Source organism: Gopherus flavomarginatus, chromosome 2 (genome assembly GCF_025201925.1).
Source record: "Gopherus flavomarginatus isolate rGopFla2 chromosome 2, rGopFla2.mat.asm, whole genome shotgun sequence".
In the NCBI taxonomy this organism is placed as follows: domain Eukaryota; kingdom Metazoa; phylum Chordata; order Testudines; family Testudinidae; genus Gopherus; species Gopherus flavomarginatus.
In genome coordinates this window covers 11,218,519-11,278,401 of record NC_066618.1, presented here as the reverse complement: position 1 = coordinate 11,278,401, position 59,883 = coordinate 11,218,519, and the positions used below count along the sequence as shown (strand labels likewise).

Genomic DNA, 59,883 nt, shown 5'->3' with positions numbered 1-59,883 from the left:
CAGACATTCTGGGAGGCTCCTAGAAACCCAGTGCATTCTCACAGAATCCTTAGATTTCAAACCATTATTTCACTTCCAGCCACATATTTCACCTCCCACATACTTCATAATTAAAATAATAGATATTTAACACATACCCTAACATTCTCTGCAGCAAGGTATTGCAAAGAGGGAGTTTTGTGAGCTGCAGGAGAATTTGTGCTCTGTCTTGGTCTCTGATTGGGGTCAGTCCTCAATAGGCAGAATTGTTCCCTGAGACTTGTGCAGTGCTGCTATCTGAGATTCCTGAAAGATGGGATTGTCCTGTATGCTGTTTGTGGACACCTCTGTTCTAGGACAGGTGTACAGGTATAACTCAAATAAGTTAAACAATATCGTCAATCTATCCAACTACACACTCAGCCCAGAAGAAAAGTCTGTCCTATCTCTTTCTGGGACTCTCTTTCTGCCCTGCCACCCCCACCAACATGATGCAGTTCTGTGGCGATCTGGAAGCCTACTTCCGCCGTCTCCGACTCAAGGAATACTTTCAGGACAACACTGAACTGTGCACTGATACACAGGTACCCTCCCACCAACAGCACAAGAAGAAGAACTCCACATGGACTCCTCCTGAGGGTTGAAATGACAGTCTGGACCTCTACACTGAATGCTTCCGCAGATATGCACAGGAAGAAATTGTGGAAAAACAACATCACTTCCCTCATAACCTAAGTCGTGCAGAACGCAATGCCATCCACAGCCTCAGAAACCACCCTGACATTATCATCAAAGAGGCTGATAAAGGAGGTGCTGTTATCATCATAAACAGGTCTGACTACCAAAAGGAGGCTGCCAGACAACTCTCCAACACCAAATTCTACAGGCCACTTCCCTCAGATCCCACTGAGGAATACACTAAGAAACTGCAACATCTACTCAGGACACTCCCTACACTAACACCGGAACAAATCAACATACCCTTAGAGCCCCGACCAGGGTTATTCTGTCTACTACCCAAGATCCACAAACCCGGAAATCCTGGATGCCCCATCATCTCGAGCATTGGCACTCTCACTGAAGGACTGTCTGGATATGTGGACTCTCTACTCAGACCCTATGCCACCAGCACTCCCAGCTATCTCCGTGACACCACTGATTTCCTGAGGAAACTACAAAGCATTGGTGACCTTCCAGAAAACACCATCCTAGCCACCATGGATGTAGAGGCTCTCTATACGAACATCCCACACACAGATGGAATACAAGCTGTCAGGAACAGTATGCCTGATGATGGTACAGCACAATGGCTGCTGAGCTCTGTGCCTTTATCCTCACTCAGAACTATTTCAAATTTGATGACAATATATATCTCCAGATCAGCGGCACAGCTATGGGCACCCGCATGGCTCCACAATATGCCAATATTTTTATGGCCGACCTGGAACAATGCTTCCTCAGCTCTCGTCCACTCACGCCCCTTCTCTACCTACGCTACATTGATGACATCTTCATCATCTGGACCCATGGGAAGGAGTCTCTGGAAAAATTCCACCGTGATTTCAACAGCTTCCACCCCACCATCAACCTCAGCCTGGACCAATCTACACGGGAGCTCCACTTCCTAGACACCACGGTGCAAATAAGTGATGGTCACATTACCACCACCCTATACCGAAAACCTATTGACCGCTATGCCTACCTTCATGCCTCCAGCTTCCATCCCGGGCACATCACACGATCCATTGTCTAAAGCCAAGCACTGAGGTACAACCGCATCTGCTCTAACCCCTCAGACAGAGACCAACACCTACAAAATCTCCACCAAGCATTCTCAAAACTACAATACCCACATGAGGAAATAAGGAAACAGATCAACAGAGCCAGACGTGTATCCAGAAGCCTCCTACTGCAAGATAAACCCAAGAAAGAAACCAACAGGACTCCACTGGCCATCACATACAGTCCCCAGCTAAAACCTCTCCAACGCATTATCAGGGACCTACAACCCATCCTGGACAATGATCCCACACTTTCACAGGTCTTGGGTGGCAGGCCAGTCCTCGCTCACAGGCAACCTGCCAACCTGAAACATATTCTCACCAGTAACTGCACACCGCACCATAGTAACTCTAGCTCAGGAACCAATCCATGCAACAAACCTCGATGCCAACTCTGCCCACATATCTACACCAGCGACACCATCACAGGACCTAACCAGATCAGCCACACCATCACCGGTTCATTCACCTGCATGTCCACCAATGTAATAAACGCCATCATATACCAGCAATGCCCCTCTGCTATGTACATCGGCCAAACTGGACAGTCGCTACAGAAAAGTATAAACGAACACAAATTAGATATTAGGAATGGCAATATACAAAAACTTGTAGGAGAACACTTCAACCTCCCTGGCCACTCTATAGCAGACCTTAAGGTGGCCATCCTGCAGCAAAAAAACTTCAGGACTAGACTTCAAGGAGAAACTGCTGAGCTTCAGTTCATCTACAAATTTGACACCATCAGCTCAGGATAAAACAAAGACTGTGAATGGCTTGCCAATTACAGAACCAGTTTCTCCCCCAGTGAAACAATGTTCAGAGGGAAAGTGATGTGCTCAGATGGACGGGGAGTAGAATCATGTTAGCTGTTGCCTTTTGGATGAATGGAAGGAGAGGCCAGAAAGAGGGAGGAGATCAACAGGGCCTGGACAAACTTTTTAGCTATTGAAACAGAAAGAAAGAGCTGAGTTTATGCTAGGGATGGACTTCATTAGCCACTATACCCGACAGCTGCTGTTGGCTCAGTCCTGTCTGTGCTCTCAATCTCTAGAACCGGGACTTGCTCATGCATAGGCATCCTGATGGACAACCAGCTAAACATGAGCTCTCAGTGCAACACTGTGGCCAAAAAGGCTTAAGCGATCCTGGGATACATAAACAGGGGAATCTAGAGTAGGAGTATAGAGGTAAAACCCAATGCTTCTATATTCTTACCTCTGTATTTGGCACTGGTGTGACCACTGCTGGAATATTGTGTGAAGTTCTGCCGCCCAGTATTCAAGAAAAGTGTTGAAAAACTGGAGAGAGTTCAGAGAAGAGCCATGAGAATGACTAAAAGATGAGAAAATATGCCTTATAGTGATAGACTAGAAGCACTCGGTCTATTTAGCTTAACAAAGAGAAGGTTAAGGGATGACTTGATCACAGTGTGTTCATTCCTACATGGGGAACAATACTAGATAATAGTCTCTTCAATCTAATGAACAAAGGTATAACACGATGAAATGGCTGGAAGTTGAAGCTAGACAAATTTAGACAGCAAATAAGGTGTAAATTTTTAACAGTCAGTGTAATTAGCCACTAGCACAATTAACCTAGCATGGTGGGTCTATTCTCCAACACTGGCAATTTTTAAAAGAAGACTGGATTTTTTCTAAAAAATCTGCTCTAGTTCAAAAGAATTTATTTTGGAGAACTTCTCTGGCCTATGTCATAGAGGATGGACTAGCTTTGGAATCTATAAACACACAGCTGTTGTTGAAAGCTACTGGCCTATGTGGAAGTCATGTGACTACTGCTGGATTCAGGATTTTATTCCTCTTACCCTTCAGCCTGGACTCCAGACTCTTACATGTGCCAAAAACTCAAATGGAGATGTGCAGTCTCTAATCCCATTGGAACTGGATATTCAGCATCTTCACCAGGTCACCTCTTAAGTTCCTGCTTCCTAAAGAATATGGATAAAGTTCTCTTCCCATCCTTTCTGTACAGACAGATTCCCTGGATCAGAACTGCCACTTTCTGCTATGTACCTTCTAAATTGCTGCAACATTTTTTTTCAATAAAGTGGTCAAGGTGGCACCACATTCCTCATATGCTTTTTTGTTTGTCTCCATTTTTAAACATCTAGTCCAAAATTAAGGTAAAATTAAAGAGTCCACATTAGGCCTTTATTACTGATTACACTGCTCTACAGCCAAAATGCTTCTGAAATAAATGTAGTCCAACTTTACTAATTCTGGGTCACTAAGAACAAAAATGATGCTTAAAATTGTTGATTGGCTCTAGTTTTCAAGATATGCTATTGGGTCAGTATATACGACCCTTGACTTGGGAATGGCAGAGGATAAGTGAATTATAAAGGGAAGGAATCTCAATTTAAACCAGAAATGACTAAAATACATCTTTGACTGGATCTATGACTAAATCTATGACTAGGTTTGGACAGTACTTGCTTTTTAGGCAAAACAGTGAATGATGCAATCTGAAGCTGGTATTGCATCATACATGATATGAATTGCATCGTGTTATTCCTAGAAGTCATGGATGATGCAATCATAACGAAGTTTACATCACTCTGCTGAAGAAATTGCCCTATATCAACTCTAGAAATCATACAGTGTCGTGCTCTCTTATTTGTCAGTGTTTGGTTTTGCAAAGGGACACATTTCTGTTTAGCCAAAGTGAGCAGAGATGCCTTGTACTTGTGTGAACAGTGCAGATAACTTCTGCTATGTTTGTGGTGAAGTGACTTTTGCATCACAAAAGCGCAGTCTAACCACTATGGTTAAGAAAGCCTATCACTTTTATTTTGGCTGCAAAATTGGAGATCAGGATAAGAGGTGGGCCCCACACATATGCTGCAACACTTGTGCAACAAATCTTCGCCAGTGGTTGAACAGGAAAAGGAAATCTATGCCTTTTGCAGTGCCAATGATTTGGAGAGAGCCAACAGATCATACCAGCAATTGTTACTTCTGCATGGTGCCTCCAGTTGGGAAAGGTGTGTCAAAGAAGAAAAAGTGGACTGTGCATTATCCAAACATTCCATCAGCTATACGCCCAGTACCCCACGGAGAAGGACTGCTGGTTCCTGATGCACCAGAACCATTCTCACTTGAGTCAGACGAGGAAGAGGAAGAGGATGAAACTTCTGGTCCTGAACCATCAATGTCACTGGACCCACATTTTCTCCCATCCTCCTCCTCTGAACCACACCTTATAACACAAGGTGAACTGAATGACATTGTCAGGGATTTGGAACTACCCAAGAGCAAGGCAGAGCTGTTGGGCTCCAGACTACAGCAGTGGAATCTCCTGGCAGGCTATCAGGGCAAATGGAGCCCATCAATGCTTGCAGACTATTGCTGGACAGTGATAAGAGATGCCCCATTTAATGAATACAAGAGACAAGCCAAGAAGGGCTGAGTAGACACTGAATAGGACTAAACTATGTACATAATAGTTTTTTGCCTTTTGTTTCATAATAAATTTTATTTATATAACCTTTTTGCTGATTTTTAAAGTGTTACATAAACAGGACAGGTGAAATATTATCATGTAAAGCAACCATAAACACATGAAAAGACCTAGGTTTACAATTTATAATTAAAACTCTACTATCTACACAATATACATAGACATAAAATGTAAAAACTTACATATCTTAGAAACAGTAACCAATCAGTTGTTTTAATTGTCATATTTGAATTCAGCACATCAAAATACATAATAAATATCACATTTTATCTCTGAAGCAGGCGACTTCTCAAAAATTGTAGACCAGTGTTATTAGCTAGTGTTTGTATTTCAGTAGGTTAAAGGCGCTGTCAGAGATCAGGATTTACTGTGCTACACATGTGTAATAAAAAAAAAAAATTGCCCCTGCCCTGAAGAGCTTACAAACTAGATAGTTGATTGAAGAGAATAGACTTTATGCCATGGCTGAATATAGCCCTGTGATGAAACAGCTAAGCAAAACAATTGTCCTTATTGTAATTTTATGTTTGCTTTAGTCTTGTCTTTTTCAAGGTTGGGAATGGTTTCTGCTTAGATGTTTCCTTCTGCTGTTTATCAGCCTCTGACCTTTATTCCTAACTAACTCAGGTTTGCGCTTTGCAGTTTGGTGCTAAGAATGTTAAAATGAAAGGGTGTTGTGGAGCAACAAGCTACTAACTATGATTTCCAAGGAAGGATCTTAAACCAAAGGCCGTATGTACGCTGAATGCAACATTCTGCACACAGAATACAGGTGGATAGACAAAACCAGGATGGAGAAAGCAACAGAGTCACGGACCAAGATTTAAAAAAAAGGCCAAGTGATTTTGAGTGCCCAGCTTAAGACACAAACCGAACAAACACTGAGGCATGCGAAATCATTAAAATTCCCCAATTTTTGAAATTTTTGGTCATATTGTTTGATGCTAGTCATGGTGTTAATGCACCAGGGGAAGGTGCTTGGCCTACATTATATCCATCTTGCTTATATTTTCTCTTTTAATTTTGTGTCTGCTACATCTGAACATGTCCTGTTACCTGCTTTCCAGAGAAACAAAGGGTATGACAACACTGTAGTCAGAGGTGTCATTGCAGCTTGTGTAGACATACTCCAACTAGTTTTAATTTAGCTAGCTCACGTTAGTCACTTGAGTACAAGCCTGTCAGGGAGTCTGGGTCATTATTCAGATAGTTATTCAGATAGTTAGCCCATGTGGCAACCAGGGCTGCCATGGCTTCATTACTATTGGTAACTGAACTAGCTAGAGTAAAGCCTAGCTCAGGTACGTTCTTGTTCTCTTTCTTGACAGAACAAGAAGTAATGGTCTCAAGTTGCAGTGGGGGAGGTCTAGGTTGGATATCAGGAAACACTATTTCACTAGGAGGGTGGTGAAGCACTGGAATGGGTTACCTAGGGAGGTGGTGGAATCTCCATCCTTAGATGTTTTTAAGGCCCAGCTTGACAAAGCCCTGGCTGGGATGATTTAATTGGTGTTGGTCCTGCTTTGAGCAGGGTGTTGGACTAGATGATCTCCTGAGGTCTCTTTCAATCCTGATATTCTATGATTCTATGATCCGTCTACATGTGCTGCAGTCACTGTTTTGATTACAGTGTACACATACCTCAACTGTCTAGTGCTCTGAGTACAGGAGAAGGGACCAGGATGTCCTGAGTTCTAATTGTGGTTCTGACACTAACTCCATCTGTGACCTTTAGCAAATCACTTAACTTCTCTGTGCCTTAATTTATCTCTAAGCACCAGAGTAAACAGCATCAAAGATACTCTTATGCTGTCCAAGGAATGAAGCGACTAATGCTATATTTTTAACTAGTTTCTCTTTGGGTGATTGCAGAAGCATATTATATTTATTGCAATACCTGCTCATCATCCAACTGTGCCCCCTTTCAGAGGTGCATGCCTTTACGGTGATAACTTCAGTTCAAATTGGGGAGCGAAATTAGGGGAAGAGACATGTTCTGCATTTCACACACATTACACAGCTGATTGGCTTAGCTTGTTTGTTGGACTAAAGCCTTTTGCTGGGCATGCTCAGCTACTTATATAAGACAAGAGCATCTTGTCGATTCCTACTGCTAAGTCCCTGGACCATCCCTTGGTCCTCACCTGGACTATTTCTCCTTGGTCTCCATGTCTCTACCTCTCCACATCCTGGGATGCACAATGGCCTAACGGGGCAGGAAGTGTCTTGCTTTTTACCACGTCAGGCAGCTGGGAGTGTCTTGCTTGTCACCATGTTACAGTCTTGGCATTTCAGGAACCCACAGTGAGACCTGTAACCATTTAAACCCCAATTCTCTTTGTTAGATACATGCTGAGATGACTCCTACAGACTCCAAGCAAGCAGACCCTGACTCTGCCGGCATCATGTGAGCGACCCCTCACAAGGGGAGTCCCTCCGACTAATTTTGCAAAGATGGTACCACAATATACCTCGGGGAGGAGAGAAAACCATGGCCTCACCCTGTCCTCCACACCAACCTATAGAGTGCTTGAAGTACAGTGCTGCTTTTGTAGCTCCTGTAAACAGCGGGGGGACAGATCATGCTCGGGTAGACTGGCTCCACACTGTCCCAAATACAAGCTAGCACAAGCTGGCACCATTTGGCCCTATACAATTTCCTTCTTGTGTCTCTAATCCAAAGGACGGCTCTTGCCAACTCTTCCCCATGTGAATAGTTCTGAGTATTTTCTTTTCTTACTCAGACATCCTGAGGTCCTTAGCTGTTGGCTAATGTTTTCCTCGGCATTGGACAAATAGCTGGAAACACAATGGCTTCTCAAGAGGAAGCCCTGCGTGCAGCCACGGTGACAACTCTGCAGCTTTAATGGAGGGTCAGCCAATGATACCTGTGCACAGATAATAAACCTACCCAGGAAAGTAATGGCAAAATTCAAACCTGGATTTGCAGGCCTTTTCTGGTTGCTGTTCTATGTTCGCAAAGTGTTGTTAACAGCTTGTTCCAGCATTGGGACAAGTATCAATTAAGCAGGAGAAGCACATTATGATCTCAGGCCTCAATAAGTTGCCTTCCAGCTGAGATTTTTGAGCACTTCCAGTGCAGTGTGTAGGAAACGGCCTCTGGTGACATTCTTCTGCTTTCAATGGCAGTGCTGGAATGTGCCAAGAGAACTACTACCATAATAAATAAAACACAGCCTCATTCCAGTTCCCCTCTTTGTAAACAAGGCATGTGGAATTTAAATGCTCCTAAAATTCCCCACCCCACAAATTATTAAATCACTTCTTTATCCAGGAGGGACTGTGTGTGCTGCTCCTGTGTTAGGAGTGTGTCTCTCTAAAGGGTAAACTCCCTGATAATGTATTATTAACTCATTATTGATATACACTGAATAGGTTCTGCTGCTTTTGAACCAACTTTGAAGGGAAACATGCAAGGGAATCTGAAATTAAAACATCCCACCTGAGTGCCATAAATAATTACCCACCAGCAATTACAATAATACAATAAACTCACATAATAAAACCTCTTTAAACTTTAACCCATTCCTCTCCCTAAAAGCCCAGGAGAGATGATGATCTCTTTTAAGATGTCTGGAACGTTAGCTAATTTTAAAATGGAGCTTAATAAATTTATGAATGGGATTATATAATGGATTGGCAACCAGGAGTCTGGACTTGACTCATGAGGTCTTTTCCAGGCCTATGGCCTGTGTCCCCATTGTAACAAATCTGGGGGTCTGGCGCATCAAAGGAGGTAGCAAGTGTCAAAGTTCCATCACGGAGAATGGTCTCCCAGCAGCCTCGACTCATTTATAGTAAAGAGGCTCTAGTTCGGGTGCCTGAACTGATCTCAAGTGCGGTGCTATTGAACAAAGAGAAAGAGACAGTTTCACAGTAATGTATCAAATGTCCTCAACATTTTGAAAAAGGCCTAATTCTGTTCACACTGGCCTAATTCTGTTCACACTGAAACCAATGGTAACATTTCCCTTGATTTGAATGAGAGCAGCCAATACTGAGCACTTTTGAGAATCCTACTCACAGTTTGTTTATTTTTAAAATTGAAAGTCAAACAATCTATTTATTCTTCATTTAGTCTGAAAAAGAGACATTTTTAAAAGTAAGGACAGCAGTACAGATGATAACTGGGAAGCAAAATGAAATTCAGGGAGAAAAGAATGTAAACACAAATCACATCATCAACACTGAATTATTTTATTTCTTCATTTGTGCCATAAAATAGTTTTTAAAAGACGCAGAAACATCAAAATCAAACAAGTTATACATTTTTTTTCTGTCTAATCTACAACCACAAAAAGTTGCTAGGAAAACCAGACTTCTGAGAGTTTGTGTAGATTTTGCAAGCTTGGGAAATATATGCATTTTTATGATCAGAGCACCATACGTGAATTCCATGTGTCCCTACTGTAAATAACATGCTTGTAAAATTAATCTAAGCGAGTACTGGTATTTGCGCTATAGAAAGATATCAGATCAGTTACAGTAAGTTTCCATTACTGCTGATATGGCTTGAGTGAAATCCTGGTAAAACGAGAGTTTTATCATTTACTTCAATAGGGCCAGAATTTCACCTGGAGAATTTACTGTTGGATATTTAGAAGCACTGATAAAACTCTGCATTTAAGAACTTCCCCATTATAGGGCATTTAGGCACCACACAAAATAAGCATTTAGAGATCAGCAAGGATGGACCATCAGAGCCAAATACAGAGGGATGGAGGGATGCAAGCTACGTTTCGAGATGTATGAAGTGAATCCAAGGGAGTCTAGTGCTGATAGGATTGTAAGAAGGTGTAAATTACACCACCTTAGACCCCTTTAGGCTAACCTCCAAATCTGTCCCAGGTTCTCTGCTCCAAAGAGTTTACAATCTGAAGCCCCAGCCTCACAATCAGACCTATGGAGTGGATTTGTATTGTACCAAACCCACAGGAGTGGAGTTGATATCTATCATCACAGCATATAGACCCATAGATATATATTTTAAAACCACACTGTATGACATATTAACATGAGTGTATAGATTCTTAGTCAAAATATAAGAAAACTGATTCTGTTCAGTTAATTTCTTCCATAATCAGTCCCATTTACTGAAGAATAATTGAAGTTCATTTGATTGATAACTTTTAAAACTTCTGGATTTGTGAATAAACTGGTAATCATAGAATCATAGAATATCAGAGGTGGAAGGGACCTCAGGAGGTCATCTAGTCCAACACCCTGCTCAAAGCAGGACCAATTCCCAACTAAATCATCCCAGCCAGGGCTTTGTCAAGCCTGAACTTAAAAACCTCTAAGGAAGGAGATTCCACCACCTCCCTAGGTAACCCATTCCAGTGCTTCACCACTCTCTGAGTCAAAAAGTTTTCCTAATATCCAACCTAAACCTCCCCCACTGCAACTGGAGACCATTACTCCTTGTTCTATCATCAGGTATCACTGAGAACAGTCTAGATCCATCCTCTTTGTACCTCCTTTCAGGTAGTTGAAAGCAGCTATCAAATCCCCCCTCATTCTTCTCTTCTGCAGGCTAAACAATCTCAGTTCCCTCAGCCTCTCCTCATAATTCATGTGCTCCAGCCCCCTAATCATTTTTGTTGCCCTCCACTGGACTCTTTCCAATTTTCCACATCCTTCTTGTAGTGTGAGACCCAAAACTGGACACAGTATTCCAGATGAGGCCTCACCAATGTCAAATAGAGGGGAATGATCACATCCCTCGATCTGCTGGCAATGCCCCTACTTATACAGTCCAAAATGCTGTTAGCCTTCTTGGCATCAAGGACACACTCTTGACTCATATCCAGCTTCTCATCCACTGTAACCCCTAGGTCCTTTTCTGCAGACCTGCTGCCTGGCCACTCGGTCCCCAGTCTGTAACAGTGAATGGGATTCTTCCGTCCTAAGTGCAGGATTCTGCACTTGTCCTTGTTGAACCTCATCAGGTTTCTTTTGGCCCAGTCCTCTAATTTGTCTAGGTAATTGAATTCTTGTTGTTTTTATTGGAGACAGGGAAATCCTGGGCAGATGCAAGCAATTGTCAAGAAGAAGTCTGGTTCCCTTTGTGAAAGTGATTAGTCGTGTCCTAACTACAGAGTACAAAACAAGAGAGTTACTTACCAAATGGTCATGGTAAAAAGAAGAGAAGAAATGGAGAAATCTGGAACCAAAACAACCAACCCACTGATTGAAAAGAAAATAGGAAAGTGACAAAAATGTCATTACCAAAGCTGAGCAGTTGAAAAATTAGAACAGGCCAGAACAAGTGGGACCTTTTCCTACACAAGAAGACCTGAGAGAGTCATTATTAGATATCTGCTCACTGTTAGAATTCCCAAGGGAGCAATTCAGAGACTACTCTGGTTGCTTTTCTTTTAGAGAAACCAGGTGGACTGAATAATTCTCTAATTTTGAAGCCTAGGAACAAGAAGAATCATAATTTTGCATCTGCTTTTAATATATCATTAAATAATCTACTTCGTGCACCCTATTCTGTAATAATACTGTGTTAGGATGAACTGTGAGAAGCACAGAATATAAACCAGGCACAAAGAATTCCTGGTCATATTCACTTTTGCCTGAGAGCTTTGGAGGCAAAAGAAAGCACATTAGAACCTGACAGCTTTCCAGGAAAATTAATAACAACTCTGAAGGCTGTTCAGCATTTTACAGCTGTCAAGGTAATTAGGGAGATTGGATCTGGTTTCATAATGATACAACTCCCCCGCTGTATATGTTGCTTTCATCACTAGAAACATTAATGTTTGCAAAAGGCATGAAGGGTAAAATTTAGCACTCAGCAAAATGGGTGCAAATCTATTGACATCAACATGGGTTACACCCATCAGCCATCAGTGATGAATTTTGCCTATGTTCATTTAGTCTGAAATCCTTGTTTTTAATTCACTAGTGAAGTGGGTTCTCTCTCTCTCCAGCCTGGGGCCATACAGAGGATAAGAGCCTGCTACTGCTAGCAATTAATGGAAGTAGGGTGGGATTCACAAAGGTATTTAGGCACCCAAGTCTCCTTTCTAGGAACCACTGCAATTGACAAAAACCCCGCTTGGTTACTGTCTATCCCTACAGGTGTCTACATGCACTCGGTGTCTACATTTTTTCAGTAAAGTTTCCCTAAATGCCTATGCTTCTATCTCTGTGCACGTGCCTGGCTGCCTCACTCCGGATGTCTGGATGCCCATTTCCTGCCTAAGCCCTGAGTGATTCGCTAACTGGGGAAGGCAGGTGCTCTGCTGCCTAACTCACATGTGGGACCCAAACTGGTAGGCATGCTCAGAGGTTGCCTAACTAACTTCACACAAAACAGCTGGGGATGTGTGTAGCCACAGACCTGCTTTATAACCTTTACCCCAGTGGTTAGAGCACTCACCCATGCTGTAGGAAACCACAGGTTCAGGTTCCCCTCTACCTCATAAGGAAAGCAGGGACTGCCACCTCCTCAGGTATGTGCTATAACCACTGGACTATACAGTCATTCTCACTTTCTCCCTGGTCCAGTAAATATTTAACTATTCAATTATTGAATTAAAGTGGAACAACTGCAATAGGAGCGATTGAGGGAGACCCACATCAGAATATGCCAGAGCCACTGGGTAGAGCACTGATGACCTGGTTTTTAGAGGTGCCGAATGACTATAATGAGTTTCCTGAATATGGATTCCGGCACCTCATGTTAAACACACAAGTATGAAAATGTTGGCTTAAATTTCTTTAACATTTTTAAATGTAAAAAGTAGGTCAAATCGTAAACTTGTGGCTAAAGAAAACCGGGTGAGAGTCTATAGAACAGCAAACCCAGGACGAATGTTGGCATCCTGTCAGGGGACCATAGATCTTGAAACCTGATCTAGAGCAGTGGTTCTCAACCAATTGTCCGGTGGGCCCTGGTGAGGAACGAGCTGGTTTCAGGAGGTCTGCCAAGCACGGCTGGCATTAGACTTGCTGGGGCCCGGGGCAGAAACCCAGGACTCCAAGCCCTGCCACCCGGGGATAAAGCCAAAGCCTGAGCAACTTAGCTTCACGGGGCCCCCTATTGCAAGGGCCCTGGGCAATTGCCCTGCTTGCTATCCCTGGCCCTGACTTTTATAGGCAGAAAAAGGTTGAGAACCCCTGATCTAGAAAACATTTAGGGGCTAGACACTTCTGATCTGCCACCCATTAAACTACTAACAGCTGTCAGCATAGAAACTGACCTCTGACAGAGGACTCAAATCCTAGGATCCAATTGGTAGAACACTGGGGATCCTGACTGATTCCCAGCTCTTATTTAAACCAAGCAGGGGAACAGGAAGTTATTCATGCAACTAGATTCCCACTGCTTAGGACTGCTTCCCTTGCAATACCTGTTCCTGATCTCCTGGTAATCTCACTCTTGGTTTGCCCTTTGGCCTGTTTTGGACTTTGATCTCCTGGTATCCTGACCCTGTGTTACCCAGCCTCAGTGGGTCACAGCTGAGAATACCAGATTCAGGACAAACTGCTGAAAAATAAGGCAGAATCACCCCAGAACTGGTGGATATTCTATCATCAGATACACCAAGTCAGAAACAAAAGTTAACTTCTGTTTCACCACACTGGTTAACAAGAAGTCCAAACTGCCATCTCCTTAGGCATTCCAGAACTCATTTCACCACCCAGACACTGGACTTTGTGATGAGCGGTTATTTAAAACCAATATCATCAAACAAAGGGTCCTTCTAATCCCAAGAGAAAAGCCACATAGCCAAGTCTATAACTCAGATCTTACCCAATAATCACACTATTGCCAATCCTTTAGTATCTATTAGCTAAAGATTTATTGAGAAGAGAAGAGAAGAGGAACGAGTTAAAATGGATAAGGAAGCCATATACATACAATCATTGCAAAGTTCTTGGATCAGGTTTGTAGCAATGATGTAGCAGACTGCTGGCTTGTAAAGTCTCTGGTAACTTTTGGTAACTAATCTCTTCTGGAAGAAATGTCTTGATAGGTGAGTCTCACATTCTCAGAGGTTCAGTCCAGATAATTATGCAAAAATCCATGTACTTATCTAAACTCCTTCACCTGGAAACCAGGCTGGAACACTCATGAGAAGAAATTCTAGCTTGAGCTTTCTGGTCCATATTCACCAGAGGGATGGGCATATTATATGAAACAGCAGAGGCTAACAGATGGAGTTTTCCTGGGATCTGTCCGTGAGGAGTTACGCTAAGTGCTGCATTAGGAGAGCTGTGTTCATGAGTATCTGAGTGTCTGTTGCAGGGGACAGTTTGTCAGTTTGTCAGTTGGACTGTGTGCTTGATTGTCTGATTGTTTGTTTGAACAGTGTGAATTGGGAGTGCTTTGTTCCAGGTGGGGCTTGAGTGGGCCTAACTGCCATGTTTGTCTTTCTTCCAAAGGACAGAAGTGGATTTCTGTGTTCAAAGTGCAAGCTGATCTCCATATTGGAAGAGAAGGTTCGAGGTCTGGAGCAACAAGTATCGACTCTGTGTTGCATAAGAGAAAATGAAGATTTCCTGGACAGATGTCAGGATATGCTTCTACGGGCACAACGTCCTGAAGAATCGGAGCAGGCTGTACAGAGGGGAGAGAGGGATGGTGAAGAAATTTGGCAGCTTGTGACCTCCAGAAGAAGAAAGAGGAGTGTCCATGTACCAGCAATGGAGATACAGGTGAGCAACCGTTTTCATGTTCTTTCCACAGGTACTAATGCGGAGAGTGGACTAGATTATACATCTGAGAGAAAGCAGCAGAAGGAGACTTCACTGATTGGAAGGCATGAGATGCACTGTCCTAGGGATGGGGGTTCCACAATCACCACTCCCAAGAGGAGGAGGAGGGTGGTGGTGGTTGGGGACTCCCTCCTCAGGGGGACTGAGTCATCTATCTGCCGCCCCGACCGAGAAAACCGAGAGGTCTGCTGCTTGCTAGGAGCTAGGATTCACGATGTGACGGAGAGACTGCCAAGACTCATCAAGCCCTCGGATCGCTACCCCTTCCTGCTTCTCCACATGGGCACCAATGATACTGCCAAGAATGACCTTGAGCAGATCACTGCAGACTACGTGGCTCTGGGAAGAAGGATAAAAGATTTTGAGGCGCAAGTGGTGTTCTCGTCCATCCTCCCCGTGCAGGGAAAAGGCCTGGGTAGGGATCGTCGAATTATGGAAGTCAACAAATGGCTACGCAGGTGGTGTCAGAGAAAAGGCTTTGGATTCTTTGACCATGGGATGGGGCCAAGAAGGAGGAGTGCTAGGCAGGGTTGGGCTCCACCTAACGAAGAGAGGGAAGAGCATCTTCGCAAGCAGGCTGGCTAACCTAGTGAGGAAGGCATTAAACTAGGTTCACTGGGGGAAGGAGACCAAAGCCCTGAGGTAAGTGTGGAAATAGGATACCTGGAGGAAGCACGAGCAGGAGAGTGCAAGAGGGGAGGACTCCTGTCTCAGATGGAGAAAGCGGGACAATCAGCGAGTCATCTTAAGTGCCTATACACAAATGCAAGAAGCATGGGAAACAAGCAGGGAGAACTGGAAGTCCTGGCACAGTCAAGGAACTATGATGTGATCAGAATAACAGAGACTTGGTGGGATAACTCACATGATGGAGTACTCTCATGGATGGATATAAACTGTTCAGGAAGGACAGGCAGGGCAGAAAAGGTGAGGGAGTTGCATTGTATGTAAGACAGCAGTATGACTGCTCAGAGCTCCGGTATGAAACTACAGAAAAAACTGAGAGTCTCTGGGTTAAGTTTAAAAGTGTGAGCCACAAGGGTGATGTCGTGGTTGGAGTCTGCTATAGACCACCAGACCAATGGGATGAGGGGGACGAGGCTTTCTTCCGGAAACTAGCAGAAGTTACTAGATTGCAGGCCCTGGTTCTCATGGGAGACTTTAATCACCCTGATATCTGCTGGGAGAGCAATACAGCGGTGCACAGACAATCCAGAAAGTTTTTGGAAACTTTTGGTAGGGGACAATTTCCTGGTCCAAGTGCTGGAGGAACCAACCAGGGGCAGAGCTCTTCTTGACCTGCTGCTCACAAACAGAGAAGAGTTAGTAGAGGAAGCAAAAGTGGATGGGAACCTGGGAGGCAGTGACCATGAGATGGTCAAGTTCAGGATCCTGACACAGGGGAAAAAAGGAGAGCAGCAGAATATGGACCCTGGACTTCAGAAAAGCAGACTTTGACTCCCTCAGGGAGCTGATGGGCAGGATCCCCTGGGAAAATAACATGAGGGGGAAAGGAGTCCAGGAGAGCTGGCTGTATTTTAAAGAACCCTTATTGAGGTTGCAGGAAAAAAAGCATCCTGATATGTAGGAAGAATAGTAAATATGGCAGGCAACCAGCTTGGCTTAACAGTGAAATCCTTGCTGATCTTAAAAGCAAAAAAGAAGCTTACAAGAAGTGGAAGACTGGACTAATGACCAGGCAGGAGTATAAAAATATTGTTCAGGCATGCAGGAGTGATATCAGGAAGGCCAAAGCACACTTGGAGTTTTAGCTAGCAAGAGATGTTAAGAGTAACAGGAAGGGTTTCTTCAAGTATGTTAGCAACAAGAAGAAAGTCAAGGAAAGTGTCGGCCCTTTACTGAATGAGGGAGGCAACCTAGTGACAGAGGATGTGGAAAAAGCTAATGTACTCAATGATTTTTTTGCCTCTGTCTTCACAAACAAGGTCAGCTCCCAGACTGCTGCAGTGGGCAGCACAGTATGGGGAGAAGGTGACCAGCCTTCTGTGGAGAAAGAAGTAGTTTGGGACTATTTAGAAAAACTGGACGGGCACAAGTCCATGGAGCCGGAAGCGCTGCATCCGAGGGTGCTAAAGGAGTTGGCGGATGTGATTGCAGGGCCATTGGCCATTATCTTTGAAAACTCTTGGTGATCAGGCAAGGTCCCAGATGACTAGAAAAAGGCTAGTGTAGTGCCCATCTTTAAAAAAGGGGAAGAAGGAGGATCCGGGGAACTACAGGCCAGTCAGCCTCACCTCAGTCCCTGGAAAAATCATGGAGCAGGTCCTCAAGGAATCAATTCTGAAGCACTTAGAGGAGAGGAAAGTGATCAGGAACAGTCAGCATAGATTCACCAAGGGCAAGTCATGCCTGACTAACCTAATTGCCTTCTATGAGGAGATAACTGGGTCTGTGGATGAGGGGAAAGCAGTGGATGTGTTTATTCCTTGACTTTAGCAAAGCTTTTGATATGGTCTCCCACAGTATTCTTGCCGGCAAGTTAAAGAAGTATGGGCTGGATGATTGGACTATAAGGTGATAGAAAGCTGGCTAGATCAACAGGCTCAGCAGGTTGTGATCAATGGCTCCATGTCTAGTTGGCAGCCAGTTTCAAGCGGAGTGCCCCAAATGTCGGTCTTGGGGCTGGTTTTGTTCAATATCTTCATTAATGATCTGGAGGATGGCGTGAACTGCACTCTCAGCAAGTTTGCAGATGACACTAAACTGGGAGGAGTGGTAGATACGCTGGAGGGCAGGGATAGGATACAGAGGGACCTAGACAAGTTAGAGAACTGGGCCAAAAGAAACCTGATGAGGTTCAACAAGGACAAAGTGCAGAGTCCTGCACTTAGGACGGAAGAATCCCATTCACTGCTGCAGACTAGGAACCGAGTGGCTAGGCAGCAGTTCTGCAGAAAAGGACTTCGTGGTTACAGAGGACGAGAAGCTGTATATGACTCAACAGTGTGCCCTTGTTGCCAAGAAGGCTAGAGGCATTTTGGGCTCTATAAGTAGAGGAATGCAAGCAGATCGAGGGATGTGATCATTCCCCTCTGTTCGACATTGGTAAGGCCTCATCTGGAGTACTGTGTCCAGTTTTGGCCCCCACACTACAAGAAGGATGTGGAAAAATTGGAAAGAATCCAGCATAGGGCAAGAAAAATGATTAGGGGGCTGGAGCACATGACTTATGAGGAGAGGCTGAGGGAACTGGGATTATTTACTCTGTGGAAGAGAAGAATGAGGGGGGATTTGATAGTTGCTTTCAACTACCTGAAAGAGGGTTCCAAAGAGGATGGATCTAGGCTGTTCTCAGTGGTACTTGATGACAGAACAAGCAGTAATGGTCTCAAGTTGCAGTGGGGGAGGTTTAGGTTGGATATTAGGAAAAACCTTTTGTCTCAGAGAGTGGTGAAGCACTGGAATGGGTTACCTAGGGAGGTGGTGGAATCTCTTTCTTTAGAGGTTTTTAAGGTCAGGCTTGACAAATCCCTGGCTGGGATGATTTAGTTGGGAATTGGTCCTGCTTTGAGCAGGGTGTTGGACTAGATGACCTCCTGAGGTCCCTTCCACCTCTGATATTCTATGATTCTATGAAACCAAAAGAGAAAAGAGTCATATTCATGGTGCTGGCTGAATCAGAAATATCATGAGGAAAACACTTTTGACTAAATTCTGGCAGATTCACTTCCACTCCTAGCCAAATCTAGGATGTACCAAGGCAGTAAATATGAAAAAGAACACAAAAAAAATTAACCATTTTTTTATGACCTTCAGAAAAGTTAAAGGTGATGTTTTAGTTTTATCAAAAGGTGCCTGTTCACCTCTGCTTGCTATATTTGCAGATATGCTCCCCCCGGCACTCCCAGTCTGAACACATGCCTTGTGAATATAAAGTTCCCTGATTTAAAATAGAATCAAATGTTGTGTCCCAGTCTAATAGAGACTGGGAATGTCTGGTCTCGAGAAATCGGTTTTGTTCCTTCTTTAGAGAGAAATCAGTCTACACACAAACAGTATAATTTATGACACTGCTCATAAATATATTATTTATATGGACTCTTGAATGGGCTGGAGAGGGACCCAGTGATGGTTTTCTCAGTGGGGTTTATTAAGTTTTCACAATATTCATACTGTGGTGGCGGTATTATCTGTGAATAATTGCTGGAATCTGTTTATGTATAAATGTATCATTAAGAGGTTTTCAAGCCGCTAGGAGTTTATGACAGCCACTTCTTTATGTTGTATAGTAACCATTAGGGGAAAAAATAGGGGGAAAAGGTAAAAGGCAGTTTATAAGACTCAGATATAGATGTCACACACCAGAACTCTTGTACACGGTTCTGTATTCAAGCATTCAAACAGACTGTTTCTATGACAAAAGACTCTCCCAAGTGCTCTGTAACTAAGTGTGTTTTACCTCATACTGAGGCACATTAAATATTTTGTTATGAACAAATGCCAGAGTCTGTCACTTAAGATCACAACTCTCAGCCCGCTGACTCAGGTGCCAGTCAAAACCAGATGACATGTGGGGACTCGGATATCTGGGTTTGTCCTGCAGATGAGTGGGTTTGTCTGTAAAATGCACTTTAAGTTAAAGAGGTTCAAGTTGTCTCATTAATAATCACTGATGTGGCAGGAGCCTTGCAGAGGTGTAGGAAAGGGATCTTTATTAAGGGTGCTTAGTAGTCAGTGTTACAATGAGCTCTACAGTTTGAGGGAAAACCACATTGGCCTCTGCTTGCATTCCTCAGCCCCTTGCGTCACACCCAACTAGGTCCCTCCTGAAACTTGAATCTCTTTTTCCAGTTCCACTCATCATACTACACATGTGAGAGGGTTCTTAATGGCCCTTTTTTGAATAAAAGTGTATTCTAATTAATATATTCTGGGCTGCATCCTGTTTCCAATTATGTTGGGAGCAAAAGTCCCTTTAACTTCCATGGCAGAAGGATCGAGGCTTTTTAGGTTCTTCTCAGTAAAGTGTATACCAAGACCTCGTGAACTCATGTCAAACAAAATAACTTTCTGTGACCACCTGTTTGTCCTTCTTGTACCCTGAAGATGCATCTCATCCCATTCAGAATACCTACACAATTATTATGCCTGGAGATCGTGTGTGGCACAGACATGATTAACTCCGCTGAGCAGTTACATTTTTTAAAAAATCAGGAAATAGGAATTCAGTTATGAAAATCTCTCCTTAGTCCATGAGGCACCAACATTTCTTTCCCTGAGCTGTGGGCCAGCAGGGTTTGACTGATGCTGCTGTCACAATTGTATGTTTCACACACGCTCATGCAATGCACTGCAGCCAGTCAAAACACTGCATATAATTTCACTTCTAATATGATACCAGGAGAGTCAGGGCCATTAACGGCATTTTCCTTTGCAAGCATTGGACTAATGTGTTATATTCATTTTCTCTGCTGGAGGAAAATAACTGAGCTATTAACCTGACCACTATGGGAGTGTATGCCGCTGAAATGATTCTGTAGGGACAAAACATAAAGGCAGTAAGGAAGGGTTTTTCCTCAAGGGATAATGTTCATATCTAGAAAACGAAACAAAGCAAAAAAAATAAATAAAAAGCATCAGAAAAGTTCCCCAACCTTATCATTATGGTAATACCTGGCCCCAGCCAAGATCAGGGCTCCATTATGCTAGGAACTGCACAAACATATTACAACAGATAGTCCCTGCCTTGAAGAACTTACAATCTAAATAGAAAAGATGGACAAAAGGGGGGAGAAAGGGAACACAACTTTACAGAGGGTACAGAGCGATTAAGTGATTAACCAAGGTAACACAAGGAATCTATGGCAAAGACAAGGACTGAATCCAGATCACCAGAGTCTGAGCCTAAAGCCAAGGACAACCTTCCTTCATCCTGGGGTTCAGCCCAGTCCTGTGTCTCTGAGTGTGGAGCTCTGCCCCCATAAGTGTTCTCTCAGTGGGAGATGTAGGCGCTCAGCACCTAGGAAGCTCAGTGTCAGGAGGCAGGATCTGCAGCAGAGCCAGTGTCCAGGCAACCTAACGAGTGCCTGTAGTAGGCTGCCTGATTGGCTACGGCCTCTGATTAGTCGTCAGAGTCAGCAGAGTGGCTCTTAAACCCAGTGGCAGCAACACTGCGGCAGCTGCTCAAAACATGCCTTCATGGCTGCCTTGCCTTACTCCAGGTAAATTGTCTGTGACCCTCAGCTCTGATTTCTGGCTTTGGCTTCCAGCCTCTGACACCAGCTCTGACCCTGGGTGCTGACTCCTGCCCTAACAATTGGGAATGACCACCCATCTTGCTCTCTGACAATCAGACCATTTGAATAGGTGTCAAAGTGCATGCATTTATTCAACCATGTTTGAGGATTTTGGTCTGAAAGTTCATCTTTGAGTAGTGATGACGTTAAAATGCCTTAGCCTCAAGTGCTGCACTGAAGTTGTTGAAATTATGGACTGAGAAAAACATGATGTTTGGTACCAAAGTTAAAATTTGTAAAACCAATGTGCTAACAGTATTACTCTGTGGTCTGGAAGCAGTTGCACTCCACAAAACAGACATAGGATCATAGGGTGAGAAGGGGCACAAAGAGTCATCTAGTCTAATCCTTCGCCAAAATGCAGCATTTGCTGTGTCTATACCATCCAAGATAGACAACTATCCAACCTCTTTTGGAAACCCTCCAGTGAAGGAGATTCCACGACTTCCCTAAGCAGTCTGCTCCATTGTCCTACTGTTCTTACAACGAGGAATTTTTTCCCTGAAATTTAATCTAAATCTTCGATGCTGTAGTTTGAACCCATTGCCTCTGGTCCTGCCCTCTGTGGCAAGAGAGGACAATTTTTCTCCATCCTTTTTTGTGACAGCCTTTAAAATATTTGAAGACTGTTATCATGTCTCCCACTTAATCTCCTCTCCTCCAAAGTAATCAGAAGGTTGGAGCCAGTAGAGGTGAATGTTCTTTGAAGGACAGCAGGTGCAAAGTGGAATGATTTTAAGACAAATAAAGAGGGTAGAAGGAGCAGGATGTGAGAGCAAGCTGTGGGATTGACTGCAGTTGAAGAGATTGCAATGGTGGGGACACTGCAGAAGACAAATGGATGATAGAATGCCAAAGAAAATAATGCAAACACAACCACGGTCAGTCCAACCTAGAGGCCAACCACAGACTGGATGGCAGGACATTGTCCTTAGGGACATGACTGGGCTGGGCTTAATGGAGGAACAAGACATGGACAGGAACAAATGGCAACACTATATTGTTGACCATATCTGCAAAGATGCTCCAGGATAAAAGAAGAAGAAGAATGTAACAAATGAGATCTTTATATTCAACAAAGTTGTTATTTTTGTTGTTTCAAAGTTGTATCTACTGACTTTAGTGATACAACGTGTGTGCACTGCTTTGCACTGCTCTTAGCTCTGCAGGAGACAAGACTGCTATGGAATGGCGAACTGGATTCTATTCCAACACGACTACTTACTACATTGCATTCAATGTCACCTGTGCCAACCCACTGACGACGACATGGTTGCAGAGAAGCCCTAACTGGAAAACAATGGGGTTGCACACATGTAGTGATGGTCTAACTTGGCTTGTGTAATCTGTAATACTAGTGATGATACTCAAGATAGATGGGAAGACCTCCACTTGACTGTCGAGGTCCAGGCTGATTTTGTGTAACACACTGGACAGTGTGTGTTACATGTCTACCGATGGGCCCAGTCTCTAGAGGGTATATGTCTTTTACAGTCCCAGCTAAGGACACTTGGTTCTTTTGTTCAAGCTGTAGCAGCTCATGCTCATAGCTCAGGGGGTCCCTGGTTGAATCCTCAGTGTGTTGGCCAAGAGGGTGGCCATTACATTTAAAGGGCTGGCAGTGAGATGAAAACAGAATCCATTTGACCTGGGTGTCATTGAGCATGAAACAGTGAGGGACCCTCCAATGCCATTTATATGCATTAGCTCTTTATAACAGAACTCCACACTTTAACGTTTCTGTGTCACAGTGTCCCCCTCTGTAAAAAGGGAATAATAACATGAACATAAGAACGGCCATATTGGGTCAGACTAAAGGTCCATCTAGCCGAGTATCCTGTCTTCCGATGGTGGTCAATGCCAGGTGCCCCAGAGGGAATAAACAGAACAGGTAATCAGCAAGTGATCCATCCCGTGTCGCCCATTCCCAGTTTCTGGCAAACAGAGACGAGGGACACCATCCCTGCCCATCCTGGCTAATAGCCATTGATGGACCTATCCTCCATGAATTTATCTAGTTCTTTTTTGAACCCTGTTATAGTCTTGACCTTCATAACATTCTCTGGCAAAGAGTTCCACAAGTTGTCTGTGTGTTGTGTGAAGAGATACTTCCTTTTGTTTCTTTTAAACCTGCTGCCTGTTAATTTCATTTGGTGACCCCTAGGTCTTGTGTTATGAGAAAGAGTAAATAGTACTTCCTTATTTAATTTTTCCACACCAGTCATGATTTTATAGTCCTCTATCATATCCTCCCTTAGTTGTTTCTTTTCCAAGATGAAAAATCCCAGTTTTATTAATCCTCTCCTCATCCTCTCCATTTTATACCTCCAATCATTTTTGTTGCCCTTTTCTGTACATTTTCCAATTCAAATATATTTTTTTGAGATGGGGCGACCACATCTGCATGAAGTATTCAAGATGTAGGTGTAAATTATGGGTTTATATAAAGACAATATGATATTTTCTGTCTTATTATATCCATTCCTTTCTTAATGATTCCCAACATTTTGTTCACTTTTTTGACTGCCACTGCACATTGATTGGATGTTTTCAGAGAACTATCCACAGTGACTCCAAGAGCTCTTTCTTGAATGGTAACAGCTAATTTTATCAGAGGTGCTCAGGTAATAATGGAGGTCAGATAAGTACTTACCATTTTATATGTATAGTTGGGATTATGTTTTCCAGTATTCATTACTTTGCATTTATCAGCACTGAATTTCGTCTGCCATTTTGTTGTCCAGTCACTCAGTTTTGTGAGATTCTTTTGTAACTCTTCACAGTCTGCTTTGGACTTAACTATCTTTAGTAGTTTTGTATCAGCTGCAAATTTTGCCACCTCACTGTTTACCCCTTTCCCCAGATTATTTATGAATATGTTGAACAGTACAGAATATGAATATGTTGTTCCCAGTAGACCCCTAGGGGACACCACTATTTATCGCTCTCTGTTCTGAGAACTGACCATTTCTTCCTATCCCTGTTTCCTACCTTTTAACCAATTACTGATCCATGAAAGAACCTTCCCTCTGATCCCACTGACTGATTTCCTAGGGGTGCTGTGAGGATAAGACATCCAATGACTATCAAGTGTTTTGAAAGTAAAAGGGACTACAGACCACATTCACATGACTAACCTATTGACACCAATGGGACTTTTCACCTGAGTAGCTGCTCAGCAGATTCTCTCTCTCTCTCGTAGGTACTTATCTGCCCCCCCTTTATCTGGGCACCTCACAATCCTTAATGTATTTACCCTCGTAGCACCCCTAGTGGGTTCGGACATTGCAGTTATCCTCATTTTACAGATGGGAAGCTTAGGCACAGAGGGGGTAAGTCACTCGCTCAAGGACCCACAGGAATTCTGCAGTAGAGCAGGAACACAAATCCAAGTTCTCTAAGTCCAAGTGTTGGTCCTGCTTTGAGCAGGAGATTGGCCTAGATGACCTCCTGAGGTCTCTTCCAACCCTGATCTTCTATGATTCTAACTCCTAGTCTAATACTCTAACCATTGGGCCATCTTTCCTCCACTAAGTAGGGGTTTCACAACCTGCTCCTATATAAGTGTTGCTTATTTACTGCATTGCCTTGGCTTTTACTCTTTCCACCATGACCACTTTGTGGCTTTTCTTAAAAACCGCCATGGCCAAACATTCACCCTCACTCACTATCGCCCCAGCACCGCTGTAGCGCTCTGCACCCAATGGAACGCTCATGACTATATTTATCCAGTTTTCATGTTGTTTTTAAATTGCTTTTAGTGTGTGATGTTTCCTTATTTCAAACAAGAGAAAGGAAAAAGGAAGGAGTCTATTTCTGCCATCTCTTTCCTTCTGCAACAAATTTCCCTCGCCCGAGATTTCTAAAGCTTTTGTGTATTTAAAATTAGCCTTGTGAGGTGTTCTTGGGAAAGTTACACTCCACACGATGAAGCAGTCACAGGGGAGCGGGTTGTTTCTGTAAATACAAGGTTGAGTTGAGGGAGTCTCCTGGCTGGTGTTCTCCTACTGCGTGAGGGCAAATGGCGTAGGAAGCTTCTAAAGAAAAATGCCACCACCACCAGGGACTCTGTGCTGGACGTTTCAGAGAGAATTGTTTCCCATCTCATCCGGGCCTACAACTAGCTGTAGACTGCAAGGGTCAGGCCAGGCAGTAGTTCATGAGTATCTTAGATTTGACTCTGATCTCACTGCCATTGTTTGATCAATGGCAGGATTCAAACCAAGGCTCAGGGCCAAAAAAAATAAAGTTCTACATAGTTGTTTTTAATAGTCAAGCTCTTCAGCCATTTTTTTAAAATTTGCTCAGGGCTGCTATTTAGCAACACCCACTGGCAAAGGCAGAGCTGTGGCTTGACTTCACAATGCTCTCCAGCATATGATTTAGTCGGTGGTAGCTCTGCTTTACTAGAATATACTGAGTTGCTACTTTGAGGGCTTCATTATTGCTCAGTATACCATATACACAGCACGATACATACCTGATAGAATGGCAGTGTTCGGATGGAATGCTGATACTTGAAAGAGCGCTGCCTTCTCAGCCTGTGCTACCAAAGAAGTTGCAGTGAAATGCAGCAGAAAAGCAACTGAATATTGGTCTTCATGTTTGGAAGAGAAAACAGAGCAATTTATTTGAACCACTGTCTATTCCTTTTTAAAAAGTTTATGGAAGAAAAATAAATTGGCAGGAATGAGAATGTGCCACTTTATATTTTATAGAAACATATGTCGAATGTATACATGGAAAGATTTAGGCTTAGGTATTTTGTTTCAGTGGTGACCAATGGCTCAGGAAATTTGTAACATTCGCTTGTGCCTTTAACCTTTTAGTATCCCAAGTCACTATCACCTGACCGCTGTCTGGTGGCCTGTGTGAAATATACATTAATCCTGTTCCCAGTGGACATGCATCCCATTGGCTGGAATTAAATCAAATTTTAATGCCTGAGTATAGGATTTTAGGAGGCATTAAGTGGTATCTAGGTCTTATGCTGGCTGTACAATGTGATTGTCACTCACTTAGCGTGCCATCAGCACCACACTGGAAGGTTCAATAGTGAGGCTAAGCACTGAATGGGAATGGGTACTTGCTTCTAGAGTCTGTGGCAAATGCACGACTTTTTCAGGCAGCATCAGTTACACTACAGGGCTGTGGGAACTTTATGGATCTTAATGGAACAACCTTCTGCTCCAAAAATGCAGAGCCCTTTTACTTAAGGTAAAGGAGAATTCCTTTCACCTGCAGATATATTACAAATTATATTTTGGTCATAGAAACATAGGGCTGGAAGAGACCTCAATGGGTCATCAGTGCATCCCCCACACTGAGGCAGGATTATGGATGTCATGAACAACGCACATATGTACATACACACACAAGCGTAGGTTTGACATTTCATCTAGAAGAGGGAAATGGAGCATACACCCTAGCCGTAGATTTCATGACTTCTTATCAGGCAAACCCTCCCCCTCAAGCTTCTCAGATCTCCAGTGGTTCAAATCCAAAGATCAGACCCAAACAGTAATAATTCTAGGGCAGCATCGCTTGCAAAGTCAACAGAAGGAAATAGGATCAGAGCTCTGCAAATAAATAAAAAGGAGATGAAAATCTCATGGCTTTTTTTGGAATGTTTTTCCTATCCTCCCAATATTTTAAATGGGAAAAAATGAAATTTCAAATTTTGTAAAATCAAAATTTGAAAATTTCCATGCCACTCCACAGTTGGCTGAAAAATGAGGAAATTTAATTTAATAACATCTTCACTGAAATGAAGCAACAATGAAGAGGTTAGGAGAAGTAGATTATGACTCAAGAGAAACCGGACAGTGAATGAAATAATCAGGTGGCCCTATAATGATAAATGAGATTGTTTTGAAGCACATTCGCTGAGCCGTTACTGCAGTGAGGACAATCTAATAATCCGTTGTGGTTGTGTTGTGAGTGATCACTTCTATATTTACTTGTGTGATCAATGGGGCAGATTGAGATCTCAGACCTAGTTGTGTAAATCCATAACTTCATTGACTACTGCGGAGTTACTCTGGGTTTACAATGGGGTAAATAAGAACAGAACTGGTGGATGATCTATGCAGCTGAGAGTGTGGGAGGATAAAGAAAAGAAAAAAGAACAAAACTTTGATCTATATTTACCCCCAAAAAAGTGTTAATTGAACAACTGATGGAAAGTGAGCCAGTAATACCTTAGCACTTGCTCTCCCTCAGAAAGATTCACATAATAGAGCCTGTTTGCAATCATTAGCTTGATGACTTTGATGTTCTACATGACAAATGTTAAGGCTGTTCAGGGATTTTAAAGGGATATCTTCTCAACTCCTCAGAAAGCAAGTTTCCTGAGCATTTTTTTTCATAGATTCATAGATTCATAGACTCTAGGACTGGAAGGGACCTCGAGAGGTCATCGAGTCCAGTCCCTTGCCCTCATTGAATCCTAGTGCTGTGGTTACATTTTGTGGCCCAGGTCCAGAGGGTACAGCTCAGTATAAGGGAATAGAGCAATCAGTCCTCCTGAGGACCACAAACCCCAGAGTCTCTGGCCTTTTGCAGCCCCTTGTCCTTACAGGCCTAGTTTTCTTTGTTAGAGGGCAGCACCCAGGGCTGGCGCTTCCATTTAGGCGACCTAGGCAGTCGCCTAGGGCACCAGGATTTGGAGGGGTGGCATTGGCAATTCGGCGGCAGGGGGTCCTTCCGCGCTCCGGGTCTTTGGCGGCAATTCTTTGGCGGGTCCTTCACTCCCTCCGGGACTCGCCGCTGAAGTGCCCTGAAGACCGGAAGCGCGGAAGGACCTCCATGCCGCAGAATTGCCACCGCCGACCGGGAGCGTGGAAGGACCCCCACCTAGGGCGCCAAAAACACTGTCGCCGCTCCTGGCAGCACCAGTCTGACTTGCTGTAAGACCAACAGTCGGTGCTTAAAGGTGGGTGGGGTAGGAGTCACAACAAGTCACAGACTTGACAAAAAAAAATCAAGCCAGTCACTGAGGGGCACTCTTTAAGCACTGCTTTACCAAAGCTGCTGCTCCTAGATTATGCTTGACCTCTCCTCGCCCCCCACACTTTTTCAGACCACTTTAAGCACTGACAAGAGCGTGTGTGTGTGTGTGTGTGTGCATGTGTGTGTGTGTGGGGGGGAAGTGTATTTAAAGGCTCTGATTAAAGCTTTACTTTGTGATTAAGTCATTTTCTAGGTTCAGGGCAAGTGCAATATATTTACATTGGTAAACGACGTGATCCTTGGCAACTTGGCTGAAAGCTGAGCCTAGACAAATTGAGATTGGAAATAAGGTGCACATTTTTCACACTGAGGGTTAATAACCATCAGAACAATTTACTAAAGGTTGTGGTGGATTCTCCATCGCTGGCAATTTTTAAATCATGACTGGATTATTTAATAAAAAGATCTGCTGTCGTTGAAAGAGGAATTATTCTGGGGACATTCTATGGCCTGTGTTGTACAGGCGATCAGACTAGATGAACACAAGGGTCACGTCTGACCTTGGAATCTATGAATTTGTGTGGGAAAGTAGCAACAAAGGCAGAATCTGTTAAGTCTGAAAACGTACTGCTCTTTGTGTTTTTCCTGCCACAGGGCTAGGAGGCTAGGGTAGAATGAAGAATCACAACACACCCATCTGGATTCCCTTAACAAAGTTGTGAAATATTATTCAACAAAATATTTTTCCAAGGAGTGCTATAAATCAAAAGAGAAGTCTAACCAGCTTCCAGAAACCATCGTACTTTTCCGGCAGCTTCCAGTATGGACTTTGCAGGCTAATTAAGTGAATGCAGGTGCAGAGTAGATCATTACTTGTAACAATGTACCCAAGGCCGGTGCAAGGAAGTTTTGCGCCCTAGGCGAAACTTCCACCTTGTGCCCCCCAGCCCTGTGGCAGCTCCCTGCCCCCACATGCCATGAGATGGCCCTTCCCGTGGCAGCTCCCCCCTGCCCTGAGGCGCTCCCCATGTGGCAGCTCCCCCCCCCAGGGAAGCCGTGCAGCACCTCCCCACCCCAGCTCACCTCTGCTCCACTTCCTCCCTGAGCACGCCACTCCGCTCTAAATCTCCTCCCAGGCTTGGGGCGCCAAACAACTGATTGGCGCTGCAAGCCTTGGAGGCGGGAGAAGTGGAGCAGTGACCGTGCACTTGGGGAGGAACGCTGTAAAAAAGAATTGAGGGCACCACTTTTTGGTGCCCCCAAATCTTGGCACCCTAGGCAACCGCCTAGTTCGCCTTAATGGTAGCACCAGTCCTGAATGTACCCTCTTGTTCTCTCGGATACTTTTAGTCAATAAGAATATAGCATTTTACATGGATTGCAGTTTATACCATGTGCATTTAGCCCTATATTTTCCATGCACAATTACCCAATGCACACAGGCAAGCAGAGTTTGTCAATGCGCATCGATAACTGCACCCTATTCCCCATTTTACATACTTGCCTTGGGCATTTCGCTGGCACATAGGGTGACCAGACAGCAAGTGTGAAAAATTGGAACAGGGGGTGGAGGGTAATAGGAGCCTATATAAGAAAAGAACCCAAAAATCGGGACTGTCCCTATAAAATGAGGACATCTGGTCACCCTACTGGCACAGGTCAGGCAAGAACAAAAGGTGCACGAGCACATTAGAAAAGTCGGCTCACACTGTAAAACGATTAACTCTTTAATTATTTGGACCTCACTGTGCAAAACCAATGTCTAATTGATAAGGAGGGGGATCATGGGCAATGCTTTTAGAGAAAGCCAATTTCTTCTTCTTTTAAGAGAGCTGCACAAACCAACCCTGAAATTATAGGCAATATTTATTGCTGTCTTTTTGCAGTGTTACTACAACAAATCACTGTATTCTCAAATATAAAAAAAAATAATGAAACAAAATTACTTACTTCATCAGTGAAAGATGTTTGATACATCTGCTTTTTGAGTTACAAAAAACATTTTTAGGGGCTTAAATTTGTTCACCTCCCTGTTAAGTAAGTTTTCCCCAGATCCAGCAGTACATGTCCAGAAACTACAATGATGAGCAGGGTGCAAAATCCTAAAAGAAAGTGAGGTAAAAGGGTTGAAACCCCAAGTGTTCATTAATAATGAGTCAGGACCCAGAAAATCATGAGATTAGCTTACAAACATTAGATTAAATATAATAAATTTGAGGTTTTTTAATTTGCCTTTCATTTTTTAACCTTTAGGTTTTCAAGCTTTGCTCTGTAAACACAAGGGCTAGAAGCTTTCCTTGTTTAAAAAAGGAAGCTGAGATTGTCAAATAATCATATGACTCTGGGAGCTGGAGCTTTAAGAAAAACATAAGAGATGGTGAGACATGGAAAAACTGGGTAGGTAGTTAAATTAGATAGATAGACAAACAGATATATACAGTTAAAGCCCAAAAGGACTATTTTGATCAGCTAGTCTGACCACCTGCATAACTCAGAACATAGAACCTAACCCAGTAATTCCTGCAGCAAATGCAAGAACCTGGGAATGAACTAACACACTGGATTCTCAGTCAGGCATTGTGACCCCTGGGGTGGTCACAAACAGCTGTTAGGGATCGGTCACCCTGCCCTTCACATGTTACTTAATGGGAGGAGAGTCCTAATTAGATGGAAGGGAGGTCCTAGGCTGGTCCCATTATGGAAAAGGTTGAAAGCCACTGAACTAGGGCCTAGAAATAGAAATCAGTTCAAGAGGCTCAGAAGCATGAAGAATGTATGGAAAACAAATGCCTGGGTTTTCCCCCCAACCTAACAGATGAGGAGGGCGACCTCCTATGGCAGAGGGTGGGTAAGCTAAGGCTGATTTACCACTCTGTGCACTCAGGAAGCATCCCCACCTGGGGTAAGTTAATGAGGTAATAGTTTCACTACTGAGCCCTGGTCTACACTACGGGGTGGGGCAGGGGGGGGGGAGCGGGGATCGAGCTAAGTTACGCAACTTCAGCTACGTGAATAATGTAGCTGAAGTCGACGTACTTAGATCGACTTACTGTGGTGTCTTGACTGCGGTGAGTTGATTGCTGCCGCTCCCCCGTTGACTCTGCCTGCACCTTTCGCAGTTGCGGAGTACAGGAGTCTACGGGAGAGGGCTCAGGTGTCAATTTATTGTGTCTAGACTAGACGCAAAAATGGATATCTGATGGCTCAATTCCTGCCTGCCAATCCGGTGGGTAGTGTAGATATACCCCAAGTGATTACTTGGGGGGGTGAGTCAGCTCATCACCTGGAAACAGTTAAAGGAGAGGCAGAAAGATAGACCCAACTGGGAGGGGAAAAACTGACAGGAAGGGCTAGAGAAGCCCAAGAGCTCAGAGATCTCTCTCCCATCTGCCCAGAGTCTTGATAGTAGGCAAAGACTCTTGGAAAAGCCTTATGCTGATGGGAACAAACATCGATAAAGCACATTGTAAATCAAGCGCTGGCTGTTGACCTTGTTGGGATGCGCATGAGAGTTGTTTGCAGTGAGAATCCAGGCTGAGGGACCCCTGGCCTGGACATCTCCCCTTCAGCTGTTTGACCTCGTCCTGGACAGTCATCTCCCACCCGTCTTACTACACCCTGAGATCCTAAATCATGGTAAAAATGTCAACCGGGCCTGAGAAAGGGGAACACTTTGTAAGCCAGCATGCTGTATAATACTATTCTGTATCTATGCTTTGTGTCATCAGCCCGGTGGCTTAGATTTCAGCCCTCTTGGAACTAATCATTCTTATGAAGTCTTCAAGAGGAGGGGAGATATGAAAGGTATATATGACAGGTATTCATTATGTCGCAAAGTAAAGAGTTTCCAAGCAGCTGGGGAGACTCATGGATAGAGAGCTATCTCAGGAACATCCCTGATTGTTTAAACACAAGGATACAAGATGAACTCCTGGTTGCACTGAGCATAGTGGGGCACTGGAAAACTTTTTATTATGGGAATGCTGGAAGCTGTTGAACAAAACTGTAAACCCTGTAGGATGAAAGCCATGCATTTAGTTGTGATTACATTAATGCATGTTAGTAAAAAGAAGTCAGCATCAACATGTTGATTTACTTAAGTAAAAAATGCTTTAACCGCTGTCCTTGCTACAGTGTTTACAACATGCTACCCATAAAACGTTTAGAGCAAAGAAATCGAAAAGCAGGGTATCATTGCTTATATCTTGCCATTTAGAAACATCTTCTTTATTTGTCAAAAAAGCCGGGTTGGACAGGTATATTTGACTTACAGTAGTTGTTATAATGAAGGCTCCGAAGCTTACTTGTGCTCTGATGTCAGGACCACGTTGGGGCGGAAAGGTACAGTTTGCCCCCCACCCCTATGGGGGCAGGGGACTGGACTCGATGACCTCTCGAGGTCCCTTCCAGTCCTAGAATCTTTGAATCTATGAATTTGTAGAGAGGAGCTGGAATCACAAAGTTTAGATCCCTTCATATGCGAGGTCTTGATTCAGGATTCTCTTCTTTGTCACAGCAAATGAAGTGCTGGTGAAAGAGGCCAAACTCAGAGCACAGGTGAATGTAAGTATTCGCTCCACCCTCAGCATAGGCAATGGCAGTGTAAACATTCTCTACCGCTCATCACAGTTTGTAGCACAAGCCTTTCCTGGACCGAATAGTTTTGTTGGCAGATTTACCAAATGGGTGAACAGGAGAAGCAGGGTGGCTAGAATATATGCACCTCTTAATAAGGCGTTTGATGATGATAAAGGCTGGCTGAAGTTCACCTTTCATCCACAGATGGAAATACTGAGCACTACTAAAAATAATAATATTTTGCACTTTATTTTAATCCATCCAAGATTATCCAAGCACTTTACAGACATGAATGAAGGAATCCTTGCTACATTCAGGAGTGCCGAGCCTGTAGCTCCGGAGCCATATGTGACTCTTCAGAAGTTAATATCTGGCTTCTTGTATAGGCACTGACTCCGGGGCTGGAGCTACAGGTGCCAACTTTCCAGTGTGCCGGGGGGTGCTCACTGCTCAGCCTCTGGCTCTGCCACAGGTCCTGCCCCCACTCCATCCCTTCCTGTCCCCTGCCATGTCCTCGCTCCTGCCCCCCCCATCTCTGAGCCTACTGCACACCACGAAACAGCTGATCTGGAGGTGTGGGGTGGGATGGGGATGCACTGATTGGTGGGGCTGCCAGTGGGTGGGAGGCACTGGGAGCAGGGTGGGGGAGCTGGTGAGTGGCTGCTGACATATTACTGTGGCTTTTTGGCAATGTACATTAGTAAATTGTGGCTCCTTCTCAGGCTCAGTTTGGCCATCCTGCTTTAAGTAGTATTTTCCCCGTTGCACATGGAAGTTGATGCACGGAGCAGTAAGAACCCGATTTGCAGAGGGTGTGAGTATATACAATTCCTCCTAACCAAAAATAGTTTAAAAATTAGTATGTAAAGTCAATGGCAACTGTGGGTTGCTGAAACCTCTGAAAACCAGATCCTACCTTACATCGTTTAAGGTCACAAGTGGAAAGTGTGGCACACCCAAGAATAGAAACCAGAAAGATTTGGGTGTCACGGTGGATAAGCAGCTGGACATGAACTCCCAGTGTGACTCTGTGGCCAAATGTGATTTTGAGATGCATAAACAGGGAAACCTCGAGTAGGAGTAACGAGGTTATTTTACCTCTGTATTTGGCACTGGTGCAACTCCTGCTGGAATGTCAAGTTCTGGCATCCACAGTTAAAGAAGAATATTGAAAAACTGCAGTGGGTTGAGAGAAGAGCCACGGGAATGATTAAAGGATTAGAAAACATGCCTTATAGTGATAGACTCAAGGAGCTGAATCTATTTATTTTAACCGAGAGAAGATTAAGGGATGACTTGATAGGAGTCTTTAAGAACCTACCGATACAGAGTCACTGGGGCAATGCTGTGGAACGACTCCATACAAAGTCAGGCAGGACTCTGGAGGAGCCTCCTCTCTCTGAGCATACTGTCGCCAGGGCAAGAAGCTTACACAGCTTTGACCTTCCTGGGTCTGACCTCGGCGCATTAGCATCCCCTTCTACACCGTGCACTTCCCGCAGCTAGTCCACCCAGGCGAGGCTCCTGGGGAAGCCAGAGGGCCCTGCATCCCATCTCCACAGTCAGATGTGACTCTTAGCCAGCCAGTAAAACAGAAGGTTTATTAGTCATCAGGACGCAGCGTAGGACAGAACTTGTTAGCACAGAAACGGGTGACTTTCAGCCAAGTCCATCTTGGGGGTGGGGGGAGCCCAGAGCCAGGGCTCTGTTCCTCCTCCTCAGCCCCAAGCCAGCCAAGACTGACGCACTTCCAGCTGCCTGGCCCCTGCCCTGCCCATTGCTCCTCCTCCGGCCTTTGTCTCCCTTCCCAGGCCAAGAGCCACCTAGTTGCATCCCCCTTTTGGGTCTCAGGTTACAAAAAGGTGGCTATAGCATCAGTGCAGGCAGCTGAAGCAGCATCTGCAAAAGTCACACCCCCTTATCCCCACCACGTAGACATTGGTGCAATACACAAGGAAACTGAGGCACACACACAGCATTCATGCAAAACAGTAAGATTCAGATAGGCTCACATACAACAAAAGAAGAGAAAATCCCCACTTCATCACACCTACATAAGGAAATAATATTTAACAATGGGGTCTTCAAACTAGCAGAGAAAGATATAACGTGATCCAATCACTTGAAGCTGAAGCTAGCCAAATTCGGACTGGAAATAAGGCACACATTTTTAACAATGAGAGTAATAGACCATTGGAACAATTTACCCAGGGCTGTGGTGGATTCTCCATCACTGACAATTTTTTAAATCAGGATGGGATGTTTTTCTAGCAGGTCTGCTCTAGTAATTATTTTGCAGAAAAAGTTCAAACTAGAAGATCTTTAGTGGTCCCTTCTGGCCTTGGAACCTATTAATGTATCAATCTCCAAATCTCTGCATAACTCTGTTCATTTTGCTATTTATATCTTCCCTTCCCCACCTCATTTGTCTGTTTTGGCCTCTGGTTGCATCCTCTCTGGCACGCAAACTGTAATGTCCTTTGTGACCTGTGTGTACAGCCCCTGGCCCCTCCCTGGTTCTTAACGGGGCTTGTAGGCTTACTACGAATAATAATGATAACCTCTTGTCATAAACAGACAAGTAAGAGTTAATAGAACAAAAGTACTTCATATCTCTTTTGCCTGTAAAGGGTTAACAAGATCAGTGAGCCTGGCTGTCACCTGACCAGAGGACCAATCAGGGGACAGTATACTTTCAAATCTTGAAGGAGGGAAGTTTTTGTGTGTGCTGTTAGAATTTGGTTGTTGTTCACTCTGGGGGCTCAGAGGGACCAGACGTGCAACCAGGTTTCTCTACAATCTCTCCGATACAGGCTCTTATAAGTTCAGAATAGTGAGTACTAGGTAGATAAAGCGAGTTAGGCTTATGTTTGTTTTCTTTATTTGCAAATGTGTATTTGGCTGGAAGGAGTTCAAATTTGTATTTTGCTGAAAGGATTTTAATTTGTACTTGTATACTTAGGCTGGGAGGGTACTCCCAGTGTCTGTAGCTGAAAGACCCTGTACCTATTCCATTTTAAATTTACAAAGACAATTTTTACTGTTTTCATCTCTTTAATTAAAAGTTTTTTGTTTAAGAACCTGATTGTTTTTTTATTCTGGTGTGAGACCCCAGGGGACGGGGTCTGGATTCACCAGGGAATTGGTGGGGAGACAGGAGGAAAGGGGGAGAGAGAGGCTAATTTCTCTCTGTGTTAGGATTACTGTCTCTCTCAGGGAGAGTCTGGGAGGGGGAGAGAGAAGGAGGGGGGAAGGAGAATTTTCCTCTCTGTTTTAAGATTCAAGGAGTTTGAATCATAGTAATCTTCCAGGGTAACCCAGGGAGGGGAAGCCTGGGAGAGGCAACGGTGGGGGAAAGGATTTACTTTCCTTGTGTTAAGATCCAGAGGGTCTGGGTCTTGGCGGTCCCCGGGCAAGGTTTTGGGGGGACCAGAGCGTACCAGGCACTGGAATTCCTGGTTGGTGGCAGCGCTAAAGGTTCTAAGCTGGTAATTAAGCTTAGAGGAATTCATGCTGGTACCCCATCTTTTGGACGCTAAGGTTCAGAGTGGGGAATTATATCATGACACCTCTTATCTCCAATTCCTGAGTATAAGATACATTTCTTTTCTAAAAAAAATAAATAAAAATTGATGTTTAAGGCTCTTCTCTAGAAATTAGATTGCATCTAACAATTACTACCTACATTTTCAAACCTGAAGTTAGGTTCCTAAATACACATCCAACAGCCAGAGTACCAGAAGTGCTGTCAGTAGGAGCTGCTGGTTCTTGGCACCTCTGAAAATCCAACTACTGTTAGTTAAATGCCTAAAAATGGTGGTAGCAGCTGGATCCTACTCCCATGGAAGTGAACGGCAAAATATTATTGATTTCAGTGGTGTAGAGTCAAGCCTTTAGGGAGATTGGGCAAATGTTGAGAACTGTCCGAGTAGATTAAGAGGAATGAATGGACTAGATGGTATCCGTTACTAGCTGTGGTAGGTATTGCCAGCTATTATTATTCCAGCCACCATGAGAATTCCCTGACTTGGAAAGTGCAGTCCTAAGCACCGGGACTCAATCTTTGGTGCCTTAAATGGTCTTTGTAAACTCTCCTTCTGTGGTTGTGGTGCCGTTATGGAAGAATCTTAATGATGGCCTACCCTGGTGTCTAGAATATTTTTAATAGTTCAGCTCTTTTGTTGTTTGCCAGTTTGTTTTGCATGAAAAATGCCATGAAAAGGAAATAGAATGAGAAATGATGAATTGGAAAGTGAGCTTAGAGCAAATGTTATTCAAATTAGAGCAATGAATCCCCACTTTTTTCATGTGTTTCAAGCACTGCTTTTTTTCCTTGTGTCTCTTGTTTTGGGTCATTCAGAAAGACTGGGTTGGAGTAAGTTGGCTAAAAGGAGAATGCAAAAATGATGTGGCATGAAAAGGGATTTGTTTTTTTTAGCATTTCTGGGTCTGTGTATCTGAGAGGCTTCTGGGTGTGGTTTGATTTTGTGGCTGCATCTATGTGAGCTGAACACACACACACGACAGTGCAGCAAAAGATCATCTGTCTTTCCTGAACTCTGATTTATTGATTTTTAATTTCTTTCATTACTCGGAACTCAACCATGAAGCAGGGTCTTTGGCTATTGTACAGAGGGGGAGAAAGAATTAGAGAAGGGAAAAACCTCGATGTCCAGTGCAGCTGGTGCTATCGTGATGGGTTTCTGGGGTCCCCCCATTGTCTTGCCCTGTTTGCAATCCTGCACATAGACTCTGCACCTGAGCAAAATAACTTCTCTCTCTTTAATGGGCCATCAGATGTTTCTACCTCAGAGGTCCAGCCCTCTCCATGTCTACTCCTTCAATGACAATCCCAATCCCTGCTGGCCTGGAGCCCCATCCAGCCCTTATTGAACCCAACAGAAGTCTTTTCATTAGCATTAACAGGAGCTGGACTGGCCTCCAGAGGCAAGTGACTATGTTGAATGAAAACTAGGTCCTTCCCCATTAGCAGCTTGGAGCTAAGCACTGGGACAGCATTTATGTCACAAAAAATAGGCACTGATGTCAGTACCCAAATCTTTGTGTCTCACAGCTCATTAACAGATAGAACAAATTTTGGAGAGGTTGGTCTGAGCATTCCCACAGGATTTCCAGGTCTGAAACACACATTCTCTGGAAATTGCTGCTATTTTATGATATGTTAATGCTTAAAAATATACCATCTGTGCAGTTTCCGCAGAGTGATGAATCCAGAAGCAGTTCAATATGAAATTACAGCTTCTCATACCAGGGCATCTCCCTTCTGACATTTGTTCCAGTCTCGGAATGTTTCTTTTTAATGCATGTACTGAAATAAACGGAAACATCAGAAGATGATTCACAAGGAAAACCGAAGATGGTGCCAGCTGTGTACACGCCCCTGTGTGAACAGCAGTGCTGCTGCTGCTGCTCCTTGGACCGCTGTGGAACATGTCACAGGCCAGTTGTTTGCTATAAGGTGTGTTGGATCCATATGACAGAGAGAATCTGGACAAAATAAGAAACAATGTTTTCATTTCTCACCACTGTTTTTTTTGCTCCTGGGTTTCTCCTTCATGCCGTGGGATGGGGCTGATACTGTGAACACCGTATTTTATTAAATCAAAGACAGTTTTTCACTTAGCATCCACAACAGGTTACTTACTAGGCTAAAGTTGCTGGGGATCCCCCACCAATCAAAGAGGAGACATGAATAAGGTTGTCAGAACTGTGATTTGAGAAGGGGGCTGGCTTCATTTAGTCTGACTTCATCTCCCATTCTAACCTGATCAGGGACACTCCAGCTATTGCTTGAACTACAGGAAGAGCTCAGCATTTGTTCTCACAGCTCTGACCAATATCCAGGACAATAGGAACCTGGGGGAACTTTGGTGCGTGGAGATTTTCATAGAATCACATGCTCTAGAGATGGAACAGATCTATTAGATCATCCAGTTCAACTCCCTGCCAATAGAAAATTGTTCCTTTTGGTACATTTGCTAGTGTCTTGACCAATCTAGTGTTAAGTGACCCAATCAAGGGTGCCTTCATCACTTCCCTTGGGACAGCATTTCCTAGTCTTAACGGATCTCACTGCTGGGAAGATTTTGATAATTCATCTAAATTTTCTTTCTTAGGGGATTCTGTTTTGTTTTCTCACCTGTGTGGCCCTGCATTTCACTGCTTGATCTCAATGGAAGACACCAATGGTAAATCACTAAAACTTATGCTTTGATTTTTTAAAATAGAACAGCAACTGCAAGTTGTCAGCAGAATGAAACCAATTGGAATCTCAGTGAAGCTCTGGCAAAATCTGCAGAGGTGACCCAGAAACTGCTGAATCCTGAAGATGTAATTAACGTGCCATATATAGAAAAAGTCAGCAGTAGACTCTTGTTTTGGAGATAAATTTGTGAGGAATTTAAGTGTCAGGAAACATCTGTCATATCTGAAATCCTTACGTATTGCTACATGACTATTGGCATGAAATATTTAAAGATGCAGTCAAGCTAATATATTTAATAATTGAAACCAACAATGGGAACATTACATTGCAGGTGAGAAACATTAAAGGGTTGAGTGTAATGCACAGACATAGTCGCGTCTGATGAGGTGGGTATTCACCCATGAAAGATTATGCTCCAATATGTCTGCTAGTCTAAGGTGCCACAGGACTCTTTGTCACTTTTTACAGATCCAGACTAACAAGGCTACCCCTCTGATACTTGCCTGATTTTGTGCTATCTTATTCTGGTCAGAAGCCTGACCAGTGTAAGTTTATTAATCAGTCAGCCCGCGCCCTCTGTGTGGAGAGGTCATGCACAAGTCTGTGTAACTGAACTCAGATTTCCCAAGCACTTAAACCAAAATACTCTGCTTTAGGTAAAGTATAAAACAGATGTATTAACTACAGAAAGATAACTTTTAAGTGATTATAAGTGGTAGGCATAAAAGATCAAAGAAAGTTACCAGAGAAAATAAAAGAAAAACGCACAATCTAAATCTTAAACCTTATTACATTATGAAAGGTTTCAGAGTGGTAGCCGTGTTAGTCTGTATCAGGAAAAACAAGGAGGAATACTTGTGGCACTTAAGGTGTCTCTAAGGTGCCATAAGTACTCCTCGTTCTTATTGCTTATTACATTAAGCAGTATTTAGAGCAGCAATTTTCTCACCCCACTGGATGTTACAGTTCTTAATACACAAACTTCTCCTTAAGCCTGGACCAGTCCTCAGGTGAAGTTGTCATCGTCTCAGCGTTCCGACAGCTTCCAGAGTAGGTTGGGGAGGAGAAATGCAAAAGCCGGCTGCCTCTGTTTCCTATTTTATATCCTTAGTCTATGTGCCCAGAAGACACTTGCCCAGACATGTCCTGGTGGGCTTTGCTGAATCACTCTGTTGAGCAATCCCCTGGTCTTGTGTTTTGCCTTGTGCAACTGAGTCATAGAGCTGAGTAGTCCCCATTGTGTGGTGCTTGGGCAGCTGTTACTGAATTTTAAATCCCTCAATTACAACTCCCCTGCTGATTAATGGTCGTTGATCACTATCCTGTGTGCGGGTCCTTGTTTGTCACTAGCAAGCTTACAGCATATTTCAGTAACAACCATGCAAAATCTCATAACTTCATACATACTAATGATATACATGTTTGGACAGAACAACGGGTTTCAGTAGATCATGACCTTTCATAGGATGTCTTACATGGCATGCTTTGTATGACGTATCACAATGTGGAAAAAGCTAAGTACTCAATGACTTTTTTTGCCTTTGTCTTCACAAACAAGGTTAGCTCCCAGACTTCTACACCGGGCAGCACAACATGGGGAGAAGGTGACCAGCCCTCTGTGGAGAAAGAAGTGGTTCCGGACTATTTAGAAAAACTGGATGAGAACAAGTCCATGGGGCCGGATGCGCTGCATCCGAGGGTGCCAAAGGAGTTGGCAGATGTGATTGCAGAGCCATTGGACATTATCTTTGAAAACTCCTGGCAAACAGGAGAGGTCCCAGATGACTGGAAAAAGGCTAATGTAGCGCTCATCTTTTAAAAAGGGAAGAAGGAGGATCCGGGGAACTACAGGTCAGTCAGCCTCACCTCAGTCCCTGGAAAAATCATGGAGCAGATCCTCAAGGAATCAATTCTGAAGCACTTAGAGGAGAGGAAAGTGATCAGGAACAGTCAGCATGGATTCACCAAGGGAAAGTCACGCCTGACTAACCTAATTGCCTTCTATGAGGAGATAACTGGGTCTGTGGATGAGGGGAAAGCAGTGGATGTGTTATTCCTTGACTTTTGAATCGGTCTCCCATAGTATCCTTGCCAGCAAGTTAAAGAAGTATGGGCTGGATAAATGGATTATAAGGTGGATAAAAAGCTGGCTAGATCGTCGGGCTCAAGGGGTAGTGATCAAGGGGCTCCATGTCTAGTTGGCAGCCAGTTTCAAGTGGAGTGCCCCAAGGGTCGGTCTTGGGGCCGGTTTTGTTCAATATCTTCATTAATGTTCTGGAGGATGGCGTGGACTGCACTCTTAGCAAGTTTGCAGATGACACTAAACTTGGAAGAGTGGTAGATACACTGGAGGGTAGGGATAGGATACAGAGGGACCTAGACAAATTAGAGGACTGGGCCTGTCATGGTATAATTCCCCACTCTGAACCTTAGCGTCCAAAAGATGAGGTACCAGCATGAATTCCTCTAAGCTCAATTACCAGCTTAGTACTTGTAGCGCTGCCACCAACCAGGAATTCCAGTGCCTGGTACACTCTGGTCCCCCCAAAACCTTGCCCGGGGACCCCCAAGACCCAGACCCTCTGGATCTTAACACAAGGAAAGTAAACCCTTTCCCTCCGCGTTGCCTCTCCCAGACTTCCCCTCCCTGGGTTATCCTGGAAGATCACTGTGATTCAAACTCCTTGAATCTTGAAACAGAGAGGAAAATCCACCTTCCTCCTTCCTTCTCTCTCCCCCTCCCAGACTCTCCCTGAGAGAGAAAGTAATCCTACCATAGAGAGAAATTAACCTCTCTCTCCCCCTTCCCTCCTTTCTCCCCACCAATTTCCTGGTGAATCCAGACCCAGTCCCCTGGGGTCTCACCAGAATAAAAAAACAATCAGGTTCTTAAACAAGAAAAGCTTTTAATTAAAGAAAGAAAAAAAACAGTAAAAATTATCTTTGTAAATTTAAGATGGAATATTTTACAGGGTCTTTCAGCTATAGACACTGGGAACACCCTCCCAGCCTAAGTATACAAGTACAAAATAAAATCCTTTCAGCAAAATACAAATTTGAACTCCTCCCAGCCAAATAAAGAAAACAAACATAAGCCTAACTCGCTTTATCTACCTAGTACTCACTATTCTGGACATATAAGAGACTGTATCAGGGAGATTGGAGAGAAACCTGGTTGCACGTCTGGTCACTCTCAGAACCCAGAGAGAACAACTGCTAACAGCACACACAAAAACTTCTCTCCCTCAAGATTTGAAAGTATCCTGTCCCCTGATTGGTCCTCTGGTCAGGTGACAGCCAGCCTTACTGAACTTGTTAACCTTTTACATGCAAAAGAGACATGAAGTACTCCTGTTCTATTAACCCTTAACTATCTGTTTATGACAAGGCCAAAATAAACCTCATGAGGTTCAGCAAGGACAAGTGCAGAGTCCTGCACTTAGGACGGAAGAATCCCATGCACTGTTACAGACTAGGGACTGAGTGGCTAGGCAGCAGTTCTGCAGAAAAGGACCTAGGGGTTATAGTGGATGAGAAGCTGGATATGAGTCAATAGTGTGCCTTTGTTGCCAAGAAAGCTAATGGCATTTTGGGCTCTATAAGTAGGGGCATTGCCCGCAGATCGAGAGACGTGATCATTCCCCTCTATTTGACATTGGTGAGGCCTCATCTGGAGTACTGTGTCCAGTTTTGGTCCCCACACTACAAGAAGGATGTGGAAAAATTGGAAAGAATCCAGCACAGGGCAACAAAAATGATTAGGGGGCTGCAGCACATGACTTATGAGGAGAAGCTGAGGGAACTGGGATTGTTTAGTCTGCAGAAGAGAAGAATGAGGGGGGATTTGATAGCTGCTTTCAACTACCTGAAAGGGGGTTCCAAAGAGGATGGAGCTAGACTGTTCTCAGTGGTACCTGGTGACAGAACAAGGAGTAATGGTCTCAAGTTGCAGTGGGGGAGGTTTAGGTTGGATATTAGGAAATACTTTTTCACTCGAGAGTGGTGAAGCGCTGGAATGGGTTACCTAGGGAGGTGGTGGAATCTCCTTCCTTAGAGGTTTTTAAGTTCAGGCTTGACAAATCCCTGGCTGGGATGATTTAATTGGGAATTGGTCCTGCTTTGAGCAGGGTGTTGGACTAGATGACCTCCTGAGGTCCCTTCCACCCCTGATATTCTATGATCTATGACTATGGAGGTTAAAGGGGGACCTTTTGAGATACAGTGTGTTACACTCCCCCCACTTAGTTCACTGTAAGATGGCTAGTGACTGACTAACTCAAATGCAATGTGTGTTAGGGTTCTTTTGGCATCCAGTCATCAAAGCCATGAGGAGGTGTGTCTCAGTTTCCCCTTCCATACAGCAAACCAGGTTTATTATGGTTTCTCTGCTGTGACAAACTTTAAGTGTGTTTACAGGTAATAGCTGAGCAGCAGCATTATCATGAGGTGTCTTAACATTACAGGTGTTCCCAATTACCATTCCTAGTATGTTCAAAGGTGCTTCCCAAAAATTGTGCACAGTGTATCTTATCACAGGGTTTAACTTTAGTATAAAAATCCTTATTACAAGGTTTAACTGTAACAGCAAATCTTTCACCATGGTTAGGCGTTTCTGAGTATTTTTACTATACCACGCCTTCTGTTTAGGTAGCCTGGTTTTGAAGTTGGTTTGTTCATTACTCGTTGAGTCATTTATCTCCTTCCTGAACCTTGCATGTAATCAGTTACTGGCTTTACTTTCCCTCCAGTGTTCCTTTCTGCCTGGTTTCTCAATCTAATCGTATGTCTGGGATTTTGGCACCTCAGGGTCTGGTGAGATAAGGGTTTAGGGAGATCCTGCATATTGGCTGGCCCTTTGTTGAGCTGTCTCCCAACCCTAGAACTCTACATATGCAAAAAATCCATCTCCCTTCTTGGAGTTACTGTGTGATCCCCACTCCCAGCACTGGGATCTTCCCCACCTCCTTTTCCTAGCGAGTTGTGATCTCTGCTCTCTGGGCTAAGAATGTCTACTTTTCATTTGGATTCACCTTCTCCTAACATTTCTTCCATAGCTGCTTTCTGTGTCTCACCAGCCATGGGCAATCCCTCCTCCCTTCCGACAGATGGGTCATCTGCATCCCCACAGACATCCATTCCTTCATTGTGTCACAATGTTCGGATCCTTTTCCTTAGTGATATGAACTCTGAATGCTTTGGAGTGAGGGGAGCTTGGAAGGCTGGCGTGGTTGCTGAGCTGAGAGACAGTAACTTGTACATAGAATCATAGAATATCAGGGTTGAAAGGGACCTCAGGAGGTCATCTCATCCAACCCCCTGCTCAAAGCAGGACCAACACCAACTGAATTATCCCAGCCAGGGCATTGTCAAGGCAGGCCATGGAGGGTTTGATTTGAATTAAAATTGTTGGATTGCTTGATGCTGACTCCAAAACCCCTGCTCTAATGGCTAGAAAACACTTGTTTCAGTTAAACAGCTAAAAGTTTTTGGCAGTGATGGAGTGTTTGACTCTTCGATACCATTCCTAAGGTAAACCCCAGTAGACCAAAAATACAACAGAAACTCCATTCCAAGTCTGAGTGCTAATGAAAGAAGTCTCCAAAGCTGTCCCTGCTGGAAGAGGTTCTAATATTTTCATCACTGCATTATCTGAAACATGTTTATGTCCTAAAGGGTTTCATCAGGCATAACTCCCTTCATAGAAAGCGTGTCACGTAAACACTTAGATACTACAGCGATGGGCAGGATAGATAAATAGATAGCCTCTCATTTGTGCTGAATTCACTTCCACAGGCTTTTGAAATCTTTTGAAATGTAAAACAGTCCTTTCTATTATTCTTTTTCACACATCAGTGCTGAGTTTACACCCAATATAACAGGGTGCTTTTATGCTTCTGACGACCTTAACTCTTTTCTGATCCCCCTTCTAGCCTGTGAAGATGGAACAGTTCTGGTGCTGAAATGAGACTATATGTTAGAGGAGATGCCTACTGTTTCCAGCCTCTGGAGGGGATTAACACAATGAAACCCATATGATTGCACTTCACTTTCAAGAAAGGATCCTGAAAAAAATCAAATCCTCTTTTTGCCTCATGGGTTGGTTGGAGTATCACAAACATCACTGATGTGCAAGAGGAGGAAGGCCTGTGGCATGGAACTTTATCTTCATGTAGTTAAAATATTTATGCTTCAGGGGTCTGGATGGCCGTGGAGATTAGGGACAGGATATGGAGGGCTTCAGCTATAGGCCATCATTTGAAATCAGGCCCAGGTTTTCAGCAAACGAATGAACTGTTTGATTTCCTATTAAAATGAAGGCAGAGTCTCAGCCTAATTGCTAGCAAAAAGGTGTCTAATTTACATGAATGAGCTTATTAAAATGGACCCCCTTGTGAGCAATCTCATAGACAGAGCAAGTGATTGAAGTATGGTCCTTGCTCAGTGTGTCTGAAGAATTTCAAGAATGTCACACAAATTCCACAATATGTCATCAATTTTAAGTCCAGAGAAGACCATTAAATGATCTAGTCTGGCCCCCTGCATAACATAGGCCTTAGCACTCTGCTGTCATTACATGTGCAATTTGCTACTGTTTTACTATTGTTCCACGAGGCTGTATTAGCACCTACTTAAAAAAAAAAAAGGAGAGGAATTATGTCTTCTCTTTTATAGTGTAGTGAGAGCTCTGCTGGCTGCCTCTCTTGGCTGTTGAATAGTGCAGTAAGCACAGGGTGGTGAGAATTAATGTTCCCTTTCCCCCCATGCTGCCCCAAGCTAAAACAACCCTGTTAGTCAGGGATAGCGTAATAAACCAGAGAGATGAACTAACCAGGCATCTAGCCTTTTGAACTTATTACTTGCCATTTGTATTATATAAAAGTGACAGAGAAGAATGCAGAATCCCTGGGGCCAGACCAACGGATGGAAATGGGAAAAAACACAGCAGCCCTCTCGCAGTAAAGATGAAGGATTATTACTGTGCACCTTTGCACCATCTGGCCCTGGGTTTTAGTAGCTGAACTGGGAGCAAGAACTGCATCACCTACCTTCCCTTCTAGAAGGAAAGAGAACCCTCATGCACCAAGTGTCTGTACATTAGATGTTTGCAATTTTTGTTTTTTACAGTTAATACAAGCTTCATCCTGTGGTTGTAGTTCTAAGAAGAAACACTGACTACACCTCCAGCTTGCCTCTTTCTGCTTCTTTTGCTTTGCTCCATGAGTCAGGGAAGAGTGAGAGAAAATGAACCTCTCTACCATTCTCACTTGACACTCTGAGGAGGCACACCGTGAGAGAGACTCCGTTCACCACAGTGCCCAGCATGCCATTGGTGCTATAAGGAAGCCAGACTCCGGCCTGCCACCATGAGGGTGGGCAGCATGGGTGAATGTCAGGGGCTCCTCTACACTTGTGACCCTGCTCAAGGGTTTTTAGAACTTCATAAGTGAGCATAGCCCCTAATTCCTCCAGCTGTGTCAGAGAGAGTAAGGTGAAGGCAACGCCATGTGAGAATGGCCAGGCATGGAGAGGCAGGACAATGCACTTTGTCTCTAAAGGTGTGTAGGTTCTATGCTGTCATAAACAGATAGTTAAGGGTTAATGTCACTTTTACCTGTAAAGGATTAACAAGCAGTGAACCTGGCTAACACCTAACCAGAGGACCAATCAGGAGACTAGATACTTTCAAATCTCGGTGGAGGGAAGCCTTTGTTTTGGGGCTGTTTCGCTGGGTCCTTTGTTCTCTCTTGGGATTAAGAGAAGCCAGACATGTACCAGATTTCTCCAATCTTACTGAAAAAGATTCTTAAGTTCCATATAGTAAGTGAGAGATAAAAAGTGGGTTAGATTTATGTTTGTTTTCTTTATTTGCAAATGTGTATTTTGCTGGAAGGATTTTAACTCTGTTTGCTGTACCTTGTATATTATGTTAGGGGGAGAGGGGTCCCTCTAATCTCTATAAGCTAAAAGACCCTGTAACATTTTCCATCTTGATTTTACAGAGATAATTTCTACTTTTTTCTTTCTTTAATTAAAAGCTTTTCTTTTAAGAACCTGACTGATTTTTTGTATCTTGTGTAAGACCCAAGGGGAGGGGGGTCTGCACTCACCAGGGAATTGGTGGGAGAAAGGAGACAAGGGGGAGAGGAAAAGCCTGATTTCTCTCAGTGTTTGGATCACTGTCTCTCTCTCAGGGAGTGGTGAGGGGAAAAAGAGGAGGGGGAAGGTGAGTTCCCTTTGTTTTAGATTCACGGAGCTTGAATCTGTAGTCTCTCCAGGGTAACCCAGGGAGGGGAAGCCTGGGAGAGGGAACGGTGGGGGAAAGGGTTTACTTTATTTGTGTTAAGATCCAAGGGGTTTGGTTCTTGGGGTCCCCAGGGAAGGGTCTAGGGGCCAGAAAGTGTCCCAAAACACTATATTTTTGGGTGGTGGCAGCTCTATCATTTCTAAGCTAGTAATTAAGCTTACAGGGGTTCATAGACTCATAGACTCATAGACTCTAGGACTGGAAGGGACCTCGAGAGGTCATCGAGTCCAGCCCCCTGCCCTCATGGCAGGACCAAATACTGTCTAGACCATCCCTGATAGACATTTATCTAACCTACTCTTAAATATCTCCAGAGATGGAGATTCCACAACTTCCCTAGGCAATCTATTCCAGTGTTTAACTACCCTGACAGTTAGGAACTTTTTCCTAATGTCCAACCTAAATCTCCCTTGCTGCAGTTTAAGCCCATTGTTTCTTGTTCTATCATTGGAGGCTAAGGTGAACAAGTTTTCTCCCTCCTCCTGATGACACCCTTTTAGATACCTGAAAACTGCTATCATGTCCCCTCTCAGTCTTCTCTTTTCCAAACTAAACAAACCCAATTCCTTCAGCCTTCCTTCATAGGTCATGTTCTCAAGACCTTTAATCATTCTTGTTGCTCTTCTCTGGACCTTCTCCAATTTCTCCACATCTTTCTTGAAATGCGGTGCCCAGAACTGGACACAATACTCCAGTTGAGGCCTAACCAGCGCAGAGTAAAGCGGAAGAATGACTTCTCATGTCTTGTTTACAACACACCTGTTAATGCATCCCAGAATCATGTTTGCTTTTTTTGCAACAGTATCACACTGTTGACTCATATTAAGCTTGTGGTCCACTACGACCCCTAGATCTCTTTCTGCCATACTCCTTCCTAGACAGTCTCTTCCCATTCTGTATGTGTGAAACTGATTGTTCCTTCCTAAGTGGAGCACTTTGCATTTATCTTTATTGAACTTCATCCTGTTTACCTCAGACCATTTCTCCAATTTGTCCAGATCATTTTGAATTTTGACCCTGTCCTCCAAAGCAGTTGCAATCCCTCCCAGTTTGGTATCGTCCGCAAACTTAATAAGCGTACTTTCTATGCCAACATCTAAATCGTTGATGAAGATATTGAACAGAACCGGTCCCAAAACAGACCCCTGCGGAACACCACTTGTTATACCTTTCCAGCAGGATTGGGAGCCATTAACAACTACTCTTTGAGTACGGTTATCCAGCCAGTTATGCACCCACCTTATAGTAGCTCCATCTAAATTGTACTTTCCTAGCTTATCTATAAGAATATCATGCGAGACCGTATCAAATGCCTTACTAAAGTCTAGGTATATCACATCCACCGCTTCTCCCTTATCCACAAGGCTCGTTATCCTATCAAAGAACGCTATGAGATTAGTTTGACACGATTTGTTCTTTACAAATCCATGCTGGCTATTCCCTATCACCTTACCACCTTCCAAGTGTTTGCAGATGGTTTCTTTGATTACCTGCTCCATTATCTTCCCTGGCACAGAAGTTAAACTAACTGGTCTGTAGTTTCCTGGGTTGTTTTTATTTCCCTTTTTATAGATGGGCACTATATTTGCCCCCTTCCAGTCTTCTGGAATCTCCCCCGTCTCCCATGATTTCCCAAAGATAATAGCTAGAGGCTCAGATACCTCTTCCATTAACTCCTTGAGTATTCTAGGATGCATTTCATCAGGCCCTGGTGACTTGCAGGCATCTAACTTTTCTAAGTGATGTTTTACTTGCTCTTTCCTTATTTTCTCTTCTAAACCTACCCTCTTCCCGTAAGCATTCACTATACTAGACATTCCTTCAGACTTCTCAGTGAAGACCGAAACAAAGAAGTCATTAAGCATCTTTGCCATTTCCAAGTCTCCCGTTACTGTTTCCCCCTCCTCATTGAGCAGTGGGCCTACCCTGTCCTTAGTCTTCCTCTTGCTTCTAATGTATTGATAAAAAGTCTTCTTGTTTCCCTTTATTCCCATAGCTAGTTTGAGTTCATGTTGTGCCTTTGCTTTTCTAATCTTGCCTCTGCATTCCTGTGTTATTTGCCTATATTCATCCTTCGTGATCTGACCTAGTTTCCATTTTTTATATGACGCCTTTTTATTTTGTAGGTCACGCAAGATCTCAAGGGTAAGCCAAGGTGGTCTTTTGCCACATTTTCTATCTTTCCTAACCATTGGAATAACTTGCTTTTGGGCCCTTAATAGCGTCCCTTTGAAAAACTGCCAACTTTCCTCAGTTGTTTTTCCTCTCAGTCTTAATTCCCATGGGACCTTGCCTATCAGCTCTCTGAGCTTACCAAAATCCGCCTTCCTGAAATCCATTGTCTCTATTCTGCTGTACTCCCTTCTACCCTTCCTTAGAATTGCAAATTCTATGATTTCATGATCACTTTCACCCAAGCTTCCTTCTACTTTCAAATTCTCAACAAGTTCCTCCCTATTTGTTAAAATCAAGTCTAGAACAGCTTCCCCCCTAGTAACTTTTTCAACTTTCTGAAATAAAAAGTTGTCTGCAATGCAGTCCAGGAACTTATTGGATCGTCTGTGCCCCGCGGTGTTATTTTCCCAACATATATCTGGATAGTTGAAGTCCCCCATCACCACCAAATCTTGGGCTTTGGATGATTTTGTTAGTTGTTTGAAAAAAGCCTCATCCACCTCTTCCGCCTGATTAGGTGGCCTGTAGTAGACTCCCAGCACATCACCTGTGCTTTTTACCCCTTTTAGCCTAACCCAGAGACTCTCCACCCTTCCGTCTCCTATGTCCATCTCCACCTCAGTCCAAGTGTGTACATTTTTAATATATAAGGCAACACCTCCTCCCTTTTTCCCCTGTCTATCCTTCCTGAGCAAACTATACCCATCCACACCAACATTCCAGTCGTGTGTATTATGCAGGTACCCCATCTTTTGGACGCTAAGGTTCAGAGTGGGGAATCATACCTTGACACATGCCCCACCTGGGTGTCACCAGGAAAAATTCCTCTCAGGAACCCCAACTGCAATATGGTTTCTTCTCATCTCCTCTGCTATGCCTGAGTATAGTATACATGCCTGGGTTTGTCTACACTGCAATTAAAAACCCATGGATGGCTTGTGCCTGCTGACTGGGCCTTGCAGGGCTTGGGCTACAGGGATGTTTAATTGCAGTATAGATGTTCAGGCTAGGCCTGGAGCCTTTTAAGACCTGTGAGGGGGTAGGGTTCCATGGCTCATGCTGCAGCCCATGTATACTGCAATTATACAACCCCTTAGCCTTCCCTTGCAAGTTCAAGTCAGCGGCCACAGGCAAGCCACAAGTGACTAATTTCAGGGCAGACATACCCTCAGTCACAGGATGTTAGCAAACCTCCCTTTCAACATGCCTGAGGAGTTCAAAAGCTTCTAGGACAGAGGTCTCAACCGTTTTCTGTTGTAACTGGGGGTCACAGTAAGGAGAAGTTCAGAACCATTGGTGACCTGTACAAGGTAGCCTGGCCTAGATAAGTAATACAACTGAATAAAAATAACAACAATATCAAAGTGTGTGCCAGGCTCTCTCTGAAAATAGAAAATTTGGAGCTTTCAAAAAACAGATTTTCTTTTCTTGTCCATTCTCTCCAGGTGGAATGACCTCCCCAAACGGTCTTTGGTCCTGTTCACCCCAGCATGGCCACTAGGATGATCATGGGATAAGCTTAAGAGCTTTATCCTGTACTTAGTTGGAACTACCAACTGTCGCTGAGGATGTCAGTCTTCCTGGTGCCCACCAGAAAGAGTTTCCTTGTATAAAAGGCCTCTTTCTACAACACACCGGGATCGATTAGAAGAGCTCAGAGGAGGTGGGTTGCACTGTGCTGCAATCCAAGCTCCCTGGAGGCTGTCATCTGCTTCTTGTCGGCCTGGAACTGTTCTCTTGATGCTGGAAACATCAGTTCCTCACTGGATTGTGGACATGGGCTTGGTCCCTCTGGAAGCGATGCAGGTGATGGGGCTGTTTCTGTTGACTGTGAACCACTCTCCACTGGTGCACTATGTGATATTTCAGGCTCTGGCTGAGCCTCTTGTGTAGGGTTATCTGCTGCTGCTGCCAGTGCAGGCTTGGTGGTGCCCCCTGGTGCTGGAGTTGTAGATGGGTTTGCAAGTGCTGAACTCAGTGCTGGCAATGGTTCTGGTGCTGGTTGCTTTGCCAGTTCCGGTTCTGGGACTGGGTTTGGCTGGGTCTCTGGGACTGGATCAACCATGGCTGTTGCAGTTGTTGGCAGGGGATCCAGTTCCACCACCTCTGTCTGGTCTCTGGTAACACAGACGGGGACCTAGTGAAAGACTCAGGAACAGGGATGGAGGTGAAAGTTTGCTTAGCTTGGCTGCGGGTGACCATTCCCACCCTTTTGGCTAGCTTCACATGGTTGGCCAAATCTTCCCCCAGCAGCATGGGAATGGGATAATCATCACAGACTGCAAAAGTCCACATTCCTGACTAGTCCTTGTACTGGACAGGCAACTCAGCTGTAGGTAAGTTTAAAGATTTGACATGAATGGTTGAATAGTCACTTGGACCTCTGGGTTGATGAATTTGGGGTCCACTAAGGATTGGTGGATAGCTGATACCTATGCTCCAGTGTCCCTCATCCCTGTAACCTTCTTCCCGCCCAAACTCACAGTTTCCCTTTGCGTTGAGGGTATTTGAGAGGCATCTGGGCCTGGGGATCTTTGGTGTGATTGTGCTGTAATGAACTGCAGTCTGCTGGGGTTCTTTGGGCAGTTGGCCTTCACGTGCTCCAGCTCATTACATTTAAAACTTTGCCCAGCTGACTGGTCACTGGTGTGAGGTGGGTTGCTGGAGACTGGTGTGGTGGGATGATAAGGTATCTGGGGTTTTTGGGAGGATATAGGTGGGGCCTTGGGTTGCCCCCAGTGAAAAGACTTTGTTTCAGTTTTCCCCTTCTGATATTCGCTCCAACTGCTACTAGTTTTTTTCTTTTCTGCCACCTCCACCCATTTGGCTCCAATCTCCCCCGCCTCAGTTACAGTTTTAGGGTTCTCATCTGGGATGTACCTGTCTGTTTCCTCGGGAACACCCTCTAAGAACTGCTCCATTTACATTAGGAAGGGCAACTCTTCTGGAGATTTAACACTTGCTCCTGATATCCAGGCGTCCCAATTTTTCACAATGTGGTAGGCATGTAAAGTAAATGGCACGTCTGGTTTCCACCTTAGGGCTCTGAACTGCTGATGGGCGTGCTTGGGTGTTAGCCCCATTCTGATTCTGGACTTGTTTTTAAAAAGTTCATAACTGTTCCATGTGTTCCTTAGGCATTTTAGCCACCATCTCTGCTAAGGGTCCACTGAGCTGTGGCCTCAGCTCTACCATGTACTGGTCTGTAGAGATGCTGTACCCGATGGGAAGCAGTACCTGGAGAGAGGTTGCTAGGGTTGTCTGGTGTATTTTGCCTAGCCCTTGCCCTCTCTAACTCCAGTTCATGATTCCTCTCTCTTTCTTTCTCCTCCATCTCTTTTCCCTTCTCCTCTTGTGGGCAGACTCATTGGCTTTCTCCACCTCCATAGCTCTCTTGTGGGCAGCCTCGTTGGCTTTCTCTGCTCTTTCAGCAGCTTCTTTCTTGAGTTGTTTTAATTTGAGCAGTTTCTTATGATTCTTTTCATTCTCTTGTGCTTCCAGTCTGGCCAGCTCTAGTTTATTAGCGATATCACTGGTACTCATTTTCCTGCTTTCTTGTGCTGGGTCACACCCCCTCTGCAGTTCACTGAAACTGGGATGCACTCAGCTCAGGGGCTGCTTAGGGCTTGGCTACACTGGAGATTTGCAGCGCTGGTGGTGGTTTTACAACGCTGCAACTCACTCACTGTCCACACTTGCAAGGCACATCCAGTGCTGTATCTCCCTGGATACAGCGCTGGCTGTACTCTACCTCTGCCTGGGGAATAATGACTGCAGTGCTGGTGATGCCGTGCTGCTCTGCCAGTGTGGCCACCAAAAGCACTGTTATTGGCCTCCAGAGGTATTCGGAAGTATCCCAGAATGCCTTTTCAGTCACTTTGCTCATCAGTTCTAACTCTACTGCCCTGGCCTCAGGTGACCTGCCCTTTAAAAGCCTCGGGAATTTTAAAAATCCCCTTCCTGTTTGCTCAGCCAGGTGTGGAGTGCAATCAGTGAATCTTTCCAGGTGACCATGCCTCCACGCGCCAAACGAGCCCCAACATGGAGCAATGGTGAGTTGCTAGACCTCATCAGTGTTTGGGGGGAGGAAGCTGTGCAGTCCCAGCTGCGCTCCAACCGTAGAAATTACGATACCTTTGGGCAGGTATCAAGGGCCATGCTGGAAAGGGGCCATGACCAGGACGCGCTGCAGTGCAGGGTTAAAGTGAAGAAACTGCGGAGTGCCTATTGCAAAGCCTGTGAGGGAAACTGCCGCTCTGGTGCTGTCCCCACGACCTGCCATTTTTACAAAGAGCTGGACGTGATACTTGGGGGTGACCCCACCACCAATCCGAAGACCACGATGGACACTTCAGAGCGGAGGGGGGAGGTGGAATCGGAGGAGGAGGAGGAGGAGGAGGGCGGGGGAGGAGGAAACCGAGAGTGAGGGTACTGGGGTGGGGGGAGACACCCTGGAGTCCCAGGAAGCATGCAGCCAGGAGCTCTTCTCAAGCCAGGAGGAAGGTAGCCAGTCGCAGCAGCCCGTACTTGGTGAAGGACAAGCAGAGGAGCGGGTTCCCGGTAAGCGGCTTTTATTTTCAGGATGGAAATGTTTCTGGAGAGGAGAGAGGGTTAGGGCTGCATGCATGCATGCCTAGATGTGGAATAACCCACTGATGTGGTCTATCACGTCGCGATTATCGGCCTCGGGAATCTCTTCAACAGTTTCAGCAAGAGCATGGGCAATGCGCTTGCATAAGTTTACTGGGCCAGCCACTGTGGTCCTTGTCCCAGTCAGGCTAACGCGTCCGCGCCACTGTGCCGTGAGGGGTGGGGGGACCATTGCTGCACACAGGAAAACTGCATAGGGACCAGGGCGGAATCTGCATTGCTGTAGAAGACCCTCCCGCTCTTCCCAGGTGACCCGCAGTAGCGAGATATCTTCCAGGATCAACTCCTGTGGAAAATGTTGGGAGACTGTTCAGTGTAGGTGCCCCCTGCAGCTGTTTGCTTTCCCCAACGCACAGAAACCCCAGTACAGCCCTGAAGGAATCAGTCCCCATAACTCACCATTTCGGGGCTCCTGTGGATTATGTGCGCTCTCTTTGGTATGGGAAAATTATGCTATTGTGAAGACTGTAAACTCCTTCACCGTGTGGGAATAACTGTCTGATCTGATATAAACAATGCTGCCTCTGTTAAGTGTTGCCTTTTTTGCCTTTCTACAAGTAACCTTGAGTTCTCAGATGCCCATGTTATCAACAGCTGAAACACTCCAAAACCTCCGGAAGAAGCCTCGAAAAAGCAAAGACGACCTGCTGCAAGCAATTATGGATCACTCTGCCAGAGAGAATCAAAAAGTGCAGGACTGGAGGGAAAGGGAAAGCAGGATCCACCAGAGAAATGCAGTGGCCAGGAAGAAAAGCACAAAGCAGCTGATAAGCATCCTGGCGCCCCAAGCGGACTCTATCCAGGCGCTCGTAGCCATGCAGGCAGAGCATTACCATGCCAGCCCCCCACCATCCCAAAGCTCTTTCCCTTGTGCACCAATGTCAGCTCCAAACCCCCTTCCCCAGCATCCAGGTTCTTACCACCACCTCCAACACCTGTACGTTCACCAACCAGCCCTGAGAACTATGACCCTTACTCTCTGCACTCAACCCCCATCACCATGCAGTATAGGCATCCTGAAGTGCAGCAGTCATTGCACAGCATCCCAGACATGACATATTCAAACCTGTGACTGCACAGTTCCCCACCACACTCCCCTGCCCTTTTAGGTTCCAACAATATTGTGTGTCTGTCAATAAAGTTATTTTCTTTTCAATAAATGACTTCTTGGCTTTGAAAACAGTCTTTATTATTGCAGAAAATCAAAAGATACCTTAGCTCAGGAATAAACAGGCACTGCAAATCACCTTTCCCCCAAGTCTAGCTTCCCATACAGAGATCTCCTATAAATGGCCAAAAGCACACTCCACAGTCATTTGGCACCGGCTCAGCCTGTAGTTGAACCGTTCCTTGCTCCTGTCAAGCTTCCCTATATACGGTTTCATAAGCCAAGGCATTAACGGGCAAGCAGGCTCTCCAAGGATCACAATGGGCATTTCAACGTCCCCTACTGAAATCTTCCGGTCTGGGAAAAAAGACCCTGCCTGCAGCTTCCTGAACAGGCCAGTGTTCCGAAAGATGCGTGCATCATGCACCTTTCTGGTCCAGCCTGTGTTAATGTCAAGGAAACGCCCACAGTGTTCCACAAGCACCTGGAGAACCATAGAGAAATATCCCTTCCGATTAACGTACTCGGATGCTAGGTGGGGTGGTGCCAGAATAGGAACATGCGTCCCATCTATCGCCCCTCCACAGTTAGGGAAACCCATTTGTGCAAAGCCCTCCACAATGTCCTGCACGTTCCCCAGAGTCACAGTTCATCTTAGCAGGATGCGATTAATGGCCCTGCAAACTTGCATCAAAACAATTCCAACGGTCGACTTTCCCACTCCAAACTGGTTCCCGACCAATCGTTAGTTGTCTGGAGTTGCCAGCTTCCACATTGCAATAGCCACCCGCTTTTCCACTGGCAGGGCAGCTCTCAATCTCGTGTCCTTGCGCTGCAGGGTGGGGGCGAGCTCAGCACACAGTCCCATGAAAGTGGCTTTTCTCATCCAAAAGTTCTGCAGCCACTGATCGTCATCCCAGACTTCCATGATGATGTGATCCCACCACTCAGTGCTTGTTTCCCGAGCCCAAAAGCGGCGTTCCACAGAGCTGAGCATTTCCGTGAATGCCAGCATCAGTTTCGTGTCGTACGCATCAGGCGACTCACAGTCATCGTCGGACTCCTCATCACTTTGGATCTTAAGGAATAGCTCAACTGCCAAACGTGATGTGCTGGCAAGACTCATCAGCATACTCCTCAGCAGTTTGGGCTCCATTTCCCACAGAAATCGCGCTGCACAGAAACCGTTGAGAGAGTCAAGATGGTGCCAAACGTGGACGGAAAAACAGGGATTGCTGGGATGTGAAGCATGCATCACGGGGCGTTGGGACAGGAAGCAGAATGACCCGCACCCTCTGCACCCTTCCCACAACCCGCAGAGCCAAAATAGGATGAGGTGCTCTCTGGGATAGCTGCCCATAATGCACCACTCCCAACCGCGCTGCAAATGCTGCAAATGTGGCCACACTGCAGAGCTGGTAGCTGTCAGTGTAGCCACACTCCAGCGCTTTCCCTACACAGCTGTACGAAGACAGCTGTAACTCCCAGCGCTGTACACCTGCAAGTGTAGCCAAGGCCTTAGTTAACAGAGACTTTCACAATATTCAGTGTTCAGTCTTTCTGGGTCTAAGCTAGCTATACCCGAGAGTTAGAAAGAAAATAAAAAAACAATTCAGCTTGTAAATTCCTTTTGCTATCTGCTTGCTCAGGGCTTGAAACTTTCCCTTAACAAAGACCTTTGTTAAAAAAACTTAACACCTCTGCCTTCAGGCAAAGAGAGATGAGATCTGCATCTACTTTCAGCTCTGCTTTCTAAGCAGCTAAAAGGAGAAAAAAAAATCTTACTGGCTTTTGGTTTAAAATGATCCCACCACTCTGCCACCATGTCAAGGATCCTTCCCCACTCTGAACTCTAGAGTACAGATGTGGGGACCCGCATGAAAGCCCACTAAGCTTATTTCTACCAGCTTAGGTTAAAGCCTGGTACTCTGCCACCACCAAGTGCTTTAACAAGAAACAGAGAAACGACCACTTGGAGTTCCTCTTCTCCCAAAATATTCCCCCAAGCCCTTACACCCCTATTCCTGGGTAAGCTTGAGAAATAACCCCCCAAATCCCTACACCCCTTTCCCTGGGAAGGCTTGGTAATCCCCTCACCAATTAGTCCTGGTGAACACAGATACAAACCCTTGGATCTTAAAAGACTGAAAAATCAGTCAGGTTCTTAAAAGAAGAATTTTATTAAAAGAAAAGGTAAACTTCATCTCTGTAAAATTAGGGTGGAAAATAATGTTACAGGGTAATCAGATTCAAAGAGCTCACAGGAACCCCCTCTAGCCTTAGGTTCAAAGTTACAGCAAACAGAGGTAAACACTCTAGTAAAAGGAACATTTACAGGTTGAGAAAACAAAGATAAAACTAACACGCCTTGCCTAGCTGTTACTTACAGGTTTGAAATATGAAAGACTTGTGCAGAAAGATTTAGAGAACATGGATTGATGTCCCTCTTAGTCCCAAGAACGAACACACCCCAAAACAAAGAGCACATAAACAAAAGCCTTCCCCCCACCAAGTTTTGAAAGTATCTTGTCCTCTTATTGGTCCTTTGCGTCAGGTGTCAGCCAGGTTACCTGAGCTTCTTAACCCTTTCTAGGTAAAAGGATTTTGATGCCTCTGGCCAGGAGGGATTTTATAGTATTATCTACAAGAGGGTTGTTACCCTTCGCTTTCTAGTTATGACATAGGGACTTTCAAAAAACAGACTTTCTTTTATGAGCAGCTTGTAAAATATCATACTCTCCATCCAATATATTTGCTCATATAATTTAGACCATGATCTCTGAATACTTTCTCTGCTATGCCACATATATGTTACTTAGTAAACTGAGAAGGTCGATTCTGCTTTCTTTATAGGAGCTTGTTCTGCATAGCCAATAAAATGTTCTGCATTGCCAATTTTGCAAGCATTTGCAGTATGTGTGAATTTCTTTTTAGATGAGTAAGCATTTCCGCAGCCAAAATTCTCCGTTCTTTGTTGAGCCATTTGTTTCTTTTCAGAGAGACGGGAGGTGAACCAGTCCAAGGCAGCAGTGAGTCTTCCAACTGTCAGTTAAATAACAGACCAGGGTCATTCTCTTTTCTTCCTTTGGATTCAGAGCATTCACACCTAGTGGAGCAAGTCTGTTTTCACCCTGCTTCCTCAGTGGGTGCAGCTTCCTCCTTTCTCAGCTCAATTTCCCTTTCTCATTTTGTAGGACTTTTATGTATCTCTTCTATGATCTTCTGTTTCCATGTGTCATCGTCATCATCATCATTAATTATTCTACAGCACAAAAAAAGTGTGATAGATGCTTCACAGGACACATAAGAAAACATAGTCCCTGCACCTTAGTGCTTGCAGTCTAAGGTCCTGCAGTTTGTCAGCTAGTTTGTCAACTGCTGCACTCAGATGGAGCTGCACTGAAGTCTGCTTACAGGCAATTAATTGTAGGATTGGGCCCTAAATATTACACCTGATGCAGCCAAGGATGATAAAAACCAGTATTAATGGGAAGGGGCATGGACATATGTTATTCTCTAGCAATCTATTAATGCAGTAGTAATGTTAGAGCAGTTATTATGGGGATCATGAATAACTAAATTTTCAGAAGGGACAGCCTGGATATAATAAAATATTAAGAACGATACTTAGCTATTTTAAAACATGTTTCATCAGTCAATGTCAAAGCACTTGACAAAGGAGGTCAGTATCATCATCCCCTTTTTTTGCAGATGGGGAAATTGAGGCACAGAGAGGGGAAGTAACTTGCCTGAGGTCAGCAACAAAGTTGGGACTAGAACTCTGTGTCTCCTGGATTGCAGTCCAGTACCAACAGGCAACACTGCTCTCCCTCTTAATTGATATCTCACTTAATCAATTCCTTACCATGGCCGGGACCTCGGGCACTGGTGCATCTCAGTCCCGCCTGTTCTCTGTATGTGACAAGGGAATTCTTTGGTCTTACTGTGGTTGTTGGGCTTGCTGAGAAGATGGCCAGGCTCATGAAATACAGGAAGTCTGATTAGATGATCAGATGGTCCCTTCTGCGTTTAGACTCCATGACCTAAATCTGCAGCTACTTTCTTCAAGACACTCAAAAATACTTGGTTGCTGTTTTGCTGTTGTTGTTACACTGTTCACAACTGCAGATACCTTCATTGTTCACCTCTATTTAGATCATTTACACATATTGTACTGGAAATTTCTGTATTATCACATTGTATTATATAGGGGGCCTGATTCCAATCTCTCCCAGTTTTACAGTGGTGTAAGACCCCTGAATGCAACACTGCTTTGCATATAGAATTAGCCCCCTAACATTTAGTAGTATATTTTCATTCAGTCAATGGCAAGGGAAAAATGCAGCTAGGAGTTCATAGCATTTATTTCTGGCTGATTTTTTTATTCTAATTATAGTATGTGGTAAGAATAAAAAAAAAGAATAGGAATTTGAGTTCACAAAGATTTTATTATTATGAATAGCTTGAATTCCACTTTGGCAAATGACACTGTAAAACCATGAGGACATCATGCAGGATTTCTCATTTCCCTTCAGAATGGACCCAGGTACCTTACAGAACAAAGCACTTGATGATCTAGAGCTGACAGAACCTGATGCCGACGCACTTGGCTTTCCATGTTTAGGAATTAGGTGGAT

The 59,883-nt window shown here is 44.3% G+C and overlaps 1 protein-coding gene and 1 long non-coding RNA gene across 2 annotated transcripts; one reads left to right on the top strand and one right to left on the bottom strand.

The window, feature by feature from the left end:
* Window positions 1-25,659: 25,659 nt before the first annotated feature.
* Window positions 25,660-38,105, bottom strand: LOC127045969 (uncharacterized). Its single transcript, XR_007772886.1, has 3 exons — window positions 37,984-38,105; window positions 30,155-30,306; window positions 25,660-25,850 (listed from the first exon to the last, which is right to left on the bottom strand). It is a non-coding gene; the product is annotated as an uncharacterized LOC127045969 (long non-coding RNA).
* A 15,332-nt stretch (window positions 38,106-53,437) lies between these two features.
* On the top strand, window positions 53,438-58,188 carry LOC127046015 (uncharacterized). The gene is made up of 4 exons (XM_050942910.1): window positions 53,438-53,857; window positions 53,901-54,048; window positions 54,697-55,008; window positions 58,181-58,188. Exons 1-4 carry the CDS (start codon window positions 53,501-53,503, stop codon window positions 58,186-58,188), a joined length of 825 nt encoding a protein of 274 aa, XP_050798867.1. The 5' UTR covers window positions 53,438-53,500.
* The last annotated feature ends 1,695 nt before the right edge of the window (window positions 58,189-59,883 follow it).

Coding starts and splice junctions, on each gene's coding strand:
- LOC127046015 (XM_050942910.1), top strand. CDS start 53,501: ATGCCTCCACGCGCCAAACGAGCCCCAACATGGAGCAATGGTGAGTTG. Junction 53,858..53,900: donor CTTCAGAGCGGAGGGGGGAG/GTGGAATCGGAG, acceptor GCGGGGGAGGAG/GAAACCGAGAGTGAGGGTAC. Junction 54,049..54,696: donor AGCAGAGGAGCGGGTTCCCG/GTAAGCGGCTTT, acceptor CCTTTCTACAAG/TAACCTTGAGTTCTCAGATG.